We start from the raw sequence: 60,948 nt of genomic DNA on the forward strand, positions 1-60,948 counted from the left end.
GAAAGTTTAGATTTGTTATCTGCATAGCCTCAGCAGTTATAAAACACTAAATTGGATAGTGCACACTTCTTACAGTGATTTTTTTCATGCTCTCTGAAGTCTCAGGTAGGTGCCCACTCACAGAGACTCACTGGGTTCCCACATGCAGAGTTTTCAGAAGAATGCTTTTTTAGTAAAATGTAAAATCCATCATAAATGTGGTTGCTGAGTCATAACAATATCTATGGGACTGTGGGGACTTACCCCACAGTAGGGTACATGCTGAAAGTGGTTTTTTGTTATGATGGGTTTTTTTGATAATAGATTTCCAAATAATCTTTTAATACAGTTAGAGTATGTGTTGCCTTTTGAAAGCAAAGTCTAATTCTGAAGTGATTTGCCCAGGAATTCTAAGACAAGTAGTATGCAGATAACATTATTAATGGCTTGACTTTGCACCCTTCTTCTCAAAACACAAATTTTGTTTGAATAACTTGAAGATAACTACACAAATTTCAAAGAAAATGCTTTGATATAAAGGGGAGGAATGAGTCATTCTATATTGTTCAGTGGCATTTATGCTGTAATGAAGGACTGCTACAGGTAAGTGTGATAGAAAGTTTTTAGCTGGTGTAACTTCATTGAGTCCAACATCAGTAATCTGAATATAGTTTCTCATTATTTACACCGTGTGATATAAGCCTTTCCTTTTTTTCTACATCAGGATTACACCAAGAACCCCACCCCCACCCCCCCCACCCCGCCTTTGGCCTGAAATGCCTTTGTGTAAGTTGATTTTTGGGTTTTCCTTCTATATATTTTGCAAAACTTTTTGGTCTGATTTTTATTTTTCTCCTATCATGCCCATTACTGTGTCAGTTTGGAAAAGGACAAACTAATCTAACCCTCATTTTAGCAAGCTATTCCAGCAAGCAGACTGGCAGAAGGTGCAGGTTGGGTCTGTATCTCTTCCTTATAGCCTCAATCCTCTATCCTCCCTGACCTTGACCCAGAGGATACCACACTTACAGCCTTCCTGAGAGCTGGAGATATCAAACACTCGATGCCTAATCGTATGGCATTCTAGTTTCCAAAGTCTCACAGCAGTTGTAAACCTACATTTGTGGCAGCCTATTGTGCCAGGATACCCATCGTGAGAGCAGTATGTTACAGCTTCGCTTAGTCAAAGAAGAGTGATACACTAGACTAGTCTAGTGAGACAAGGACATCTGTATGAGCTTTGTGTAAATATATAGTATAATGTGTGTATGTAATGGGTTTAAAGTCAGTTCTTTACAGAGTTTTTCCTATTTGTGCTGGGACTTCAGCCAAAATGTCATCACTTTTCCCTTTTTCTTCTCTTTTCTAATGAATACAAATTTTCAGGTGACATACAATATTTATCTGGATTTATGAATGTGTGTAAAAGTCTCTTTGATAATGGGAAAAGAAGTGATTATCCACTGTACAAGACCTGTTTCAGAAAGATAATTTATAACTTCATAAATTTGATCTTTCTCATTTACTTATGTGTGCACACAGGTGCAACACAGAAGGGTCTGCCAGTTAAAACTGGCAAAAACAGATACCAACTGTCTTTTTTTGTCTTTAAAAATCTGTTTTTTTAATACTTATTGGGAACCATGGATTTCTAACTTGTGGTTTTCAGTTTTCATTGTGAAGAGAAAGGATGCTGGCATGAGCACAGATATGTTATGTTCTAGATAATCATGTATAAAAGTAGTAAAACAGTTGCCTTTTTGGCATCCTGCACCCAGCTGACTGCCTTTGACTCCAGGCAGCACTGTATGTTAAGCATAATATGACTTCTGTAAAATACTAATCCTTAGTGTGAGATTTGCACAGTGAAATGGAGCAGCCTAAATCTACCCACTGTTACAACTTACTCTTGTATTTTTGAAACATCACTATAAGATGAAAGTCAAATCTACCCTACTCAGAACAAAAGCATATTCCACTGGTTTTGCATTAGTAAGGGCAATAAACTGTAGTATATATACTTTTTTTTTTCTTTTCTTTTCAGTAACCATTTTCTCCTATTATTTCTTTTTTTAGGAAATTACAGTAGCGGGGGACACAAAACACAACTACCCTATAGCTACACATGTATTCCTCCAGATCTGCCTTTGCTTGTTTCTGAACCCTGGTAGCAGTTGGTTTGTAGTTGCCATGGGGAGAACTCTTTAATGGTAACCAAAATTTTCCTTCCATTACTTTTGATTTTTAAATTACAATTCATATTCTCCTTTTTTCTTTTCTTTGTCAAACAGCTAGACTTAGGCACAAGTTAAAACAGAACATCCCTAAGTGTACTTCAACAGCTTCTCCTAAAAGTTTTCAAACAAGGAACATTTGTACGTAAGTAAATTCTCTAGCCCATGTGGACCTGGATATATACATATGTCCACAGAAAGAATATTCCCATAATTGTAGAGCACATGGTCAACAGCATGCTCATCTTATAATCTATTGCAGCCATTCCTGTTTGCCAGTGCTGTATGGCAGTATCTTTGGATGCCCAAAGTCACTTAGTGATTACAAAGATGTAGGTGCTCGTACACTTAGGGCCCAGAATTCAGGCTGTTTATCATTTGCCTATGTCAGTGAATGCATTTTGAAAGCTAAAGTTTGAATGCCTTTCATATAGCACATACCCCTCTCCCTGAAAAAAACACCCCTCTGTTGTTAATGAGATGAAGATGTGAGAATTTTTAAAGTTATTTTTCCCTATATGAAGTGGATGTGTCAAAAAATTCCTTGAAAAAGAAAAAGAAAAAAAATCAAAGAAAACCTTGTTGCAAAGTTCTAAGTCCCACTGGCCAAGTTTGTAATTAAACTTGCTTTTGTGCTCAGTCTGAAACAAGGTGTTGTAGGGCCCCCCTTTCCTGTTCTCCCTCCCCAGCTCCTTCTCCTCTGGGCCCAAACACGGTCGGTGTCCCGGCATCCTGAACTCCTCCATCCCTCCCCTCGCTCTCCCAAAGATGTCCGGGGTGGTTAGGATTCGTCAGGTCACACCTCAGCCTGTCAGGACGTGGCGCCTCCTTTGCCCTGCTTCAGCCCATCGCTTCATTTCATCTGCACAGAGCCTGGCGACGAGCTGGCCTCGTTAGATGCAAATAACCACAGCCAGCCAAAACGAGCTGGCTATTTCCTTCCTGCTTACCTGTCACATCCCCTCGGCTTTTGTTAAACCAGCCAGCACTTTTATTAACCCCAATCTGGGCCACGGTAGAGAGGCAAGAGCATACATGCATGTGTGTGCGCATGTGTGTGCAGGCACATGCAGGCATGGAGTCCAACAACAGCTTTCTGGGTTTGGGCGGGGACATGTGTTGAAGAGGTGAGGTCTCACTTCTGGCAAGCCCTACTGCTTCAGCTGCAACCACAGCAAACACACTCCCATTCTCCACCTCCAGCAGTCTCCCATCCCCATCTCTGCACATGGAGAGAGGAGACCCCAGGCACAGAAATATGGGATTGTTGGCCAGAGTCTTCTCCTGGGGCTGGAGCAAAAAGGTACCCCTCTAAACATGACACTACATGCAGTATGTGCACACCTGAAACTTGACTTTTATTTCATACTTGCTCTATATTAAAGTTGGTCACTGCCATTTTATTACAGGTTGAGCTATCAAGGCCAACAACTAACCTACTGGTAACAGCAGTGTGAGAGCAGAATCAGGACAGTACTGAAAGCATTTAAGATCACTAGAGATTCAGATTTGTGTTTTTACATGGGAAATCTTCCAAAGAAGGTCCATCAAAAAATACATTGTAATATATGCTATATAAAAATGTCTACACACAAAATAATTTACAACAGTAAAAGTGGAGTGCAACTCACAAAATCTAGAAATTACTCTATTCATAGCTGAGAAAATAACAGCCAGAACATTCAGTTCTACCTTTCTTTTTGTGCATGTGTACCTATTTCTAACTGCTGGCATAAGGAAAACCACATTTAAATTTGTTTGGTATAGTACAACAAAACCTGACATTTCCCTGGCATTTTTTGTGGAACTTAGAAAGAACAGACCATTTTCTTCCATGAATAGTTTACATGGTATTTTCTTGGCAAAAATAACTGCATCAATAAATTGTGGGTACATGCCAGAGAAAGCTGTTGATAGCAGAGCAATAGCTGGATTTTGGAATCTGAGCTGTTCTCCAGTGGGTGCTGAAGTATTTCCTAACAAGAAGCAAGAATCAGACTTCAGTACAATGTTGGATTGCTTATATTTCTTTGGTGTTTTTGCAAGGCATCTTTGCCTTTTCTTGGAAATGAAGGGCAAATCTCTTCTCAGGCCATTCTTCTCCCATACTTTTCAGACTAACTGTATCTGCATCTCCTCCCCCTCCCTCCTTTTTCTTTTCCTTTCTCTATCCCCTTTAAGTTGTAATTCAATCTCTTCCAACTCATGATCTCTTTTCTCTTTTTGGCACTCCCTCCACCCTCTCTCTCTCATTAGTTTAACTTGAGTTAATTAGGAATAGTAGGCAGCCCTCAATCTGTTATGTGTTAAAATAGAACAATCCAAAACAGAGAGGCACAGACGCAACTATGTGATTTCATTGTCTAAGGGAGACAGAAAACCAGTGGGGATTCTCTTATCTAGACTAACATCTTCCCAATGGTTAATCTAACTGGCTTTAAAATGTTCCGCAAATGCAGATCTAGGATAACAATCTTTCCGTGTTTCCTTTTCTTTTTCTTTTTTCTTTTTTTTCATTTCATCATTTGCAAGAATGAGTGAATTGGATTGACATGGAGGTGATAGAGGAAGAGAAATAGTCTACACGTCAAAATGACAATGTATATTACATGGTTAACAGAATGAGTGGTACGTGCAATGGCTGCGGGTATTTTCATCTGCTGTGTTGTACAATAAGCTCTTTTTTTTTCCCAAGTGTATCATCAAGATCACTCCCAATTCAATGCAGATTAAGTGTTTGCTTGAAGGATCTCTTTCTATGAGTAATATCACTTGATAAATGTGGAACTGAAGTAAGAATCTAACTATTCACTTGTTGCTATTACTGAATTGTGTATATATAGAGGTCATGCCTGGTGCTCTGACTGTAGTGCTGATCACAGAACTTAGGGCAGAGTGTGCTGTGGAAGTGAGATATAACAGATCTAAGAAATCAAGCCCTGATTGTAAAGGTAAGGCCTTGCATTTTTGATTGACTACATATGGTACTGTTTAGATGAAATGCATGCTCAGGAAAGACAGGTATAACTGTGCAACTAATACAAACATACATGCCTGTATAAAACATATATATGTCTGTATGTGCTTGTATGTTTATATGTGTAAATGTAAATACATAAATACATAAAGTTTAAGCCTGCAAAGACAGTTCTATAAGATTTATGGACTATCAACAGCCAAATTTACGGCAATGGGTAGGTTAAATTGCTAATTCTGTATGTATGTGCCTGCATGCATATGAAGATGTGTGGCAGTAATTAGTGTTAATAATTTATCCGTTAATTAGCAATGCTAATGCAAATATGCTTTGAAATTAAAAGAATTCCAGTGGTCTTTTTGAAATCTGATATCCAGGAAACAAAATGAAAAATCTATTTGAAAAAGGGGAAGAAAGAGAGACATTGAAAGTACTGCAATCAAAATGTCATTATATATGTTAAGAAAAATTAATTTCCTTTCTGCCAAAAACACCTCTTTATGACAGTGAAAACATCAGACTAATGGGGTACAAAAGGAATGTTTAATAAAAGACAAAGTATAAGGTTGATTATCAGAACATAGAAGAATGTTAAAGTATTGGAGAAGATAATAACCCCTCAAAAAGACATCCTTGGCAGTTTCTTTTGGAGGTGTGTGAGGGAATTTCTAGCTGGACAGAATCAACATGAGACCAAATAAGCAGATGCTGCACTAAGTTTAGGGTTTTTTTACAGTTTACAGTTAATATATTAATTATTTATTTCCCAAATATTAGTAGAGTTATGTGCAAACTGTATTAGATCCAGTAAGGAGAGACAGATTTGACCCTTATAATGATCCTCTGTTTGATCTTTGCTTTATACAGTAATGCAAAAATGCAGTGATGGGTGTTGGTCTATTTTACACCACAAATGAAAAATACTTTCATTTTTCCATGGAATTAAAAGAACTTCCAGTAGCACCTCTGTTTCAATATTGATAATTAAGACTGTTTAATTTACATAATCTTTTTCTTTCTATAAGTGTTATAGATCACAATGTGACAGTTGCATACGAAAAAAGGTATAAACTTGTGATTTAATAAAAATCCAGGGCATTATAAATCTATACACTAGATTACTTTAATGATTTTATGCAGTTTTTACATCTGAGATTATATCAATTCCAGTTCTACTTGGATGCTGAAGCATCTTCAGGAAGCCATAAAACACGTATTAACTTACACAGAAACCCATTGTTTAGTCAGAAAGTAAAATAGTAGGGAAAAATAGTAAAATTGAATTAATCTAACATCTATCCAACAGATATCTAGAAAGTGCATACCTTTAGAAACGCAGAAAATAATTTCCATTTTATCACACATACAGTAAACATACTAGTGATTTTGCAAGAGCAAACGTACATATCCCCCCACATGCAGCAGATTAGAAGCATAGTTTCCATCATTCCTCGCTGCTTTCCCCATGTAAAACTGATGTGCAAGTCCCTGAAAATGCTCCATGCCTATAACAGCACACTTTTCACTGCAATGCACGCAAAACCCCTGCCTTCCCTAAACGTACATACTATGGCATGGCAAGAGTAGGAGAAAGATCGTGCTGTGGTCTGAGAAGAACCACTTTAGTACACAATAAACTAGGGCAAGTATTTGTAACAAGCTAAGTGGAATGACTGTAGAAGATTGTTATGTAATGCAAAGAGGAATCCACAGTCCTGAGTGTCTTGAATTCACTGCTATCTATGAAATCTAGTGCAGAGAGAGTTTCCACAGCAAGCTCAGTTTCAGGCATACTGAGTATGAGACTGCGTCAAAGCTGCAGAATGCAGGATCAGATAATAAACAGATACAGAACCAAGAGCAAAGTAACTTTTAAAAGGCACAGGTAATATAGGGGTGGCAGTGTCCTGTGGGAGTTAGCTATTCATACAGGTGGTTAAGTTACCTGACGTATTACAAAAGCATAAAGCCAATAGATTTAGAAATTATCTTTTAAGAAACACTGCTTCAAGTTGATTAATAACTTTGGAACAAAAAACTGCTGTAAATCATTCTGATGACAGTTTATCATGTGTTATCAATGTTTATGTTTGTATTGCACGTGATTTTGTCTTATTCTTGAGACATATAGAGATAGATTCAGAAAGATAAATATGCATATAGGATGAAACTGGTATTTTAGCACTTGAAACAGTGGTATTTTTTGAATTTATATAATGCCAAAATTCACCTCAGAACTAAAACTCAGACAAAGAAATATTTTAAAACGCATTGCTTGTATGTTTAGACAGATTGCTAAAAAATACATAAAAACTAATACTTCTACCTAGACAAAGAAAACCAGGAAAACAGAAAAAAGGTACTGACAGCATAAAAGCAATAAAGCTCACAATGTTCAAGCTGTAGCAGTGTAATTCATGATCTCAAAGAATTTGTTTAGGCTAAATATAGAAGAATATTAACTATGATCAAACAGAGTCGACTTAACATGCCATTTCAGGAACATGCAGAATATTAATCGGTTTGATAATTTCCTCAGAGAAAATTTTGATGGTTAATAAGCTTTAATATGTTAATAGGGGCACTGGAAAAGGATTTAGATAGTCAGGACAGCTTGCTGTACACAGAAATATACTACAATTTTGGGGTATACTCCTACAGTATATTCCACCCTGCTTTCTATTGCCTTTGGCAAGAAATTCAGAGATTAATTAGATCTGTACCTTTAAATGCATTCGCGTTGTTGGACTGATGCTAAAAAAGTATGATATATTGGACAATGAGGCCCCATATAAATGTTATAAATCTAACATTTTCTCATAAAACATTAACTCCACGCATTTAAATAAGGAAAAGTCTTCCTGGGATTTAGATTTGAACAGATTATTTTTGGTATCTGGGTGAGAATAGCAGATTTGGGAACATGCGTGTCCTCCTCTAGCTTCACAAATGAAATGGAAAACATTGAGAATGGACTGCAAGGTCCCAGCAGACACAGGAACCACTCACACCTTTAGGTGAGGAAGCTGTGCTCAACGACAACATCGTGCACAGACCCTGCCACTGTAAATAATTTACTCTCACTGACACATGGCATGGTCCTGTCTTCTGAAAGATGTTTTGTTTCCATAAAGCAAACCCTTATTTCAAGCAATAATGTGGCTGGCATATCTCTAGTTTTAAACCTAATGCAATATGATGTGATTATTCTAACATAAAGGAAGCTTGCTTCCTGTTGGGGTGTGGGGGTTTTGGTTTTTGGTTTGCCTTTTTTCTTCTATCTTTTGACTGAAAAAAATAGAGTTATCTAACTAAAAATTCCCATTAAGGTTTTGGTTGGTATCTGTGTCTCAGGTGACAGTATTTTCTTTTTTCATCTTCATACAGCAGCAAAAAAACCTATAAAGAAAATATTTTCATCTTTTATCCAGAGATATTTGAGTGTTTTTATATTTTAATCATGGAGAAAGATATCTGAAATTATTAGGGCAAAAAGCAGACAGATTCTTACTGTAATGGAGTCATTCATCCAAAATATCCTTTCTTTTTTTGAACTCTGACCATCCCTTTTCACAAACACTCTCTTTTTGATCCACTGCATGGCATTACATAGAGTCCCTGCCTCTGCAAATGCTCACTATCAGGCAAAGCACTTTCTACCATGAATATTCATTCTGAATTTTCCGTATTGGCTGTCCAGCTACAGGTACAAACCTATTTCACAAAATGTCTTTACATAATACTCAGGTCAGTATCTTTTCTTGATTGTTAGCATATTGCTTAAGCCTGAATTTAAGTAAATTAATTTAATTTGTCTTTTTTTTTTAACATCTATTAGCATTAATAATTATTCCAAAAATAGTAAAGACATTTTAGAACCCTAAGAAATACTATCTTTTTAGATCAAAACAAGCAGCTTTTCTTATTTTGTGGTCAGGTCTAGGGGAAAATGAAAAAGAAGTCACAGAACTTTTATTTCAAGACATTTGTGAAGTTATGACATTCTCACGTGTTTGGAATTTTAAAACTTTTTCCAAAACAAATTGCCATGACTTATTTTAAGAAATAATCTCTGTGGTCTTGTATAAACTGAACAATGAAATGTTGTACAAAAATACATAACCTTAAGAATATGTTGTCAGTGTATATTTTTTAACTAACTCTACACTTCAGTTCATGACAAAATTAGGGATTGGATAACACACAAAGGGAATGGATTTGAAATGCCTTTTCAACACTTCATTACTTTTAAGATCACTCTTGGAATTTCCACAGAGGTAGCATGGCCAGATAGCTATTCCTCTACCCACATAAAAAACCTTCCACAAAATTAGTAGATTTGTTGTTAACTTGCATTTAAATGCATTATTTGTACAGCTGTAGCTACAATAAAGCCAGACAAGACACTATAGTCCAGTCTAATAAAATGTTCATATAATTTTGTTTTGCATGCTGTCACAAAGAGAAGAAATGGGAAAATATATCATGACACTAATATTGTTAAAACAACTCATGCACTTTGTGTTTCAGAGCTTCTTACATTGATTATCTTTCCATCCAAAACCTGCTATGTTTAAATATTCTTTACTGTATTAGGTGAACTGAAAATGCAGTTCTCCACTGAACATTTCTGAACTGTGAGTACTAAATGTATTGATAAATTTACTTACATACTAAGCAACATCTCAATAGTCCCTTTTGACTTAATATGAACTTGCATGGCTTTTCTAGATAGATGAGCCTGCTCTCATCTTACAATTGTTCTTCCTCTTCATTGCAAATTACAGCACTTGAATCTCATGTGATTTCTACTCAGAGAACAGGTATTCTATAGTTTTTCTAAGAATGATCCTGAGTAGAAACAGATTTCTCTCCACTTTTTGCAGAAATATGATAGTATTCTCTTCCACTATTAATTAAGTGTCCTTGGCAATGCAGGACACTTTACAAAAAAAATGAACGAACAGATACGTTTCTGTTTCTATGAACTTACAGTGTTGGGAAGATATTAGACAGGTATTGCACAGTTCTCACACAATTATTACAAGTATCTTTTTTATTATTACTATTTTATTTGATTTCTGACAAGAAACCAGCTAGATGACAAACTGAAGGCTGAAAGAGTTGGTATTTGTGAAAGATTGAAAAAGGGAAGCAAGTCTTGTGAAAAGCAGACCACAAAGTGTAAGGATTCACAGATGGTAGACTCCATCCTGATACTGCAGTTGCATTGGTGCATAGAGTTACTTTTGAGAGAAGAACAAAATGGAACATATTCTAGTGTACAGCGTATTCTAGTGTACAGCGTATTCTAGTGTACAGTGTATTCTAGCTGCCAGCTTTACCACTTACATTTGCAGTGTGGTGGAGTGATTTAAAGCAAGGCAGAGGAAAAACAGATTTATTAAAGGGCCATCAAAGAGAGAATAAGAAGTTTCAGTGTTGGAAAGAAGATTGAGAGCCCCTGTACGGTCCCAACCACAGTGATTAACTGATTAGAGCAAAATGGAAGAAACCTGGTTTTAAAAATGCTTTTGCTGCAGTTTGAGCCCTTGCTCCCAGTCACTGATAAATTTTACAGTGGCTTTGGGAATGTTTCTCTTCAAAAGGCACATCACAGAGGTAAGGATGCTTATGCATTGACAGAGAACATGAAATGTCTGCTTGTGCTTTCACTGAGGTGGAGAAAGAAGGATTTGGACAACATTAACCTAAAATGGGAAAATACTCGGAGTGCAAACTAAGAAACCAAAATTTCCTACTGAGGTCTTTTCTAACAGTTTTGCTTACATTTTCTCAACTTGTTTAAATAGTTTGATATATACCATTCTCTTTGATTCTAATGCATATCTTAGCCCACAGTAGCTACATCTTCATCACATCAAACTTTCCTTTATCTTCATTAGTGTTCTAAATTTTAGTTTGTATGTTGTTTGATAAACACTCCTTTCTCCACTGCTTCTCCCTTCAATCTATCTCCTTTTTTAACTTCTGCTTTGGTAAAAGTTTTCATACTTGCCTATGCTGAATTAATACAAGATTCAAGGTGAAACTTCAAGATGTCAGAATTTTAAATAGTTTTGAGCTGAAATTGTAAATCTTTCTTGGCAATGATAGGAAAGGAGTAGTTTTATACAAAACTTATCCTGAGCAAAAAACTTTGAATTTATGTTGGTTGTGAAAGACTAAATACTGTCTCCCATGGCCTACAAAACTTCTTTGTCAGTGGAGTTTGGCAAGATAACGAAACAAGAAAGAGTAGCACTATTTTAATTTTTCAAGCTGAATTTATAACTTTAGCTATATGCAACTTGTTTTTCAGGGAAAAATTATAAGGAATAAATAGTAGCTCTACCTTCAACCACTGTCTCCTGCCTTTGACCCATTTTTTGCCTCTTTGCTTTCTTCAGAATCTGCTGGTTGTCCAGGTAAATTTCAGTTATTACTATCATTATCACCAGCTGAGAATACAATTTCGGTTTATCATCAGGTAATGTATAATTCGTAGAATTATTTGAGCGCTTAGTATAAACTTGATTATCCTGGATAAAACAACATTCTCACTAACAAAGCAGTATGTCAGAGTATATGCATTTGACAAGCCTCAGCAGGATACTGAAAAATACACTAAAATGTTATAAACATGTACTGATTTTTCTTGGGAATAAGAAACTTTGGTGTTCTCAGCTCTCTTATTCTTCCTTACACAAAGTGACAGAACCAAGAAGCTTTTTGAATTAGTCTGCTATCTAGTAAATGGATCAGTCAAACCAAAATAGACCTAATTTTATTTTAAAAAGATCTTAAACTCCTCAGAGATTTGCTTTAAAGGTCTGAATTTGTTTACTTTCTTGGGACATTTTGGCAGCAGCAGCCAGATGATCTTATACACAAATGGTGTAAAAAAGGGGTTTATTTACATTCTTACTTATGTAGATTACCAGTGGCCTGGATCTACATATAGTCAGAGCAAGCTTTGAAACATCAGCCTAAAGTTACGTGAAATCAAACAAAATGAAAAGCAGTATGAGACCGAAAGGTATTTTTCACTGCTTTAACGTGTTTATGGAAAGAAAAGCAGAATACACTCCACACCTCTACTACTACAACAACAACAACAACAACGACAACAACAACAGAGAAATGTTTTTATTCCTCCTGTTTTCTTAGAAATTGTGTAACAATCTGAAAATATTTTCAGCCTTTTTTTTTTCCTCAGAATTACAATAAATTACTTAAGTACTGGTACATTTTATTGGACTACATTTTATTGGACTACACTGCTTGCAGGTCAAACATTCTCACTCCTTAGAGAAAGGATTTTTTTTTTCTTTTTTTAGTTTTCTTCTTAGAAGGAATGCGAAACATATTTATTGCATAAGCCCCAAAAAGTGGATCTAGTTCTGTCAGTATCTGCAATAATCTACATATATATACACAAATGCATACACATGTAACACAACCACCAAATATAATTCTAATTTTAGATGAAAGGTGAATAATGTCATACACCACATGCAGGAATGTGGTTTCCACTGTAAGCTTGGCTTCTTCCAAGATTTACTGTTACTGGGTTTGCATTTGCAAATCTGCTGGCTAATATGTTTCCATAACAAAGCATGAAATTAGTTCCCAGAGTGCATGTTATTTATCTGATTTCTTCTACTAGGATGTTATCATCTTTTTTTTGATTCTGAGTTCAAGGGATCTTACAGAAATTACTACTATACTTCAAATTTGTCACAACACATATTCTTTTTTAAATGCAATTATTTAATTAAATGTTATACAGGACTTAAAACTACTCCTTCACAAGACAATGGAAAAGCTCTTGACAACATTCAGTGGAAGCTAGACTAACCACATCATCTTTTTAAAAATCATAGTCAAGTGTTTTAGCTGTTAATCCTCACTTACCAGGGATGATAATGAGTAGCATATGTACACTAGTACAATACTTCTATTAACAAACACAAGAGAACTGGATTGTAACCATGACAAAGTAGAGAAAAATGGGAATTACAAATGATAAACTAATGTGGTCAACTCACTGCACCTAAACTTGAAATTAAGATATAAGCTACAGGACAGGAGATAATGTCAATCTTACTAATTACCTTAAAAAGAGAGTAGATACTACGAACAAGAAAACAGAGACTCTTCATAATGTGCTGCAAAAGTTTTATTCTATATTGCAATTTGGATTCTGAGTCCTAGTCCCCCAGAACACATGTATGTACAGATCTACAGTCTGCTTAAAGTCCTCTTTTCATTAGAAACACCAACCTCTGACAGCATCCACAGAAACCTCCCTGAAATTTGCAAACACAGAGAGGTCTTGCTTTGTGTTAGTTGTTTGTTTGTTTAAGTTAAACTAAACAGTTGGGAAATAAAGGAGTTGGAGATCCATCAAAATGCTCCATTGGCATTACAATACAAGGAAAATACTCGAGTGTCACAGTTAATCTGAAAATGCTGTATGATGAATCACTGTGCCAAGTTATTTTTTATTTCTGATATCCCATATTCCTACTGTAAATATGGTTCTTTCCTAGCATTTCTCTTTCCACTTCAAATGTTATAAAGGTGAGTTTTGACCCAAACATTGCTTACCCATATGGGTGGTTTCTAGCCAACTCTGTAGGAACTTTCTGGGAATAATCATAGTAAAAGCAAGTTGGGGCAGGGGGGGGAAGAGCATGATGCAAATTAACTGTTACTGATTTCATATTAGTTTTACATCAGTTTAATTATAACTTCAGTATTTTTGATTTCTTCTACTAATAGCAAGTTTCAAATCATGTCCTAGCTGTTTACTACCATGATGTATGGAAAAAGCACACTGGCTCCCGAGTAAGAAGGTTTTTCATATTTCCGCTGCAGAGATCTCAGGGCCCAATACGTCCTGTACCAAAAGATACAAAAAATAAATCTTTCAAAAACACTGTAGTTATAATCATGCTCATTATGAATATCAAATACTAACATTAGGAATAATAAAAAGTGATATAAAGAAATTAAGGATTATACATTTAAAAATTATTTTAAATCTCAAAAAAAAGAGGTAGATTAAACACCCTGACTTTTTTTTAATTTTTAGCTGTACAGTAACTTTTTTTAGATGCTCTTTAAAACTTTAAAATTAGAAAGAGGGTTATTTTCACATGTGAGGCTTTCATAACTGCAGAACACAATCACTACACACAGGCTCATAAAGCACACATAGCAATTACGTAAAATCAGTTGAGGTTGTCTAAATCTTGGCTTTGAAACAAAGGCTCATGGAGGAAATGCTGAAAATTACTTGGCAGTAATTGTTGCTAACAATGCAGGTTAATAACTAGTGTTGGGTCTGATTCTGATCTAACCCTGACTAATTTTGCACTTGCATGAACTCTATTGATTTACATCAAATTATTCACAATGTTCACTGATAAGAGCTTTTATCTGTGACCTGTGGCATAAAATCTATCTCCTTATTCATAATCAATTATTTTAGGAAACTTCAAACTATTTCATTACTTATTACTTGCTCTCATTTGACCTGTGAATTGAAAAAAAGTTTTAAAATTTTTAGTTCAATTTTTAACAGGAAAAAAAGGAATAAATTTATTGTTCTGCCTCATACGAAATGGACTTTATTTAATGTCACACTTTTTAAGCATAGAGACAAAAATAACAGTATCACAAAAAGATATTCAAAACATAAAACTCACTCTATGCTTCCAAGAGCGGCGTGACTGAAGCTATAGTCAATAAAACTGTACTCATTTATTAACTATGATGTTGTTGTGATAATATTGTTCTTTTATCATTTCTCATTTTTACAGCCCAGATATTATTTCTAGTTTTCTCAAAGCAGTATTGCAAAAGAGATACAAATGTCCATTAACTTTCAGCAAATAGTTAGAAAAGCAATAGACCATTATTAATGTTTTAATTAAATAATATCCTGTTGACATGAAAACTAGTTTAGCCTGAGTGAAAAACGCATACTTTTGTCAGTTGCTAATTTATGAACGGACTGTTTCTATGGCCTTAGTTTTGCAAATGTTTGATGCCATGATTAAATAATAAGAAGGAATTAGTAGAGTAGGAAAAATTCTATTGATATAAGTAAAATACAATTGCTTGTGTTCTATATTTTAGGCCAAATGCAGACAGACCTTTATGAGTCACAGTTACATTTTTTGGTATGGTTTATGCAAGTTTTGTGAGAATTCACTTCTTCTCCAGAAACGCAGATATATTTTTGATGTGCCAGACTGTTAAGGGTTCTTTTTATTTGTTTTTATTTGCTTGATTGCCTTCTTCACAGAAACTATCAACCCTTTTACTTTTGCCTGAGTCTTTTGATGACAAATTAAAGAACAGAGAAAAACAAAGTCATTTCAATATAAGGAAATTAAATATATTACATGTTACCAAATATTGTTGCCACTTTTAGGAAATGCTATAATGCTAAAGTAGCTAGTACTTAGTCTTCTAACTTTTATTATAAAGAAAATTGCTTCCTGTGGTGGAAATATGTTCTAAAGCTAACGGTTTTTAAAAATGGTGTTAATAATTCCTGAAACACTACTTTCTCTCTCATTATCCCACAATATACCCAGTTCCTTTAACACTTCTTTTTATTTTTTATTTGATGCTATTTTTATGATTGCATTTTAGTCATTACCTTATATGCAAATTGCCCTATATGCAAAAATAAAACATCCATCCCCCAAATCAATAGACAGTATAAAACAGGCTACAGAAAATATAGACCACAAAGAACAGACATCCAGGTAGCAAAAAGAGAGATGAGTGTTCCAAAAAAATGTATTTAGACTGATCTACATGCTTCTAATAAAGCATTTTGCTCTAGATAAACCCAGCTAGATTTTAAATAAATATTCCTGGGCTCCCAGTCAATCTCTTAAAAAGCAAAGACTCTTTGGCACAGAGGATGTGTTTATCTTCTCCTGAGGGCCTGCTATCCACAGAAGGATATTGTTAAGCTTTATTTACACTCCAGAAGCAATATAATAGTTCATAAATGATAGATAGGAAGCCGTCTCCCTGTGGTGGGGGAAAAAATTAAAGTGAAAGACATCTCACCCGGCAGTACATATCTTCCATAAGGTATTTGTATCAGAGATAGATGAGTAGACTTCCTTTATAGCCACCAACAATAATTATTCACCTATGGGATACCGTTCAGTTTACTAGGATACTGAGCTACTTTAGCTACTTCCTTTGGAGTGAGAGGATTTGTGCTTTAAAATATCCTGTTTCTCACCACTGATTACGGAGAGTTGCTATACTATTAGCTCAGACATAGATAGCTGTATGGGTACGACAGATTTGTTGAAGTGTGCCCTGATTCAGTTGGGCTCATCATGATATACCGTGTTGTCTCACCCATCAAAATGAGAGAGTGGAAATATGGCTGTTTTTCTAAAGATGGGTTTTCACTTTTTTTTCAGCAAACTTGATTTGCAGAGCCACCAGTCCACACATTAACCTCGGTACCCCTCTGCTCAGGGATTATGCATTATTGCACTGCTGCCCATGCAACAGTGAGTAGGGGTTATGGACTTTCCACTGAGATCCAAGGTTCCTTTCTAGGTGCTCTGTTCTCTCTTGCTCTGTTGTCATACTTTGTTGTCTGTTGTGACAGGATTTATGGTGTCAAGGTGAAATAATCCTGAAATTTGTTGTGAAGGTCTGTGTTCAGAATACAGATGAATTCTGTGTACAGAATACAGATACTGTCTATTGAGCAGAGAGTGTCTGATCTGTGTATGAAATCAGAAGAAATGAGTTTGCTCCACTAGCAGGTGAGGCTTTATGTGAATGGAAAAACCATCCAGCTGTGGTTGCACAGGCTTCTGTGTAGGAGTAGAGGAAACTTTTTTGTCCCTCCCTGCAGAAAGTGTCTTGGGATGAAAGTGTCATTATGGATTTAGCAGAGAATAAGCCTCATGACAGCATCCACTGTCAGCCCAGACACTGATATCAAGAAGTTATTCAATATCTTTTGATACCAAGATTACAAAATTAGTAGCACTAGTTTTTCTACTTCTTGCTCTGCCTCTGCCCTTTTAGTGAACCAACATAAATCTGGCCATTACTGGAGCAAAGGTGTTTGCATGAATCAGCCAAACAGTAGCTAGTTTATGATGTGTGTTCAGACTTGTTGGCGGAGGCATTATGGAGAAATATCCTCTGAGACATTTCTTCATACACTGTTATCATCCACGTAGCAAAAGGGAAAGATTTTGCTTTAACTGAGCTCAAATTTCAAACACAAATAAATAGTTATGCATCTTTCATCTGCCTCACTCCATCAGTTTATACCTCACAGAAATTTTATACTGGCTAAAGAACTGCTAATTCTGCTCACAAATACCTGCATTTATATAAAAAGAATGCTTAGATTTTCAGAAAAGCAGGATACTCAGTGTGCTGCAAAAGCCAAAGGAATTTGCTCAGTAGCCTTGAAAGTCTTGTCATTTTTACTTCTGTGCTTCACAATTAAAGTTATCAGAGCTTCTACATCTCACCCACCTTTGGACTCAGGTTAGATGGGCAAAGATGGCACAAATTTCACACCAGTTCTGCCTAGTTTCTGACATGTCTGCCTTTCCACATCACATTGAACTGTGACCACTGTTTCTGTTCTACTGCCATTATGGGATGTCATAAGGAAGATTAACAAAGTGAATAAAGCATTTCAGAACTAGAGTCCAGTGATTTCATGAATCTCAATGATTTCCACTTTTTAAACATATTTTGATTCTTTTGACACTAACATCTTCCACTCCTAACTTAGTGCCAGTTTCTGTCAGTACCAGAAGGGGATCTGTATGAATCACTAAATAACTTCTTTTCTTAACTCCCTGTATAATCTGAGTTTGGGAGAAGTGGTTCAGCTAATCAGGATTTTCTAACAGTGATATTGTCTCAATAGAGATTTTTCAAGTGATTTTTTTTATTATAAGGTTTTATAAAGTGTAAGCATGCACTTTAAAGCTTTAAAGACTCTGTCTAAGTTCAGCATATATGATGCAATACAGCTACCAAACTGTGGAGTGCAATAGCCTATTCTGTTTGTCTCTTGTTCCAAGACTTTTGACAACAGTGCCCTAAGCCACCATGGAAAATTATTCACCTTAAGTGTTTTGAATTATAGCAATTGTAACTTTTTGGAGGTTACTTAAGTTGTTATGCTACCTTATAGAAGCCATAACTGTTATGGAGTTCAAGGTGTAATTTTGATAGAACATCAGATGCCAAAGATATGCAATTTGGAACATTCTCAGAGTTGTAAATGACAAAAACCAAAGTAGAGAACATCTACTGTCTGTTTACCTGCAATAAAATCCTTGCACTGTCCTACATTAGAGTTGGTCCAAGCTAAATATATGCAGTCTTATCTGATCTATGTATCTTTGAGCATGTATAGTACAAGATAATAGATTTCCTTAATGATCAAATATATGTACTTTGAAGGGCAAAGTCTTCTTTCTGTAGAAACCTATGGGTCAGAATGTCTTACTGCTGTGATTACAATCTCAGCATTATACAAAGAGTAAGTCACCTGTCCCCTATTGTTTGAGAATAGAGACACCCAGGCTGTGGGAACTGGGAAGATAGTTTGGCAGTCATTCAAAAGAAAAAAAAAAAAAAAAAAGGCTGCTTTGAAAACAGACAAGCTTGTGCCTACTTCTGAGGGGAAAAAACCCCAAGAGTTTCTGGCCTTTAGAAAAGTTAAAGTAATTTCTGGATAAGAAATAATTCTATTCTCAGAATAATCTTCTTCTACGATGTGAAGTAAATATTTCACTATTAAATACTGGAAGAGGAATTTCTATAATAAATATATGGCTTTCAGACTCTGTTAGCCCATCATACACTAACATAAAAATACCAAGTAGAATCATAAGCCTTCTTGTCAAGTCATTTCCTTTGACATAGGCATCAAGTGCCATTTGAGCTCCACAAGGGTTTTGAAGACACTGATACAACTTTGGTAAGGTGACACAGGATTTACAGGACTCTCCTGGACTGACATCTCAGGGCAGCTCAGAAAGGCCAGGGCATTTCAGATAGTGCTAGTACTGTGTTTAGGGAAGAGAATCCAGTCACAGTTTACGTGGTTCTTGTGACACACTGATTTCATTAGTTGGATTACCAGCTAGCCCAACTAAAAGGTCTGCTTTTGTCTGTGTGCTGCTGGCTATGAAATTGTATCTCATGTAATGAATACGCAGCTGCAATGAATCTCAAGTAGATTGCCCACCTAGACTACAATGAAACCAATCAAAAAGTAACTGCTAACAATGTTGGCAATATCCCACTGTATGATCACATCTGAGGAGAAATGTTACTTGTACTCTGGAATGCTGTGTTTGGTTAGCTATTAATTTTTTTTTTTTTAATTTTTGTGAAGAAACATATGGACAATTTTTTTTTTTACAGCTTCTTCCATCATAATGATTTTATTTAACTTACTGACATAGAACAACACGTCAGATGTAAAATTCATGCAGCCCTCAATCTTGTGTTTTAGCATCGCCAACATCATGCAGCAAGGCACCTCACAGCTTAATTACAACTTGCATGGTGAACCACTACCTTCTGTTTGTTCCTCTTTGATCTTGTATTGAATAGGGGAGCTCAGAAGGTTTAAACTGGGAGAAAAGTTATGCATTCAAGTGTAGAAAGCACTATCACATGGTCACATAATGTATCATGTAGTTCTCCAAGGTATGGGAGTGGCTAAGGTTCATTCCTTAGCCGTGAAAAGATAACAAGTAGCAATCCAATCATTGACCAAAAGAAAGGAAAAAACCTAGATAAAATCTAACATTTTCCAAGAAAATATTAACAACAAAACTATGTAAATTTCCATGCACAATATCGGTAATATCCGAGTGTTATATAAACCACTATTTGAAAGAATAGTACAGTCTGCTAAAGTTATAGTGCTTGAAGTGCACATCTTTATTTAGGTGAAATGTGTAACAGTAGTGATGCAGGATGAAGAAAAAAAAGTCACAGAATGAAAATAACATGAAGCTGTAATAAGCAGGAACATGGGATGTGAGGAAAAGGAAACAATTTCTACACTAGGCTAAAAGGGCTCCAGAAAGTGAATAGGGAAGTTATTGCATGGGAGACAACTGGGATGGTCATGAACAGCTAGTCTAAGCAATAGTTAGAATTTCCTAGAAAAAGGGAGGGGAGTCAGGCATTCATAGATATGAGAACACAGAGAAGTTAAAGGAATTATTGACATTAATGGTAATGCTTGGAGCAAGTCTCAGCAGATAAGGCCCAATGATAGGACAAGCAAATTGCTCAAGATAGCAAGTAATCTTTTTAAGAGATGAGACCTTTTTAACAATACACAAGGTTTAGAGAGAAAAGAAAGCACTCACAGGAAATGTGGCAGTGAAGGTGATATATGCAATCCAAGAGTGAAAGAGGGAAACAGGAAGGAAAAAAAAGGGTAAAGAATGTATTAAATGAATGAATGGTGTGAAAAATAAAACAATGATTACCAGCATGTTTGAAAAAGTTGAAACTTTTCACCCAGGGTATATTTCTAAAGTCTGTCCAAGCAGATTTCAGGCCGTCCTTATAGACATGGGAAGAGGATAAATGGTATCATTTTCTAAAGTTATTGTAATCCACTTCCAGCTTAACCATTTAAAAAACAATCAGGAATGCAATGGTACCTAAATATGATAATGTATTTAGAACACTTCTGCTTGGGAGAAAGATTTTTTGCTTTGCTTGAAACCAGGCAATTCCACTGATCTCTGTTTTACAGCTCCAGTTAAATTCTGTTTAAGTTAGGCAAATCTGAGCAATTAGCAGGTGAATTTACTAGAGAAAAACTCTGTGTGGGTTAATGGAGAAATGGGTTGTAGGAAGAATATTAGAGTAGACTTTAGTGTCTAAACCAGAAAATTACATGGAAATAATTAAAAAAAAAGGAAAAACCACAAAAATTTGTTAAGTGAAGATAGCACTGAAAAGCTGTATTCCACATAAAAGTGAACAAACCCTATTTAGACATTGTATTTTTTCATGAGAATCAACAACATTCTCTAAGGCAGGCAAACATTGTAACCCAAACTATTAAGGACTGAAAGTGCTGTTCACAAAACTTTCAAATATACCATTCTACGTTGGGAGGTCTTGAGCCAGCCAGCTGAGGCAAGAGAGCTGAAGGATGCATCCAGAAGTAACTGAGCTAGTAACCTTGGATATCATGGCATTACAGCAATGAGAATGGGCACCCTTCATTCATATGACAGGGTGAATGGCTAAAATTTGTTCAAGTCCACACAGCACTTTACATCTCACTGAGAAATGACTATTGTGGGAATAGAATTCTTTCTTATCTAGAAATTACTTGGACTTTTCTAAAGGCCAGAAACTCTTGCTCCAACCATATGTCCAAACACAAAAATCATCAATGATAATTATAGCATGCTCTTTAATTCAGAAAGTATGTTATGTATAACTAATGCATCATAAGATTAATCTCATGATATGTCTTATATCATCCATCAGTTAAAAGCAACAAAGCCTCCATTGCCAGATGGTTTAGATGATGCCTGATATATGAATTAACTGAGCTCAGTGAGTTTTGAAAGCATCTGTGTAGTCTCAATGAAAGCAATAAGACCATTTCTCTTTATTTTTATGGCACAAATCCATTGTGCATATATCAGAAGCTTAGCATATAGAAACAAGTGCTAATTCAGTCCCAGTTTGTTCTCTGATACCATTCATCAAAAAAGGTGGGACTTAATGAAGAAAAGAGTTTCTTGTGCCTTATAAAATTATTTGCCAGTACCAGAGATAAGTTTCTCATTGAATGATCTGAACTGGACATAACAGCACCAGTGAGTTCCACCCTGGGTAGAAAAGTTCTGTCTATTAAATAATTTGTTTTGAAAGGTACAAACTCAGATTTTCCAAAGGGCACTGTAGTAAACATTTTGTCCTTAAAATTGTGGTGCTATCTGGAAAAAAACAACAAGCTTTTGCTTGGTTCTACCCACAAAGTATTTTTTCTAGATCGATCAATTTTGTCCTACCTTCACACTTCTTGAAAAACGTGAAGTATTTTGTATCACTCATCCCTTATCTCTGTGATCTACAAAGCTGGTATTAATTACAGGAATTATAATGTACTCTGAACATATTAAAGCATAACTTAAGGTGGCTTGTTTTTTAGTGAATGGTCTCCAGCTCTGGGAATTATTCTCTCCAACTCTCCAGTGAGAACGGCTAAGTTTGTTTCCAGAGCTAACAAATCCATCTTTACCTTCAGAGCTGCCTTCAAGTACGTGAAGAACTTCAGTTAAATTCTGGGGACCATCCTGCTGAAAGCAAGCAACTTTACAGGTAAGACGAGGAGGCCTTAAACTGTGTTCCCCACTAAGAAGTTCGTAGTGTCTGGCTAGGCAGATTGTTTCAGTAGCACTTGCTTCATCGAGGTCTCAGCTCAGTGAAAAGGCTGTTGCTTTTGGTCTTAAAAATAAGTAGTGTCATTTTCTCTTTGCAATGAATTCTTTCATCCAATCATATTCCTGTATGCAAATATACCATAGCTGGTACAGATAAAAAAGCACAAATAAAGCTAAGAGCTCAGTCAGGACAAAAATCACTGTGCTTCCCTTATACCTCATTTCACCTGTGTTTCAGGAACATCTTCAAACTCCTCAACTGAAAATATGAAGAAGCACAGTTCAGACAGCAATCCTGCTCCAGTTTTGCCAGTGCTGCCAGAACCACTCAAAGATCTGAATTTTAAGTACACAAAGGTTAGTAGCATTTATGTTTCTTAATTTTTCTTATGCATTCAGCTCAGACAGTAGGATGTGCTCATATTAATCTTATATGAATCATAGAAACAACTGTAAATCAGTGCTTAAAATGTTTATTCTGACATGTTTCTGATACTATATAGATATATTAGCAATTAATATTCAGTGATCCTCTTAACCTAAGCATTTCAGGAAGTGTGCAAGTGTGATAGAATCATTTTATATTTCCCTTGGGGTGGGTGTTGGTTTTCTCCTGAAACTTTCTACAGTGATAAGTTTCTCAGAAAGTATAAATGGAGCAAAGAAGGAAAAGTTTCTATTATTATATTATTTTTCAGAACAGTGAGAACAAATTAAAATGTTAGCGTATTGCATTGTACTACAATCAGATTTAAAGAATTATACTAAATAAGCTTATGTGCAAAGGGATGTGTGAAAATGAAACTAAAATAAAATTCATTCCACTCACATATTTTTCTTAGAGATAATTAATCTGGTTTTCAGCTTAAACAAGTAACTGTCAATAAAACAGATAGTCTACCATCACTAATTACTCAACATTACCATAAACTTTTTGTAATAGCAAATTCTTTCCACGTGCAGTTAGAAATACATAGATAAAAAAGGTCTGAACCTACACTTGTGTTCCCAGCTTGAAAAGACCCTTTGCCTGTTTTATATCATAGTACGCAGATATCTGCAAGAACTTTGGACAAACTGTTGGCAGAAAATATTGAAACTCTGCCCTCTGAAACATTCAGGTGGAACAACTGATCAGAAAGGACCTCTTCTCTTTGGAGACTCCTCGGTTACTGTTCATTCTTTTTCTCATTACCATTGCAAAAGAGATTTTGTTTTCTACAACCACCACTTATTTTCTTTTCCAAAGCAAGGTGTTCAGCAATTATCTAGATTAGTCCTTTTGAATTCCATTCTATCATATTTTTTCATGGAAAAAACATAACAAGATTTCAATGCATGTCTTTCTTGAATAAATCACACAGGACCTTACTGTGTAAATATTTAACAGACTATGAAAGCTATGTAGTTCTGCTATGTGATAGCTCTCTACTGCTCTTCCTGTCTCAAAAAAAAAAAAAAAAAAAAAAAAAAAAAGTTAATTCAGAGAAGACATTTTAGTACCCTTTAGTACCTAGGTCACAGTGGTATTCCAGAAACTACAGTGCTATTTGTTTCATTTTTTATTCTTCTGAAGGAAAACAAATAATATGAGGAAAATGCCAGCTCGCATACAGCTCAGAAATCTGATGTAACTGAATATGCAAGACATAAATTCCTGTAAACATTTCTATCCTACTAAAATATTTAGTGACAAAAACCTATTCCACTAATACAAAAAGCAACCACAAGACAGCCAGCATGGCTGAAATGTCTATAGTGCATAATTAATGAGAGTGTCACATAGGAAATGCGTGTTTCTTTTGCCTCAGAAATAGATACCATTTCCTTAAAAACTACATATAATGTGTAACTGTGCAGAAATGCAATGCACTTATTTGAAAAAGTGTGTACCTCCAAGTGATCAAATCCAATACACCCTTGTGGAGGTTTGATTTTTGCAATGCTTTCCTCCTCTCTTCAATCGTCACACAGGATTGTCTGAAAGCCACAATAGTGTACTGAGGGAGATGGGATAACAGAAATGTCATCCCATACCCAGCAGCCATCCCACAATTTAATAAAGTGTTTCTACTCTTGTATTCTTACCCATCCTGTTCCTCTCCTGTCCTGTACAAGTTAGAATGTGGTGTGTGGGATTGTTTTGACTAGTTACATCAGAGGGGTCAAGATGAGGGAAACATTAATTACTGCTGATGTATTAACTTTTCTGTCTGAAGAACCTTGGACATCAGCAGATCCCTCAGCTCTGGAAACTCAATTTTCTCTTTTTCTACCATGGCATAATATCAACAGATGTCACACAAGGATCTGAAGAAATGTCTGTAGGAGATGTTCCAAGGACTTTCCTCTTTACTTAACACTCTTTCTACTTTATTTTCTATGAGAGGGATCATTTTGGGCCTTTTACAGTGACCATTTAACTAAATATTTCCATACGTCTATGGATCTATAGGTTGGTATAGCTACATTTAAGATTATGTCTTTCACATATAGCATAAAACTAAGAACTCTTCAGGGAATTTAAATTTCAAGAATTAAATTGAATGCATTTTAAACAGTTAAATTGGCTTGTATGTTGAACCACAAAGTGATTTTGAATTGGTTTCATATCTGAATCTCCTTTAAAGATATTCTAATTAAATGAATGAGTGTTGGTAACTGGCTAAAAATGTACTAGTAAATATTTTACTTAGTCAACACCGAGGAATTAGATAATAATTGTTTGACAAATTATTTCTGTCATGATGCTTTCCCGTACCCTAAGCCCTGTGCTGCTCCTTTAATCAGAGAAACTCAGATTTGTTAATTATTAGGTTGTCAAATTACACAAGGGGGAGAAAACAGCAGCATATTCTCTCACTAAGCTGCATGTGGAATATGAAAAATTGTGGAAGGGTAAGCCACACCGAGTGAAGAAAAATTGTAGCTGAGTATCACATATGTTGCAATCACTAGCTTCACAAACAAAGATGAGGGGCAAAACCACAGAAATTTAATTAGAATATCTGGGAAAATGTAATCAGCTAGTATCAGGTACTATAGAAACATACTTTCTTTGAGATCAGCTGACTTTGTAGATACAAAGCCAGTAACTGACAAATCAAAAAGTTTAAATAAGTAATGAGTAGAAAGAGTATGTTCTCTGATTATTAGTTCATTGCAGCAGTAAAATGTAATTCCTGCATCAATAACATACAGTTCCAAGGCAGGGCGGGGCGGGGGGTCTGGGGATGGATGGAATTTACATGAAATATTAGCCAAATACCAACTTCTTGTATGGAAAAACCTGGGCAAAAAAGACATTTCACAACAGGTATTCTAGATTGATATATTTGTTTAGATATTACAGTTTCAATCATTAGTAGTTCCTTAAATAATTTCACATGTTTTAACTGTATTGCTTAAAGAATACAATGAGACTCCATGACATATTTTGGGACCAGTAAATCAGAACTTATAGCACTTGAAATGAGCCTCCTTTTCGGTCACAAATCTTTTTCATGTTTAGATGTAACTGTAAGATTTACTGCCAATTGCCAAACTCAAGAATATCTGAATGACTCTCATAATGTATAAAAGAGTGTGTGAATAGGGGTCAACAATTTTTCAGCACTGTGCATCACTTCACCTGAGTGATGCTGAATTGCCTCCAGCATGCAGGAGCCCAGCCATAGCCCTGGTGCCTCTTCACTGTTCCTGGCCTCAAAAAACACTGGTGGTGTCATTCCCTGGTTTACTGTCTGCACTAGAAAGCTTGTGAGCAGTCAGCTGAGCAGCTGTTGAAATTTGGTGATTGCTTTTAGCTCTGTGAAACAGGCAGCTGGGCTCACTTGAAAAGCATTGTCAAGAAAAGCTTCATCATAACAAGCATTGTAGGCTATCCAGGGGCAGATTTATGGTGGGAAGAGGTTATGCTTTTTCTTGTACCATAAGTTTGGAAGAGTTTCTGGTATCTAAAGAGAAGATAGCTTAGACATTTCATTCCATATTTATAAAGTTGTCCTGGTTTCGGCTGGGATACAGTTAATTTTCTTCCTAGTAGCAGGCATAGTGCTGTGTTTTGGATTTAGATGAGAAGAATGTTGATAACACACTGATGTTTTAGTTGTTGCTAAGTACTGCTTATGCTAGTCAAGGACTTTTCAGCTTCCCATGCTCTGTCCAGGTGCACAAGAAACTGGGAGGGGGCACAGCCAGAATAGTTGATCCAAACTGCCCAAAGGGCTATTCCATACCATATGACGTCATGCTCAGTATATAAGCGGGGGGGGGTTGGCTGGGGAGCAGCGATCACTGCTGGGGAACTGTCTGGGTATCGGTTGTCGGGTGGTGAGCAATTGCATTGCGCATCACTTGCTTTGTATATTATTATTGTTATTATCATTATTATATTGTTATTATTATCATTACTATTTTACTTTATTTCAATTATTAAACTGTTCTTATCTCAACCCAGGAGTGTTTCTCACTCTTACTCCTCCAATTGTCTCCCCCATCCCATCGGGGCAGGGGGAGTGAGCGAGTGGCTGCGTGGTGCTGAGTTGCTGGCTGGGGCTAAACCACGACAAATATCTTAATAGCTAAGTTTGGCATAGTCCACGTTTTAGATGGTTCTATTACTTTTCTCGACTACATCTCTGTAGTATGGATTATAGTTTATAAATAATAATAGTGAATGACATAAAAAATCTTCCCTGAGTAAGAATAAGTTTATAGGCAGGTGCTGAATATGAGATCATGTATAGGAACTTTGCAACATCAGAAATGAAGTATTTTCTTATCTAAATTGCAATTTTAAGTCACTTCTACAGAAACACTGAGGCCTGAAACACTGTACGGGCTTTGTACAATATTGAATCCACAGAAAGGGGATCCTTTTTCTTAGGAAGATGCAACAGGAAGTTATGTTTCATAAGGTGATGACACCTAATGTAGAGGCCCTAATACCTATTTCAGCAGAGCTATGGTGTGGTCCATCTGAGACAAAGCTGTCCAGAGTCAAATATTTTCTTTCCTCATGCAGCACAGACACAAATACAGCACTTCCCATCTACCAGATACTTTATAAAATTAACTCATGGTCCTTTCAAAGTACTCAAGGACTGAAGGGAAAAAAAAAACCACTGGGAAGACAAAGAAAGGCAAAAAGTAGGTCTTGTCTCTCTGTTCTCCGCTCAGGTCATTTGAGTGACCAAATCAACTGTATAAACAATGACAGAAACACTGTAGTCTTGCAGGTAACTTCAACCCCAAGTGGTGAATGGTGTCAGATTATCTGAATTGAAATCAATCATTTCAGAGAATCAAGATTTTATTGCACTCTGAGACTGGGAAAGCAAGCCAGTCAGAGGGGTTTTGACTGCAATACCCTATTACCTGGGCTTTATTTTAACTACCAAACTTTAGTACTGTACAGTCTCATCTACAAGAAATGTGTATTTCTAGGTCTAGTGCAAAGAAGTCTGAAGGTCATTAATTCTTTGGGTTGTTGAAATAAAAGCCATCTTCTCTCCTAAAAATATGAGTGAATTAACAGTCACAAAATGTCTAGAATAATATTTCTAAATCCTTGCAAAACAAATTTGCAGCCCTAAACCTCATGGGCCATAGTCAATCATCACAGAAAACCCCCCTGCACAGCACGTGCCACAGAAGGGGAGGCCTTTTGCATTTATGTCTGACCAACTGGCACAAAAAAAACCCTAACCTGCCAGCGGAGTTCTGACTGACAGACAAAATGCTGTAACCTATTGCAAGATGATCCCAAATTTTTTTTTCAGCAGGACAAGGGAGTTGCCAGAGGCTGCTGTTGGCTGGTATTTTGATGTTGCCTGGATTTAGAAATCCACATCCTGTTTGTTTGCAGCATACACTCCACAGTATCAAATGAGCGTGGCTGCATGCACATTTACGACTGCAGCTGCCTGAAACATATGTAACACTGCTTACATGGAGAGTTTTGACTTTTTCCTTTTCTGTCGTGTCTTTCATACCTGCATATGCAAGACTGCTATCTAGCTTATGAAAGACATCTGGACCGTTTGATTTATACAGTCCTGATACAATGTCGTGTATATATTTAATATAATGAAGTTATGTTTTAAATGGGAATGGTATTAGAAACATTAATAAGAAAGATATTCTAAACTAATATTATGGGTGATATTGGTTGGTGCAATAAATGTAGTATTTAAACAAATACTTTAAAAACTTCCAAAAATGGTATGTTTTGCTATTATTCCTTTCACAGACAGATATGAATTTGGCATACTGTAACATCATAGCAGTGTTATGTTAATATTTACCTTTTACTTTGTCTCTTTTCTTGGCAATGTATCTAGTCACTAAAGATGGCTTTTTTCATATTAACCATTTAACTGCTGTCTTTGCCCTTTCACAACAGTCAGAATTTTGTGTGGATATTTCTGTAATCAACTTCATCACATATCTGAAATTTCCAGGGACTTACATATTTATTTCCCTGATAGCTTTTGTTAAATCAGGAGTTTGATGGTCAGTCCTGATGGTTGGAGGCAGCAAGGACACTCTATATATGGTGCCCACATAGAAACAAGCTGAAACGTACAAGAATATATTAATAGCAAATTGTTACCATATCCATTTAGAGATAATGTTTTTATTGATCTTGATAGTTATTACCAAACTATTCACTAGTTATTAACAACCACTCAGACAGTCACCGTAAGCAATTTCAATACTATGCAAAAAATCTGTTCCCTGTAAGCTGTCACATTTTCAAAACATGTGGTTGTGGTGGAAGGGTTTAAATCCCAGGTCTGTGTGACAAAAAAGCATTTATCCTGTAGTTTTGGTGTCCTGACTTTGTCCCACCCTGAGTCAACCATCATTTGCTTTGATTTGTCTGCCCCAAAGTATTTTCTGGTTTTCTATTTAATTGTTCTTGCTACTCTTAGCAGCAACAGTGGGTCCTTTATCCTAATGGAGGGGAAACGGGAATCACGTCTTTTGTGCTAGTTGATCTCACAGCTAAGCTCCAGCGACTAAAGGTAGGGTAAGATACCATGACCCTAAAGATAGGCATGGTTTGAGCACAAATACCTGGTACATCAGTCAGAGCCTGCCATGGTCTCAATGATGAGCATGATCAAGTTCTCACATGTGTGCCAGCAATGCAGCAGCACTGGGAGAGAGTGAGAAGGAAGGGCACAGCCCATCAGCAGCAGGAAGGTGGGCTCAGGCACTGAAAGGGTGGCTTGGGATGGCGACCCCATTTCAGCACGGACCTGAACCCAGAGATAGCAGAGGTGGTTAGACAGAGGATGACAGGTACAGTTAACACATTGGACTGTACACATTATCATGTCCACTTTAAAGAACAACCTACACAACACTTGGTTGCAACATAGCCTCCTCTTTTCAACATCTGTGCCATGTATCAGATCTTTCCAATGAGGTTTTCCTTTCTATTTCAAGGCTAACCTACAGAATCAGAAATAAAAAGTTAACCCACTTCAACAATTTTACCAACAGTGGCTCAGAGATGGCAGGCTTTAGGGTAGCACAGATCTTGAGTACCTATGGGTAAGGCCCAGGTTGTATTTTGCATTTGTATAGAGATAAGTACCTCAGATTTCACCCAGAGGTCCTTAGCCTTCACTCTGCTAAATTTTCACAGCTGTGTAATATCATATAACTTCTCAGTATTTACAACTAAAGTAGAACATATTTTCAGTAGATTGTTTTATTCTCTGTCACTTAGCAATTGCTGAATTAATTCATTTTGTATCATCGTTAATATGACAGAAGAGAAAATTCAGAAATATTATAGTTATTTTAATAATGGTATAAAGTACATATTTTAAAAAACAACATTTACCTTTTTATAATAGTGTGTGGTGCCATATTTTCCCTACACAATTAAAAAATATTTATTTTTCAGGAACAATTGCAGTGGTTTATTTGTTTGTTTGTTTGTTTGTTTTAGTGGAAAAGCAGACTAATATCTACAGATTTCATCAACAGTCTTATTAATATTCAGTAACCAAAAACCTAGAGAGATGCAGGACTGCTCAATCCTGAGACCCTCTTTGGACGTAGTTTTAAGGGATGTATAGCACAACTGAAATTAGGACACCAGAGCTTGAAAGAGAAGGAAAATGCCATACCAAACAGACAACATAATTTAGTAAAAGTAAAGCAGACATGGTAGGAATTTTGTGCTGTCTTTGAAGAAAGTATTCTTGTATGACACTGATGTCATTTAGACCTTATAAGGATTTCAAAAATTTAATTATTCCTTCAGCTGTAACAGTACCTTTACCAATTACTTATTCCCATACAAAAGGGCCTAGGCTTGAATTTCTGGGGTTATTATACCACAAAAGGTTACGGATCATAAAAGTTCAATATGGGAAACAACAATGCCCACCTTGCTTTGTTTAGGCCTTGTTCTAAGTGCACCAGCAATGTTGTAATCAAGAGTTGATGCTATTTGTTCTGGCCATGCAAAGTAAATTCAATACACAATGTGCTTTCAGGTATAAAAGTTTAATCTTTGAGTAAGGACACAGTTCCTAACATTCATTAAATGAACTTTGGGTATCAGTTTCATTACTGCTGGATAAGATGTTGGGGTAGGCCAACTGCTGTGCAGTTATTCTTTTGTGCTTCTTAATTGCTAGCTATATTTTTGTCACTCTATGAAAAGCTTGAAATAGAAAGACATTAAATAAAAAGACAGGATATTCTAGCAAGATTGAGGAAAGCACAGTTTTAGCTTATTTTCTTCATTTTAATGTCAGACTTCTTCCAGTCTCTGTCAGGTAAAAGTCAGGATAAAACAGTTAAATAAGCAATGCATGCTGGCCTGGTTTTCCTGGTATATGGATGTTCCACATGAAGACAACAGATTAGTAAAATGGGTTAGATGATGTCTGCGAGTATGTAAAATCAACACTGGTGATGTCTGCTGAGGGAAATCAGTGTAGAGACATAACAGAGATCTTCAGAGTTGGAATAAACTATTGGCAGTAATAGAATAACAGGAGTACGTTTGCATTTTATGCCTAAAGGCTGAATGGGAGGCAGGGAAATGTCACCAGTGTCAGGGTTACAAAAGATTTGATAGCTGTGACCATTAAATTGGAGGTAATCAGGGTGTTGATAGAAATTACTGAATAAATAATGAATAACATCAAATGGTTAGGATCACCTTAAACAGAAGATAGTCATACTGATTATAAAGGAATGACAGCTAAAACAGTTACCCAAGGATCATCTCATCAAAGCCTGAAGCCATACAAAGCAAGTAGCTTCACCCTTCAAAAGCACGAATTGCAGCATGTGCTGAAGACTAAAACCAGAGAGGTTTGAATTCCTGGTGTTTTGCAAAGAAACTTTCAGGTAGGGAGGGGAGAGAAGAGAGCCCCCCATATAGATGACCATCAGCTATAATCCTGCCAAGCGATGAGGGCATATACACTGTCAACATGCACACTTGCTATATGCTTGTATGATTATATTCACATGCTGAGTGCAGGATTATGATAATATGGCACAGCCCCACTTCTGGTACCCATAGAATAATGCCTAGGAAATAACAATGTTGTGATGTGAAAATGTTCAGATTGAGATCCTGGAAATAGTCTTTCCAAAGGAGGAGTAGGACCTGGCTTTGAAAAGTATGATCAGAAGTGCCAGTTTCCCATATATTTTCATCTAGGACCTGCTGAGTTGGGTAGGGTTATATGTGTAGCTGAGTACCACAGTCATCTTCTGCCCATAAGCCAGCCTTGAAATTCCCCTCATTGTCAGCTCTCAGACATTTTGATTTGGCCAGTGTAAACATTTTGGTATGTGCTGGACCAGTCTGGAAGGCTAGTCCTCCTTTCATTGTAAGACTAGGACAGGCAGAAAGACAGCAATTAAAGAAATAGGTGTTTGCGATTTCATCAATAAAGTAATTCAACTTTTTTTCAAGGTAACCATTGTATATAAGAGAGAGCTTTTCTCCCTGTATGTGCTGCTAAGTGTGTTTTTAAGAGAGTGTCTGAGAAATGCACCAACTACCAACAGCAAAGACAGTCTATGCTTTCTCTAAGGTTGCTAATAGAGTACTTCTAGTGAATACATTACTCATTTCCTCTTGAGTCATGATCCTTATCTTTATTTAATGGAGTAAATTCTGTTTTTTCTGTAAAAGATTAAGAGCATTATGTTTCTGCTTTTAAATCTTGATTAGGATCACTTTCAATGAAGCACCAATCTGCAAAGCCAGAGGATTTTGGTGAAAAATAAGAGACCCCCACGCTAAATCTCTCATTATTTTTCTCCTGTAACATGCAAATAGAGAAGTATACTTGCTTGTTTTTTACTCTGCTTTAGTGGTTCTTTCTTTGTTTCATTTAATTTACAGTGGTGGGGTTTTTTTAGTCTTGATTTTAATTTCAGAGTAACATGCTATTGGCTATTTTTTGTTGGGATTTTCTTTTTTGGCAGGGGAGAGTGAAGAGAAATCAAAGCTAAACTAAATAAAATAGCGTTCTCCAAGCTATTGCATGTACTATATATACTAAATTCAAGGATTGGGTTTACTTCTGTCAGGACATGTAACAGAAAGGCCCTCCATCGTTACCAACCCTGTGAGCATAGGAAACCCAGATAGTTTTAGATAGGTCATTTAGGGCTGTACCTCCCTTGTACATCACAGACTTCAGTTTGAGGAAGGACCCCTTTGTAATAGTACCTTTTTATGACATGAACTAAAGTGAAAATATCATGTAGAGAGAGAAAGTTTGCCTCTCCAGAAGTTAATTTTAAAAAGCTGCTCCTGGTTAAGTGCATATGTGATTACTCATCTCTTCAAAATAATGTAGAAACAGCTATTCCATTTTTTATTCAGATATATATATGCTACTAATATTTTTGCACTATTTCTTCCTCTGCAGATATTTATAAACAATGAGTGGCATGATTCAGTCAGTGGTAAAAAATTTGAAGTCTTTAACCCTGCTAATGAAGAGAAAATCTGTGAGGTTGAAGAAGGCGACAAGGTAGGGTTTTTTCTTGCTCTTAACCCTAGTTTTAATTTCAGTTCTCCTTCTTAAAGGAAGGAAGGCAAGCATTGACCTGTTGATGTAAAACACCACCTCAGAGATGTATCTACTTCATCCCATACACCTTCTTCTACAAACATAATTCTTAGCTTTTTTACTAAGTCTTAATACTGTTTGTAAACAGACACTGAAAAACTTCTTTACTCTTAGGATCTTGCTCATATGAGGAAAGTTCTGAAGAAATACTTTTTGATAATTTTTTTGGTTAATAATATTGATTCTTTTTGCTATCTTTGATCAGTTACATCTAATAATTTAATTGGGGTTTTTTGTTATTTTTTCCTGGTTCTTCCTTACACTGTGATGTAATCTGTTCATTACACGTTTATACAAGGCTTTTCATTATAGATAACATGAAGTGGACAAATACTGGTATTTTCCCACACAGACTCTGTGAAGATGATCATTACCATCAGCATTTTTAGCTACGAATATGTCTTCTTGGTACTGCCCCCTTCAAATATTTGGTTTTGTGAAAAATGTATTGGAAATAGTCCTAAAAAAGACTAAAGCTGAAGGTAACCTATCAAACAGACACTAATTCCACCAAAACTGGTTTCCTTACAGCATGTTGAATTGATGAATTTAAGCAGAAGACTAAAAAGATTGTTGGCACCTGTAAACAGACATTTATTTTTTATATTTACGAGGTTTCTTAGTAGAAAATCACATAGATGCCATGTAATCAAAGATATAATGAAAACCTGAGCCCTCAAATAAGCAGCTCTGTATTTTTGTTATATTATGTATTTTTCTGCTGCAAAGGGCTTGCCCAGTGCTACCATATAGTTTAAATGTAAGTTATCAAGTAGGGAGGGTAGTTTTTTAAATAGAACAGACAATGTTGCTTAAACTGTTTTAAAACCTATGACCAAAGAAAATTTTTTATAAACTCTCAGAAAGTGAGTATGAGAAGTGAATGCTCTATTTCCAATTCAAAGGTAGACAGAAAGTGATGACTCTGAAAATAAAATTGGGTTTATAATTATTGTTTTGGTTCTTGCAAATATTTATTTAATTTTCTCACTTTCCTCCTCAAAGTCAAATTTTTACATACAAAAGTGAGAAAATTTTCTCACATTTCTCACAAAATTACACCTGATATTCATTTTAGTCAAGAAATATGAATATCAAGAATGACTTTTATAACATATTTTAAAATTAGCAGCAAAATGTTTGTAAACACCTTTTTATCCATGAGAACTACTATAAAACTTATAAGCTGTTTATCTGTGTTATAAGTTCACCAAAAATTTACTGCCAATATAATAAGCACAATCTCTTTCAGAATATTTTAATTTACTGTACAAAGATTCACTCTGAAATGAAATGCTCTTTTGAGAACTACACAGAAACCCAGTTCATTCAACATCCTGTGCTCACTGAATCTTAGTTACTCTGGTTTGTAATTTCATCATGAATCTCCTAAAAAACTTTTGCTCAAATGTTATCTGTCTAGCACATGAGCAATAGTGACCACATGTTATTAAGAAGGTCACAGTGAAGACACATTTTAAACTTTTTGTTAGATAAAGATGGCTGAGAAAGTCTGCTCAGAAAGCCTGCATGAATCTGTCTTTTGATAATTTTGTATACCTAATCATGAGTTTTTCAAATGCCTTGTTCTTGCTTTTCTTTAGTCCCAGTTACCTGTATATAGTGCTCAGAGTCACCGAGATTGTTTCAGGCTCTTTTTCTCCTCAGCCAAAAAATTTCATAAGCATGCTGTTAACTTCTGAATCATATCCCTCTAGACCCATACATACTTTTGATGTAAAATGCTACTTCTTCTACCTCTTCTCTATTCAGTGTTTAAAAACCAAATTACGTTGCAAACCAGGTTCACCTGATATTTGATCATCCTCAAATTAAATTACTCATGCCCTGCAACTGTTCACTTTGGATTCAGAATTTTTGTAGCTTTCATTCATTACAACCAATCTAACAACTCATTAAATAAAGAGATAATACTGTTCGACACACAGGTTTGCTTTCTATCCAATAATTTTGCAATTACAGCTGCTATTAACTAAATTGCCAAGTGAAATGTACAAATCTAGTAAATTACACAGTCGTTGTAAACCTAATATTCTAGAGTCTAGTCTTTAGATAATGAGCCAAGTGATTTTAGGAATTTAATTTGTGTGTACAATAGGGTTGACAAAGGGCTGTACACTGCCTTGCAGTGGTATTTAAAAAAAAAACAAGTGGAGATTACAAAGCACAGACACATATGTGGGTGGGAACTGTTTCCCTTTCAGTTTGATGGCTCTTTCAAGCTACATTCACTCATCCTAAAGGCCCCTAGTAATAATAAAGCAGCTCAACAAATGGTCGGAGAGATGTCAAGTAAATGTACTCCTGTACAAAGTCTAAACTAGTTCTGAAAGGAGCTATCAGTCTTTATACTCATGGTGTAGATTTATGTACCCAATTTAAATTTCAGACAGTTGAAGAACATCTTTTTTTTTTCTTACTTTCCATCACAGCCCTATGTTAGCTTTATATAATTTTTCTTGGTTTTAATTATTTCTGAACTTGTAGTGGAAAGAACACATGGCACTGTATTTAGTTTTAATTTACATCATTCACACAAGTACAACTTATGGTTTCCCCTTGTTCTTTTCCAGTAAAGGCCAAGGCATACCCTCCAAGTCATACTGAAAGCTGTAGAATATTTATGATAGAAAGAGATGAGAAAAAAAAATTAATTAAATATTCATTGAATGCAGTTTTCTAGGTCACAGATAAGTGATGAGGTATTTGATGACATTCTGACAGATTCTGAAGAAAAGCAACTCTTTTTAATCTGGCAGATTTCAGTTACCTCATGTAGGTGACTGGTCAGTATTACACTATAGTAATGACTGTGCTATTTGTAGAGATCCTTCCTATCCTTTCCCAGACTTCCTGGAAAGAACTTTGGGAAGTTCTGTGCGCTTCCTGCCTAGCAGGTCTATGCTGGGCTTTCCAAGCCACTTACCCACCCCACTCCTGGCTTTTAAAAATTAGTTGTTGGCTACCAACATCAGGTAAAGATTTTTCTAACCTGGTCTTCATCACACCACCGGATACTTTTAAGTAATGTTGAGTACTTAAATATTTAACTTACAGATTTGGGCATCTCTTTGCACATAAAAGAGATTAAATTGCATCAGCAGTGTAATTGGTAGGTATATCCCCAATTACAGACACTGGAAGGCACAGGGTTTGAAAATCTAAATTTTAAAAAGAGAGTTCCTTAATATGTTTTTATTTTAGAAGCTTTGAGAACCCATCTGTTTCTCACACACCTTCACATTGTTGAAATGATAGCAGAAGTGTTCGAAAGAAAATAATCCATGTATCTAATATTACTGTACTAATTCTGATTAGATTGGGATTGGTGTCTCTTGTTTATCTTGCAAAACACCTTGCATGTTTAACAGCCAAAAAGGCTGATGACAGAATCAATTATTGATTTTAAATGTTGCTCTTTTTTCCCCACAGGCAGATGTAGACAAGGCTGTTAAAGCAGCTAGAAAAGCTTTTGAGCTTGGGTCACCCTGGCGTACAATGGATGCTTCAGAGCGAGGAAGGCTCTTGAATAAACTAGCCGACTTAGTTGAAAGAGATCGGCTGATTTTAGCCGTGAGTATGAAACATGAACAAAAAGACTGGGAAAAAAAGCCTATGTCTTGATTTTTAAAGAAATATGTAAGAAAGCATAACATGCTAAATCCTTGGAAAGTCAGGCTGTCTCAATACTTGTTTTTCATCTGTATTGCAAATGGACCTCATTAAACTGGCTTGCACTCTGGTCTATTAACACCCCACATTCACAAAGTACTTGCATATTTGATTAACTTTAAGATGATACTTAAGCTGCCTACAATCAATGCAATTTCAATTGTTGATTCTTAAAGACATACTAACACAGACCATGTGCTTAACACTTGTCTAAACCAAGACCTGAATCGAGGCCTAAATTCAAAGGCTGGCTCAGCACTTAGAGACAATACAAGTCAGAACTGAGAGAAATTTTGAATTTCATGGCTATACATTTTGCTATCACTGGTCCTTCATTAACTCCAGCTTGCAGTTGGCAACAAGTGAAAAACCTTAACCAGAACCAAAGGCAGCAATGAATTACTTATTAGTAGGAAGAACATGCAGGGCAGGGAGCAATGTTCTGTCTTTACCAACTACTGTGTATTGGCCACTTTAACACTCTTAATAGCAGACACATAAATTGTAGCACCACCACCTACCAATTGTGCATTAAGGCAAGAAAAAACATTTAAAATAGAAATCCACCACCAATTTGATAAAGTGTAGTACCCCCCCCCCCCGCCTTGTTTTAAACCCCACATATGATGCTACCATTAAGATGATCTCTTTGCTATTTCAAGCACCTTCTGGAATTAACATTTAGGCAGGATAATTGTTTGTACTGTCCTGAAGATGATCCCTGGTTTTCTGCCAACAGTGTAAAAAATTTAAGAGAGCAAGGAGGAGTATCCAACATTCAGAATCATCACTCAGACTGATCTAGTCACAATTTAAACCTTCAAAATATGTAAAACCTGCAAACAATCTATTGCACATTCTATTGTCCTTATGACTGTAGTATAGGAAGACACATGCATGTGTCCCAGACAGGGTTTTAAAAGAAAAATGAAAATTCAAAGGAACTGAGGTTATTTCCTTGAACCCCAAAGTCTGCAACTGTCCGATTTACACTTTTCTTCAGCCATATTATTTCTCTAAATGAATGTTGTCACCTTGATAGGGACTGATAATCACACAGTTTCTCAGGAGAAAACTTGGGTGGCTAGAACTTGCATCCTTGGCAATGCTAGATTTATTGGGGTTGAGAGAGAAAAAAATTTGAGAGTTATATTTTTAATAGGAAAAGTATGCTTCCTTGTCAGTTAAATACTGGATAAGCTGGCATTTGCTTCTTTATTGTACAGCCTAAGGCATTACACATGCAAAGATGATGGAGAAATAATCTTTTTTCCACAAGAAAGCTGAAACATTAGTTTTTGTTCCCACTTGCCATTTTCATAATATCAAAGTTGCTTTTCCCTGAGGCACCTCCCAAGTTTCTATTTTACTGACTTTGTTTTTACTTCCTACACCTTACTCACATTATTGACTACTTTTCCCTTTTAGATAAGGTGTGTTTGAATGAAGTGCTTTTCAGACTTCAACAAAATGAAGAGAGGTCTTCACTCACAGCTTATCCTAACTGCAGAACTAGTACTATAGAACAGGAGATAGTCTGCTAACACTAGACATCAAAATAGACCCCGAAAGGTCATTGGAAAGACATTTTCCTGTGTTCATGTGTCTGGCCAGCATCAGAATTATTTCATTTCAGTGTTTCATATAAAGATAAGATGCCTATCCTGAAGCTCCAGAGACTCAGCAGTCCTATAGGTGGACTACTGGAAGAATATGTCAGAGCAGGGTACTGAAAGAGCCACTGAGAATTTTGTTTCTTAGGTTTCAGTATGTTGTGATGTTCAAAGCTATGGAGTTCATAAGTTTGAGGTGAGGGAAGAATTTTCTCCCATGTCCAAACAGAACAATACATTGCCAGACATATTGCCTGGAATGGCAAGGGCATATCTCATTTAATCAATTCCTTGTTGCTGAAAGGATCAATCAATCAACAATTGTTAGTGTCTCCATTTATTCTGTTCTATTCCCAAGTATGATATCTGCAATGTGTCCAGTTAACCAAAACTGTGGACTTCCCAGGGGAGTTGTTGGTGAAACATTGTACTTGCAAGATCATTCTGTAGACTCAGCCTGAAATGCCAAAGAACCTTGGACGTAAAAAATAACAAATTTAGAAAAGAAAATAATATTTCTAAGATCTGACTAGATCTTGAAACTATAGTCTGGGGTTTTCCTACTATGTATCCTAACAGGATTGTTCACAAAGCTGAAGATCCCCAGTGTCTCTGTGCTGGAAAACTTGAGAAAAAAAATTCTAGCAATGTCAAGAAGATGTTGACACTATTTAAGAACTGCACATGGTCTTTAACCAGATGTCCCAATAATTAGGGATATTGAAATTACATTAATCCAAACTGCACTCCCTAGATTTGGCTGGAAATCAGCCTTATTTAGTGCTGGTGTCTCTGTGGGATCATTAAAGCACTGTGGGTAGAACAGAATGGGTCAGCTGAAAAGTTATAGATGTTGAATGAATATTTGCTAATTATTATTCTAAAGGTTTGTGTCTGCCTGACATGGACATCAATGAAGAGTCAGGTCTGGTTTCAAATAAAACTAGTTAGTTCACTCAGTTAGTAGTTAGCCAATAAAAGAGAGTGTCTTCTGAGTAAGTCTTTATTTTTCATAGTGAATTTTTCTGAGCTAAGAGTTCTCAATGCTCAGAACTTTCCTTTGCAGATCAAACACTCAAGGTATTTTGGGGGTATTTTATTCTATGTTGTGAGTCCTCTTGCTCATAGAAGTTGCTAATCATGCATTTATTAAGCACCTAGAAAGATGTTCCTTAATAATGAAACAGCACATGATCCTAAGTTAATGTGACAGTTATTTCCAGGAAACTACTGCCTACCTTGGGTATCAGTGCAAATACGCTGAAGGAGGCCACTCATTTTATTTGCATCAGTTGTTTGCACAGACTCCTAGCTGATCTTTTCATCTACACTTGTAGAATACTTAATATAAACTAGAACAGTGTAATTGATTCAGATGGGAGAAATGCTATTATTTTTTCGGAACATCTCACCATTACAAATGTGCCGTGATCATGTTATCTGCATAGCTCACTGTGCAAAAACCATCACGAAACTTTCTCATTTGTAAATTGCTACCTTGGGTTTTTCAAATGCTAAGTATCCTTCAGAGGGGAATTAATATAAATGTACTAAAGCTGAAAACCTCTGAACTGAACAACCAAAAGCTAAATGACAAAGTAGAAGCATGAGAACCATTATCAATATTTGATATTAACTTTGTAATTGCTGTTGTCTGCAGACAATGGAAGCCATTGATGGTGGGAAACTCTTTTCCACTGCCTACCTAATGGATTTAGGTGCCTGTGTCAAAACGTTACGCTACTGTGCAGGCTGGGCTGATAAGATCCATGGGCGTACTGTTCCAATGGGTGAGTAGTTTTGAGATAACAGAAGTAGAGGACTGAAGCCAATGTGATCTGCAGAAACCTGCCCTTTTCTAAAAGTTTTGCAACACGTAAAATATCACAAATGGAAAATACTTTAGACAGTTCTTAATGTAGGTTATTTAGGATTTATCATAATGCTCATTTTTAACATTTGGTGCAGTTATTCACATTTATTTCTTGTTCTATACACCAGTAATAAGTACTATTCATTGACCAAAAGATTTTAGCCTGTATGTACATCTAAGTCTGGTAGGTTACCTTTGCATAGCAAGTATAGTTTATGCAATGGCACAGTAATGAAAACCAGGTATTTGATTATTAAAGCTAAGATTAGCACAGACAATAATATTTGTTTCAGTTATTGGATAATGTATTAGGAAGAACACTAAGAGAGAGGAAGGAGGAAACGTTCCTTTATTTTGCTGAAATTTCATTCTGTTCCCTCTCCCATTAAGCAGTTCTATGAAATCACTGTTCCTTCTCTCAGAAGGACAAAGAAAAGAATGGTAATAAAGAAGGAATTAAGGAAAACTAGAGTGATAAATGCTTCCAACTTTCTTGCATCACGTAGATCTCTATACTAGGCTTAATGGAACACATGTTTATTTAAATCAAAGAGAATTTTATACTTAATGGATTTGACTTAAGCTAAGATCTAATATTAAAAAATGTCTGATATGTACCTAGGATTGCAAGTAGCTTTTAAAAGAGCACTTCCAAAAAAAAAGGTGATGAAAGAAAAAAGAAACGAGGAATGCTCATTTGGTATGCTGTGCATACCATATTGAGAAGCAGGGTTATCACTGCAAAAAGTCAGTCAGACTGGCAGAATCAAACCTCGAAGAAAGTAGATATTGAATCCAGATGTACTTTATGGTTGTTTTTTTGCATAGTTAAGATTTTGAAAATATCATTTATAAGTAAAATTGTATCCAGCTAAGTTTGGTATCCAACTTTATCTTCTTTCTGATTTAACCGTTTCTCACAAGTGCTTTGTCTGAATGTAATTTATTTCTTCTTTCCCTAGATGGAAACTTTTTTACATTTACAAGACATGAGCCTATTGGGGTGTGTGGCCAAATTATTCCTGTAAGTTGGAGTCACTTATGTAAAACACAAATATTCCTGTTAAAAATGGAAATGCTTTTGAAATGTTGTCTGTACAAGTGCATTTGTGAAATATTACCACTCAGAAACTTTCAGGTCCTGAAGATAGAGACTATCCTGAGAACTCATCAAATTCTGCAACAGGAAGTTTTTGATAAGTCAGGCTGGTCCAGCCTTGTGTATCTCCTCCCGTGTATACAGAAGACTGACTGATGGATTAGTCTGAAAGACAGCATTGTGTTTTGTTGGAACTGAAAGAATTACAAATAAACAAGTAGGAGAGGGTTATATTTACAGCCTATAAGCTCTTTAGGACCTGGAATATCTGTTCTGCTCTGTACAGCATCCAGACACCTTAAACTTTATTTATGACTAAGACTCTTTCACCATGTTGGTGATACATGTAAACAACACAAAGAATGTGTCCAATTGTCCAGAGTGTCTAAATTCCCAGGTTTGAAGTCACTTATTTTAAGTGAGGATTCAAAAGGCCTGCCTGAGTCTGAACATCCAAAACACTAAGGGCCGGAGAAGGGCAATGAAGCTGGTGAAGGGTCTGGAGCACAGGTCTTATGAGGAGCAGCTGAGGGAACTGGGTTTGTTTAGTCTGGAGAAGAGGAGGCTGAGGGGAGACCTTACTGCTCTCTACAACTACCTGAGAGGAGGTTGTAGTGAGGTGGGTGTTGGTCTCTTCTCACAAGTAGCTAGAAAGAGGACGAGAGGAAATAGGCTCAAGCTGGGCCAGGGGAGATTTAAATTGGATATTAGGAAAAAATTCTTCACAGAAAGCATAGTCAAGCATTGGAACAGTCTGCCCAGAGAGGTGGTAGAGTCACCATCCCTGGAAGTGTTCAAAAAACAGGTAGATGCAGCACTCTGGGACATGGTTTAGTAGGCATGGTGGTGTTGGGTTGATGATTGGAATGATGACCTTAGAGGTCCTTTCCAATCTTAATGATTCCTAGTTTTTACTTTCATTATAAAATAATCCAGCCACCAAGCCAGGAAATATGAAATTGCTACTCTACGCTTAATTGGTTTAGTGATGGACTTGGTAGTGTTAGGTTAATGGTTGGACTGGATGATCTTAAAGGTCTTTTCCAACCTAAATGATTCTATGATTCTATGATCTTAAACTTGTTTGTGAGGTCTACACAGCTTCAATGGGTTGCTGTGAAAATGGTTATATGCACTAGATGCTCCTAATCCACCCACCTCTTTGCACATGTTGGGTATGAGCAGCCTGACCTGACCTGCTCAACAGCTTACCAGATTCTGAAATAGTCAGCATGTCTATCAGGTTTGCTCCGTCATGTGTGTCCCACACATGTTCCTGATGTCTTCCAGTTGAGCTTGCAGATTTCCTATCTCTTTAGGCCACTACATTGATTTAGAGAACATCACTGGAATACGTTAGGATCCAGCCTCTAGGAGAGCGTGGCAATCTGCTAGTTTAGATTCTCTTGTTGGTCATGCACAAGATATTTCAAGTAAAGCATGCAGAGTCAAGATATGCTAAAGAACTAGAAACACTAGATGTGGCCTCTTCTAAATAAAATTCCATCCTGGAAGTATAAGCATTTAGTACAAACACTGTCTTCTCTTATAAAATGTTGAAGGACTTCTGAGTATATCTTCATTTTCTCTCCATTGAAATGTGAACCCAACAAGTTGGAGATTTTTATGTAAAAAAAACTTTGAGGACTATGTGAACACTGAAAAACACTTTTGATAGCTCATAATTTCCATTTCCATTCCACTAACACAGTTCCAGTTTAATGATGAAGATCCAGAAAACCTTGTAATCCCTTACTTTGTGTTATTTGTGCTTCTGTTATTTTTGGGGGTGGGGTAAGACTGCAATGAGATAAGGAGACAGATAAAAAACAGTTGCGTGTATACTCCTCCAAGCCTTTCTGACATAGTAGGTAACTATTAACTGCCTTTTTCCCCACTTTCATAAAGGTAATGCACATTGCATATTTTGTGCTGAGGCTCACGAACTCAATGCTTCCAAAACTATTAGAAATATTCTTAAAGGGGCAACCCATTTTTCCCCCAGCCATATGTCCTTCATACTGCTGAATATGGGGTCCAAAGGAGTCAACTGCTCCGCAGCCTGTCTGGACTGACCACAGTAGAGAGCTGCCGGTGAAACCTCCAGGGAAGAGGGCAAGAGCATCGTTACATGTTATTGCCTTGTCTCTCTTAGAAAATTGATGATGGATGTGATCATTTAACATAGCAAAACTCCCAATTTCACCACTAATCCAGCAACTCTCTGTAAGGCTTTTTTTAGAGGAACATCCTTATTGTCTCCTGAGCTTTTAAGTAAAACCTTGGATCCCCTGGACTCACATATACCAAAATCACTGGTCTTTGTATGACATGGCTTGCCAGTTGCTTTTTCAAAATGCCTTCATTCTAAAGAGAGTTCAACAGAGAGTTCAACCACCCAGGTGACAATTTGTGCTATTATCATAGAAAGAGCAAAGGCATTTTGGTGATGTATTAGAAATAGGATACACCTTCTCATCTGTCTTTCAGTGGAACTTCCCATTGGTTATGTTCATCTGGAAGATCGCCCCTGCCCTTTGTTGTGGAAACACAGTGGTTGTCAAACCAGCAGAACAAACTCCACTGACTGCCCTTTACATGGGATCCTTAATTAAAGAGGTAAGTCGTCAACAACAGAGTTTTTCGCCCTTCTCAGAAATGTAAGAGTATACTATAGCTGAAACACCACACAGGTGGTATAAGTCAGGCTGTCCTCTGCAAGTACTTCTCATTGCATGTCTAGCCTTGTACTATGGAACTTACCTTACTGCAAACCAGTGAAGCAAATCCAGGACAAAAGCATGCATATCTTTCAGCCTGGTCCACACACACACACACAAAAAAAACCCACAATAGCAATTTAGTAAACTCCATTCCTTGGCAAATATATTTGTATTACAAAAGCACAGTACCTTTCAAAGTCAAAAGCAAACAAGGAGTCAAGAGCAGAGTACTTAGAGGTGGGTGGCAATGACTTTATTAGCAGAGTTATCACAGAAAATGACCTGTTTATACAGCTAATTATTATTATTTTTTAATTGAACAAACTTTTCATCCAGCTGGGTTTATTATTAATAGGGAGCTATAAAATTGAACTGGTGACTGCTGCCAAACTTGTGAACTCTCTTCACACAGAAACTGGGAGAATACACTTTGTGCTTTTGAACACAAAGAGTGTGGTAGTTTCTCCAGTGTCTCCAAAGTTACATTGACTATTGTGCCCAGCCCAGCAAACACCGAAAGAACAGTTAAATAGTTTAGCTATCTTGCTTCCCAATAAAGTCAACAAATGTAATCTAACATGTTTGAAGAGTTGGCACAGATGTCAATAATCACCAGTGCAGTAACCTTGCAGAGTGTTAATGGAAATGACTTGGCACATTTTATTATTCTGCTTCAAAACAATGATTCAGCAGAGTATGCTGACTGGTTATGTGTTAATATTTCACAGAAACTGAATTACTATCAGGAAGGAGCCAAGTTCTGCTGTTATTCCATCACATAGTAAATGCTATTAGATAATACTGGGGAGGAGGAATTGCTTTAAAAAAAAAAAATCAGATACCTTCTCTATTCATTTTTAACACGTATCAGAAAGTGTATTTCTCTGAAAAAGCAACTTTACAGGGAAAGTAACTCAGTTCTGCTCTGAGTCTAAGGAAATACCTATTCTGATATTCTGATTTCCTGAAAGGAGAGCTTGTAAGTGGGAAAGTGATCAGTGGTCCATTTTGTATGCACACTTACAATGGTTACAGAGTGGCAATGATTAGTATAATACTAGCTCATTTTTGGTAAAAAAGCAAGATGATTCTAATTTTACCCATTCATTCAGTGTTCAACTGGATGAGAAGCTTAAGTAAATAATTGTTAAATGTCTCTGGTGTATTATCTGGTAGATATTGTGGAGCTTTAAAAAAAGGCAAATATTTATCTTATCAAGTCCTTCAAGATTTATTCACCCAAAACTAGCTGAGTTTTAATTTACACCCAGATTACCCAAATAAAGTTGGAGCCCAAATCCCTGATAGTGATCAAACCTCAGTGATCACTTCAGTAGCTGCTTTAGACTTGTTGTGAAACTATCTGAAGGTCTAATTTAACTTTCTACTTCTGAAGTGTCTACATTAAAAAAAAAAAGTCACTTTTGGTAATCCTCACTATCCTTCTTAATAGTCCTCACAAGGCTCCTTTGCTAATGCATAGAGAATAGCTTCTAATGTAGACATGGATATTAAATGCCCAAAGTGAGACAGTGTGTATTAGACACATAAAAAATATTCTTACTTTTCTCTACAAATTAAGTATGAAACACAATGCTAAGAAAATGGAAGGAACCTCATCATCTCATCAGTTCCAGGTTAAATATTAATCTGGAATATTAAGTGAACATAAAAAGCTTTGATAGAATCTATCTGAGCATGAACCTGTAAGGAACCGAAGCTGCTCAAACAGAAGTAATTGTCTGGTGTTCATAATGCAGGACACAAGGTTTAGGAGCTGTAACTCAGCAGCAGAAATCCACTATTTTCCAAATGAAAATGAAACCTTTGCATGTAATTCCAAAGCCCTATTTAATAGTAAAAAGAGGCTCATTTAAGTGACAATACAGGAGATGCATCTTTTGGTCTTTTAATTCTATGCTTGCTGTGCGAGTGCCACTGAGATCCCATAGCTGCTTCTTAAGCTGACAGAAAATTCAGCAGCACTTCACACATCCACAGGAGTTTGCCTGACAACCTGTTGGAAGAAAATAACTTTTTTTGCCTGTGGAACATACCTAATACAGAATTGGTGGGAAACAATAGGTTTGATTTGGCCCACAGGAAAAGCCTCTTTAAACAGAAAATTTGCAAGATACTGGAACTGTGCATATCTCAGGTGGACAGCTTTTTCATGCTTGGTAGCTGATCTGCCTCTTCTGTGCTGTAAACTCCTGTGCTGTAAACTCTCATGTTGCCACTCTCTACTTTTAACCTACATCCAGACGAAGCAGCAAAGACATTGAGTTTGAAGTACTATTTCAATCATTTGCCTTAATAGAATTTCAGTGTGAGTCAGCACAACATTAATTAAATTCCATCTAGCATGAGGAATAATGAGCAGAAGTCAGCAAGCACATAGGATAATTCAAATAGCTTTAATGAAGCAGACATGAAATTAAGTACCCTTTTTCTTTACACATCTGACTGCAGGAGAAAAGAAAAAATAAATTTATTTCTTGGCTCTGGCACTGAAAAAGAACTAAAATAAAATCTTTTTTTTTTTTTTTTAAAAAGCCAGTTCAAAAGCCTAAAATACAGGTGGTGGAAAGAGGGCGTAAATCATGTGAGAATGAACATATTTAGGGCTCTAGGGCTGAGAATAACTGTATGACTGAGAAAAGGTGGCTGGAGAACTGAAAAGGGAAATAAGACTGTATGAGATATGTGGACCAGAGGGTGTATTCATAGACTTTGGTGATAGTCCTCTTCTTCTGACAGTGTAATCTGGCAGCAAGAAATGAAGGCAGGAAGGCTGGAAGGGGGAGGAAGCTATCTGATGGTTGCTACACACAAGCAGTTACAGTTACAGTTACATCCTTCCCTAAATTTACAGGGTTCTCTCTTCCAATTCAGGCAGGATTTCCACCTGGAGTTGTGAACATTGTGCCAGGCTTTGGACCCACTGCTGGAGCAGCAATTTCTCACCACATGGATGTAGATAAAGTAGCTTTCACAGGTTCTACAGAGGTACTGTAATGAATGCAAGAAAATATAAGCAGGAAATGTGCCCCTCTGATTCCCAGTAATGATTTATTGTCTAACTTGTTCTATGTAACTATTTTAACTTTTTTCCTTCTTTTGGCTGCTGGTTTGTTAAACAAAGTCTGTTAATGATTTGTTGGTTATTATTAACTTTAAACATATTTAAACAATGTTTGTATTGCAGGAGAGCCCTTCAAACAAAGGCACTCCATGAGCTACAATAGGTTCTAGTATACCAAGGCTGTTTTAAGTCTTGTCCTTTAAAAATAAAACGTTTTCATAACTTTTTATTTGCTTCTTTTTTAAAAATAATTATTTTTTAAAATGAAAAAAGTGACACAGGCTGTACTCCGTTCTCTTTAATTTTAATAACAAGATGGTAGGAAGACACTTCAGAAATCTCATTCCTGATTCTGCACACACGTAGGTGAGATGATGGCTTTTTGGTATTTGAATGATACTGATGGTCATCTGGGTGGACTTAGAAGTGCATTTGAATATGTATCAGTCAATAATTGAAAGCAAGGTCACTGTTAATTTTCCCTAACCTTCACTCTGAAGAACAGTGAATGATATCAAAGATTTCTCAGTGCAGGTGTTATATAACTATATCCTTAACACAGTGCATTATATTATCTATCTGTATGCATGCTACGTCGAAGAGCTGCCAGCTGGTCTCTTAAGTCCTTGGATATGCACTCCAAAACTAAATATCATTGCCTCATGTCAAGAATCAGTACACACTGAGTGCAAGAGCTATGTTTATTCCTAGAAACTGTTAGCTCTAAAGTAATGAGAAAACAACCCAAAAACCCAACATCTGAGAAATATCCCACAGAAGTTCCCAATGGATAGTAACAACTACAGTTCCCAGTGCCCCATATCCCTCCAAAGGCAGGTGGACCAGAGGGTGTATTCATAGACTTTGGTGACAGTCCTCTTCTTCTGACAGTGTAATCTGGCAGCAAGAAATGAAGGCTGGAAAGGGGAGGAAGCTATCTGACGGTTGCTACACACAAGCAGTTACAGACCAAAGCTGCAAGGACTACAAGCATGCTTTCCCTTCACAGTTTTTCCAGGACAATTCATATTAAGCTGTTCCTTTCATTATGCCATCAATGGAAAGAAGCAGGGTAGGGGTTCTGCCTCACAATGTCCATTTTCTCTTCTTTCTTCTAAGGGAGAAACCAGAATAATGAAGAGTTGGCCATACAGGCGGTGTAGATATCTACTTTTTCCCTCATACACTTTGTGCATTAAAGGGCTTTCCCATGTACAAAACAGAGGAGTTTCAGCCTAATGGAAGTACCTAGTGGAGGAGAAATCAGTGCCTACTTTAAATTACAGATACAAGCAGCTAGAGTGGTGGTAACCAAAAAAGCACCAAACATCTTTGGCAGTTAATATGAGTGTGTCCAGGGGGAAACTCTTGTAGAAAGCATTCCTGGTTCATAGGCTGCATGTCACCTGCAACTTGACTCTTCAAATTTTTTTTTTAATTTATTTTTCATTTCTGCGATTACTGGGATAGCAGACAACTGTGAGCTGATTCTCACTTTTGAGGAACTCAGAGAAGTGTTATTGAGGTCATAATAAAACTTTTAAGATGAAGCTGTCCTCTCCCTACCTTTTAGGTTGGCAAACTGATTAAAGAAGCAGCAGGGAAGAGCAATCTGAAGAGAGTTACATTGGAACTTGGAGGAAAAAGTCCTAACATTATATTTGCGGATGCAGACTGTTAGTAGCATTTTTATTATATAAACTTACTACTTTTGCAACTCCCATTTTTTTATTTTTCTTTGTTAGTAAATTATTTGTACCTGTTTAATGAAGGTGTAATTTTCAATGTTTTCTGGTCACTTCATAGTTTTAAGTTAGATTGCCACCAAAATTGGTGGCTCCTGAATGGATATGAACCTCTGACAACCTGCTCACCCTTACTGTAATTAAAGATCTTCCTAATGCAGCATGAATGCAGAACCAAAAGCAGCTAGGTGGATCTTACACAGGTTTATTAACTTTCTAGCTGAATACTCCTCTTGGTACTGCTGATAGGGCAAATAATGTTGAATCTACATTTTACATAGAACAACTGAATGTGTGTTTGTCTAAGTATACCATAATACTCTTGGTAAGACTAGTTTTGGACAGAAGCAAATGGATGAATATCTGTGTTTTAAAGGGCCACAAAACCAAAAAGTGCTAGAAAGGGAAATGAGATGCAGTAACAAAGGTTTGTAAAGAATTTATGACATTCAAGTTTATGATCTTACAAACTCTACATTTCTCTGCAGTGGACACCGCTGTGGAATTTGCGCATATTGGTCTGTTCTACCACCAGGGACAGTGTTGTATAGCAGGATCTAGGATTTTTGTGGAAGAGCCTATTTATGATGAGTTTGTTGACCGGAGCATTGAACGAGCAAAGAAGTATACCCTTGGGAATCCTCTGTTGCCTGGTGTACAGCAAGGCCCTCAAGTAAGTAATGTTATATGTTTCCAATATAACTGTGACACACCACCACAGTTTAATATACTTCTAAACCTATTGTTGTATTAGTTTCAAGGCTAAGTACAGTTGTCTAGTGGTTAGTCTGAAGGACTAGGAGGAAGAAACTAGAGTGATGGTTGTTTGTGCCACTATCATAGGCCTAAGTGTGAGGTTTTCTTCTTTTTTTCTAGTTCCTTTTGTTGTGGAATGGCAACAATTATATAGAATAGAAATGCTTTGAGAAAGCTCTAATGCAACAGCTGTAAAAGCACAAGTACGATCACCTATGTCAGAGATTGTTATTATTATATTCAAGCAGTGCTACTGTAAGTAAGTAGCTTGAGGAAACAAAATTTAATAGTCGCTTTTCCCCTTTTTCAAGGTGTTAGTGTTTCACTATGCTCAGTTTTAGAATATTACATAATTAAAATGCATTGTTTTGTACTTTTTCCTGCTTATGTTAAAACGTTATGCCAACAGCTTCCCCATTAAATGAATGCTATAATACATGAAAAAGCATAGCTATGACAATGCTGTGGATTCAGTGGATCACATCCGAGCATTGTTAAATTAGTTTTCATCTAGAGTCTTATTCCCATATCAGTTTGTACTACAGGATATATGCGTTTTTGGTGGAGCTCTTATGCACATGTTTGATCGTCACAGAATAAAGGAACTGTATTTAAGACAAAGCAAAAGCTAGAGACAAAGCAACTCCCACACTTCACTAATGTAACATGTTTTTCATTGGTGGTCACAGTCATTTTATGTAATCAAAGAGTAAATTGGAAAACTGTATTCCAAGCCACACAAGGTTTGGAGAATTTAAAAATAGTAAGGATACTATTTTGATATCCTGCAATGTGTCTTGCTAACAAGCTAATTTGTTCAGCTGAATAAATTTAAATGCCAGAGGATGGGAAGTTTGAAATAAGTAAACTCCAGGTGTCTGGTGTGCTGCTAATACAAAACTCCACTTTCATGTTTTTGTGGCTTTACTGAGTTTGAAATTCATGCCAACAATTTAAATGAGAGATGAAAATAAACTTTTACTAAAAAAAGGAAGGTTAGACTTCTGAAAAAAAGCATTAGTGAAAACATGTGAAAGAGCATGAAGGCTCTTTTCTCCTCCAGTCTCATGATTTGCCTTTATTGACTTCTTTTTCTTCTTAGCAAGCCTTAGCAGAAATCTTAATTTTCTCACAGGTTAGTGAAGATTCTCCTTTTAGAAACAGTATGATCCCATTTAATGGAAAATTATATCCATGTGGTTTAGGTGTATTTCTTTTGTAATTATGTTAAATATCTCTCCTTATCTTCAAATTCCTTGTTGTGCTTTGACTAATTCTTTCTAGAAAAAAAAAAACTGATAGACTCTATCAGGCATATTCACTGTGCTCTCTTGTCATAGAGCCTCCTTGAAAGCCATATTTGTCCTCCAGTTTACAGGTCCTCTGGGGCAGCACCTGCCTCATGCAGCAAGTTTGGGTAATGCTTTGCACACTGGGCACCAAAGAAGAGCCAAAGGCCCTACTGGAATTCAAAAGAACATACATATGCTAATTCACACATTATTAAGAAAAATAATGATGATAATAATAACAAAGGAATGACTGACAGCAACATGAGCTGTATCATCTAAATGTTGTCTTCTCTTCAAGGTGTTTATACACAAGAGAGATTTGGCCACGAGGGTAGCAGAAATTTTATGTCTTCAGCATGCAGTAAGGCAATTGGTTGAAAGCAAAATTACAAAGGCAGGTAGCAAACTAAAAATCACCTCCTTATAAATATCCTTATAAATTCATATCCTCATAAATATAAGCTTTTGTCTCAGCTTTAGCCGAATAGCTGTTTAGTCTAATACGCATCCAGGATTCCCCAGAACCTTTGAAAATATTTTTGTGTTCTATGACCATGGTAGAACCTGTTGGGTAAACTGAAATGTGACCTTTTTGTTGCACGAATAAGAGACCCAGATACGCACCTACTCTGCTGACTGATAAGTATCATGACAGAGAAGAAGCTTCTGTGCAAGCGTCCCCCTAATCTCAGTATCTTCATGAGCCAGTGTGTGAAAGGGCTGAATTCTGAAAGAGTGAAGGAAACAATCATGAAAATGGAACTAATAAAAAAAAAAAGGGTGTTAGAGGCCTCTACCAAACAAGCTTTACTATTGATATTTTCTTGATATTATCTTGTGCACAATTTCCTTTCAGGCCTGAAGTGGTGATTGATTGATTTGGAGAGGGGAGGAGAGGAAGCATTGCATGATCTGTTTCTAGTCCCCATTTACACTTTTTCCTTTTATCCACTTTAGCACTGAAAACTGGAAGGGGTAAGAGAAATGTAAGCCCCTACTGTACTGCCACCATAAACTACTTTTCCAGCCAAAGACCATGTATTTTGCTCTACTATAGAGCCAAACTGCAATATGCTTGGCATATGTTGAATTTGTTGGTAGGCTTGGGCAAGTAGAGGGGCAGACATTGGCTCCATACCATAAACAATCTGCCATCTACATTTCTCAAATCACAAATGTGCCTGTATTTCACTAATAAATCAGAATGAACTGAAAACAGCATTGAATTTCAGTTATATTTTATTGTTGCTCTTTAACTTCCTCTAATAGTTCAGTAAAACAGTATAGCAAATCTACCAGACCTAGTGAAGTACAGAAGAGACTTGCTGGCTAAATCAAGCCCTCTGTTATTTTTGCAGAATCAAGCTCAGCAATTTTTATTTTAATGAACTATTTACAGTTCACAAGAGTACTGGGAGAAGCATAAAACACTTTCATTTTATAGATTTTTTTTCTTTTTTTACTGAAGAAAACCAGGATATCTGTCCCTCTACAGCTGACTCTCCTATGTCAAAATTTCTGATTACTGATCTATTTGAGAAACACCTGCAAAGTTTTGAAAAGTTAGTGACAAGAATATTTGCAGGGCTCTCCAGCTCTTCCACTTCAACACATGCAGCTGAATAAAGCTGGAACATTGTTAGGTTTTGGTTAATGAGTTAGAACAATCCTTAACAGTGTGTGCTGTTTTCATCCCTGTAATATCTTTTCATTTAGATTGATAAGGAGCAGTTTCAAAAAATCCTGGAGCTAATTGAGAGTGGGAAAAAAGAAGGAGCCAAACTGGAATGTGGAGGAGGTCCATGGGGAGACAAAGGTTACTTCATCCAGCCCACAGTTTTTTCTAATGTTACAGATGATATGCGCATTGCCAAAGAAGAGGTAAATAAGGTCTTGGCAGTCTGTACTCTCACTGAGATTGTCTGTTTAAATGTCTGTACAAAATATCCATTTAGAAGGTCAAGTGGCTACATAAAAATCCTCTCAGTAAATCTGTTGTTCCATCCTGGTGGCGTTTAAAATGCTTTTCTTGGTTTCTGATGCCTGTTTCACCAACTCAGTGAAGGTGAGAGAGAAGCGTATAAGGCTGGCCTGCCAACAAAGGCTCCGGCTTAAGCTGGCAGCAGATAACAAATGCTGAAGTTCGGATTGTTTACATCATCCAGTACTGCCCATGTCCCACATATCAGTCACAGTAACCTGTAGCAGAGAAGAATACCTTGAAGGCACAGCTTGTGAACTCCTTGCACTGTCTAAGGAGCCACTTAAGTTGGGGTTTGGACACAATAAGCACCAAGCAGCTCTTTTGCAATAAGAGAAAATAGATCATGCTTCCGCAGGCATTTTGTTGGTGGCAATTGCAACAAAGCAGTGTTTTGCCTCTTCAGGGTTATTTAACCTAGATCAGTTTGCAGATGTGTCTACACAGCGTTGAAGGAGCTTTTACTGGCCCAAGGTAGCAGTGCCAGGGCAGCAGTGAACATCTGCAAGGAATGGGAGAAAGTTAGGAGTACAGAGCTGCTATGCCATTGAGAAAAACAGTTCTGTAAACACAGCCTCAAAGTCCAGTCATGATCTCTTCTCTGCATTTTTTTACATTCATCTTGATTAATAACTGCTGCAGTTGTGCTTCAGTTGGTGTCCACTGTACTTCTTCATATTAGAAAGCTCCTTCAAAATGGTTACAAATCTAGGTGTTGCTTTATATAGCCAGCGATACTGCCGATGCAGTCTGCTGCACATACCCAGTGCATTCAGCAAGAGTCAACAGGCTGAGTCAAAATGAACACCAGAGCATCTAGAGTTAATTGTGACAGGGAGAGAGCTGTAAAACAGGAGAGAGCTTTATAAGAAGTAATGTGGATTGTTTCTGCTGGTCTGGGAGGCAGGTAGGAAAAGCACAGAGTTATGTTTCTTCACAGATCTGTTAGTTTCCTTTGGGTCAGCAGTACAAGAACTGCTTCTATCACACTATTTTGAGTGTATTGAATAATGAAACCCCAGAGAGCCAAGGCAATTTAAAGAATATCCAGGTTCTGAAACTCACAGCTTGAACAGTGGGGGAACATTCAGTGGTTTTCTGATATATGTAAATCAATCCCTGCAACTCTAGTTAGAAACTAGCACTAAACACTCTTCAGGAAAATCAAATGGAAAACTCATGATCTATGGGAACAGAAGTAGTTAGCTGTGGTAATGCCCCCCTGCCCTGCACAGCCTTGGCACTGTGTGGTAGGCGTGGGCACCTCTGGCTGAGAACACACAGAGGCAGCAGTGGGAAAGCTGAGCCTGAGGGACTATTATCTTGCCTAACACCCAGATGGAAAGCAGAATTAGTTGTTTCAGTTGTGCAGCTACCTGCAGAGATAAAAGTCTAATAGAAAGTTTAGGGAAAGGAAAATTTGAATGTCTTTCTCAACTCTAAAACTGCAGCTTACCAAGGAAATACCAGGCCATTGGTAACGAGTATAGGTATATAACACACTGTGACTCCATGTTATCTACCTTTATGGTGGGTGTCTCTTCATCTTTATTTATTTGTTTTCATCATTTATTGTTTTATTAATCTGTTTAAAATAGGCTATCTTGATTTCCTCCATACTGTAAAAATCTTATCTTTATATGAATTCATAATCCTTTGTAGAACTCTGTTCTGAGATGTACACTCTTGACTGAATGAATTCAGGAATAAGGCCATCTGACAGAAATAAATTTTAAAAATATAAACTATTTACAATAGTAAGCTATACTAGTCCATTTCATATGTTTACATGTGTCTGAAACAGATATTTGGACCTGTTCAACAAATCATGAAATTTAAAACTATGGATGAAGTTATCAAGAGGGCAAATAATACTACCTATGGCTTAGCAGCAGCAGTTTTTACCAAAGACATTGATAAAGCCCTGACTTTTGCAGCTGCTCTTCAGGCTGGAACAGTATGGTAAGTAATGGCTTTTTTCATTCTTCCTTAAGAACTGCAGGTGCCAATGGCAGTAATTGTAGGACATTTTAACACTTAATTGGGTGGTATCCTTTTATTTAAATTCCTTGTCATCTTTAGAGAGACAGATTAATGCCATCCTCCTGTGTCTGTCTTCCCCTCACCTTTCCATACTTAGTGTGTTATTAAAGACATACTTCTTGTAAGTCTTCACACCATTGTCCTGCAGATAGTCTGAAAAAGGAAACCGACTTGCTAAAAAGGAAAGGAGGCAAAAGGAAATACAGTGAGAGTGCCACTTTCCATTCAGGATCTGGGGATAGCCCAATACAAACTTAATTTGTGGGGATCATTTTTCTGTACTGTGTAGAGAAATTAATTCTCTGAAGCACTGTGGCCATTAACCTGGGCAGAACATCTATCTATGATGGAAAAGATTGATAAAATGTGGTTGAGAAAAGGAAGAAAACACAAGTGGTGGACAACAGCTACAAATACAAGGACAACTATTTCCAACAGTGTAAAAGAAAGAGGCAACTTACATGAAACTGCAAAGGCAAAGGCTGAGAGACGCAAGAGTGAAAGCTTGGAGGAATAGCAGACTAAGTCTAATGACTATCACTGACAGAGACCTGCATTTCCCTAAAATTATCTCAATGCATCAGAAAGAGAACAATCAATTTTATTTGAATGCAAAACCTGTGTTCAATTTACATTTTATCTGAACAAACTTGCAACCACCACAAATTCCTGCCCAGGTCCTAAAAACATACATTTTCTAAAAATAAGTTGACAGTTTTGACTTAGGAGTTGGTATCCTTTAAATGGGCAAAAGTTTAAAATAAAAGTGGAATCTTTGGGGTTTACACTTACATGATTGCTGGTCTGCCTAGGAATCCTTAACTGTGATCAGAACCTCTTTTGTTGAAACCAGTAGACTGGCAGCAAGAGAAATTGTAAGATACGAAAACAGACAATATTTGATTTGACAATGTTGCAAGAAAAAAAGAGCTTCTCAGCTAGGTAGCAGGATGCACACTCTGCCAAAACTCTTCATAGTACAAATTCCACTGTGAAATTCCTTTCTGACTCATTACTGTATTTTTGTTCTCAACCACAATACAGAGCATGGTTTAACATTGAGTAGAACTGATCAAAACTTCCTAAATATATACTAACATGATCCTGAATTTATCTCTTCGAAGTGTACCTCCAGAAAACTTAAGTGTGGCTAGTCTTTGGTTTGAGAGCTTATGGACTAGTTAGGAAGGAATTTTATCATAACTATCAGAGCAAGATATGACTGTCACTCTGCTTGAAGACCCTTGATGAGTGTTAGAACCTTGATTATAAGTGTAGTTTCTGGTAATGCTTTGTTCCTCTGAACCTTGAATTACACATATTTTTGCAAATATATTACTCAGATATAGATTGTGAATATCACCATAGGTTTTTTAGAGTTGATAGAAAAACAGAAGTGAAAAAATTTGTTTCATACTGTCAAAACTATTTTTTCTGTTCTTCCAGGGTTAATTGTTATAGTGCAATGTCTGCTCAGTGTCCTTTTGGAGGATTTAAGATGTCAGGAAATGGACGAGAAATGTAAGTAAATACTTTTAAAAATGTAGATTCACAGGAACTGCAAAATGAAATTCCAAAACCCAACTTTAAGCATTTAAACTAGGGTGCACAGTTCAAGATTTTGTCATATGAGTCTGTATAATGTTTAGAGGCTTCATGTTGCCAGAGACAATGTGAAGCAAAAAATTCATCTATAAAACAAATAAGAAAACTACTTAGATACACACTTTTTCAAAATGACCATTTTTATTAGCTTGCAGTCTACTGATATACAAAACTGATCATTGTGCTTATGGTTTACAGTTTTTGCATATATATAGAAAGTGTCATTTGCAGGAAGATATATGTGTGTGTAGTTTGTGGAATCCCCTTTAAATGCTAGGTTTTTGAAAACAAGACATTTCAAAATCCTTGATTTAAACAAGAGTTTTCAGTTTAAAAGTCTTGTGACAACAATGTTTTTACACTACGTTCCAGCTTGGTCAAAAGTTATGACAAAAATAGTCCTCTGTAGTCTTCAGACCTTGGGTCTTTTCACAAACTAGAAGAGGAGGAGTATACAGAAATGATAATTGAATCAAATTCTTTCAAAGTTCTAAGGTTTAGTCCAGTTTCAATTTGAATCATGTCCTGTCTTACCTGTATTCATCCTGAAGTACGTATTAGCAAAAGACTCATGTAATGTGTTATATCATGAAACATTTGATATGTTCATTAAATTATGTAGAATTACGTCTCCTGGGTTTTTTTGGAACTTAAATCATAAGCAGTCCTTTGCTAAAAATTCCATCTATTTGGGAACAACAAATTATTTTTAAAGCAATGAATAAAAATCAAAACATGTAAGTTTTCCCTTTTATTAATCCAAATGCATAGTACTTTTAATGAATAATGGAAACAATTAAAAAATATATGTGCAGGTGAAGTGCTTCAGAGCTGCTTTTTCTCTCTCCTTTTTTTTGTTTTTTTTTGTGGTTTTTTTTTTTTTTTTTGTTAAGAGATAAAGACTAGATTTTCATGCTTACTCATCACTGGACTCAATCTGCTCCTGATGGCAAAGCTCCCACTGTCTTCAAAGGAAATAGAGTTATGCCAAAGCTGAGAGCTTTAGAAAATGTCAAAATGAAGAAAATGCAATAATTTAGGCCAATACTATCAAGGACTGTTTGCATTTGCTGGGTGCCAAAAATTGGGAGATCATCAATCCTGAATTACAGCATTTTGCAGAAATATTTTGGGGATTTATTTGGTGGAAATAACAGGAAAACCATAATAGGCCATCATAAAAATTAGTATTTTCTATAACATGCATTTTGAAGGAGTTAAGTTTTTGTGCAAATTAATTTTTTTCTAATGTTTGGTTCAAAATCACAATTAGTGGACCGATAAAAATAGTCCTGCTAAAGGGCAAGGAAGGAATTAGCACCAGATAGATGTCTGCCATGGAAAAAAGTTTTATAAACATGTGGCAATAATGTTTAGGAGGGTCAGAAATATGTGTGAAACAACTGCACTGAAATAATCAGGAAGTCAGCGTGTGAAGCCATTGACTTCCTTGAATCCCAGAATAAAATTCCCTGTATAATTCTCGGAACGATAATACCATTATGAATTAAACTACTGAATGTCACATACTAACAGAGTGCCTCTTCAAAAATTAAGAGAATCAGTAAACATTTTCCCACAGCATGAGAATCCCAAGCACAGATTTCTGGATTGCATACATGTGTATCTAGTGAGATGGCAGTGAGAACTGGATAACATTATACTGTAGCAAACCCTTGTTCTATAAAGCAACCAATTATGACTAAATACTTTGACTGCGTCAGATGTCAAACATCTAGGCACACAAGCAATCTTCATGTCACCATGTAAAATATGAAGGTGGCATCATGCTAATAACATTTCAGTAAGATTTAAGTGTTTTTCACTGTCTGGGAGATTTCATAGTGGATTAATTATGTTCCCCATTTACTTGAGATGAAGCATCTATTCTTTGACTCTGGAGAAAACTCCTGACATCAGATGAAGGCTTTTGCAAGTAACTCATTGAGCATGCTCGTGAAGACCTAACACGTGCCTGATTTGCTGCACAGAACCAGTTTAGAAATGCACTAAAATGATTAAACACTGTTCTTTTGCACAAAAATGAAATTGGTCTCTCTCACAGTTTTCTCAGGAGACAGTTGCTGTAGCTTTTCAAAAGGCTTCCAGCAGCAGTCTAGCTGCACAGATGTCTTCTGAATATGTCCAGTATACTTATACATCTGGCCAATTGCACAGCACCACTGAAAATCCCATCCAGGACATAACTCATATAAAAAGCATTAGCCTAAATATTGCTCTTGGTTCTCTTTTATCTAGGGGAGAATATGGCCTTCATGAATACACAGAAGTTAAGACTGTCACAATCAAAATCCCACAGAAAAACTCATAATGCTGCTTGAGGTGCAGAATTTAACATCTTCAAATGAATCTGAAAAGGCTATCTGAATTCTGAGAAGTTTTATATCCCAAATTATTCATTAAGTTTTTTGCTTTCTGATTGTATGAGGTACTTGCTTACATTAACAATATAAAGAATAATGTAGAAAATTTTAATGTGATTAACTGAGAAAAGAAAACTTTAATGTCTGGTACATAGATAACTAATTTTGAAATTCATGTTCAGAAAGAACTATTTTTTATTTTCAGTGGAAGGTCTCTGTAGTACTATGAAAATGTCCCTTTTTCAACATATTCTACAGGTACAGTTTGAATTTATGTGCTCTTTTAAATGTTAGATGGCAAGCTCTCTGCATTTTCTTTCCTTTGTGGCCTTAACAAAAGCACTTATGAGTAATTAGCAGATAGATACTTTTCTGTGTCCTTCAGAAATAATGGGCTTCTTCTAGATATATGTCTTAGACTACTGAATTTGTTCATCTTACTACACAAATGTAATCTGGATAATATTAAACATTAAAATCCACCTTCAAAACCTAATATGGCACCTTTCATTAGTCTTTTCTATTACACCGGTTTACCACTGGGCACTATGTAGCACGTATTTTATATCCTTAAAGAGGCACTACTGTCTCAATGGCATGTTTAGGTCATCAGAAGTATACTATATTGGCTATATGGAGGCTGAAGTCCCTAATTCTTTGACAGTATTATAAACGGAAATATATGAACACAGAGAACACTGGATAATTTGCAAAGAGCCAGCACTTGGCTTTGTAGTGATAAGTATATTGTAGTCTTAACAGATAACAAGCCAGAAATATTCAAGGGAAAAAAGAGAAGGGGAGGTGAAGGAATGCAATCTCCTTTGTGATTTATACCTGCTCCATTTTTCCTGTACTCATATGCCTGCATATAATTTACATGTTTTCCTCCCTCCTCTTTTTTTTTCTAGTCCATTGTTTCCCTTCATCCTTTTTCCTCATCCTCTCTTTTTCATATAGCTGCTTGTTCTCATAAAGGCCCTCTGCAGACACGTGTCCCAAGCTGATCACAACCTCTACAGTCCCTTGGTCTGTGCGGCTTTGGTGTTTCACAATTCTCTGCCAGCACAGATATCAGCACCCTCCAATGGCCACTCACCATCAGCAGCCACCAGATAAGCTCTGGGACAGTGGTCTACAGACACCAAATACAGCAATTACATAGCCTACTACTGACAGGGTCATATTTTCTCTGGACTGAATCCAGAGACACAATTCATCTCTTGCTGGAAAGGGTCAGCCTTAAGTACAACCTTA

At 36.5% G+C, this 60,948-nt stretch overlaps 1 protein-coding gene across 1 annotated transcript; it reads left to right on the forward strand.

Moving 5' to 3' along the window:
- Positions 1–5,061: 5,061 nt before the first annotated feature.
- On the forward strand, positions 5,062–59,639 carry ALDH1A1 (aldehyde dehydrogenase 1 family member A1). Its single transcript, XM_075726099.1, has 16 exons — positions 5,062–5,164; positions 11,601–11,628; positions 17,406–17,434; positions 22,903–23,021; positions 33,596–33,700; positions 37,253–37,393; positions 40,766–40,895; positions 41,941–42,002; positions 44,568–44,696; positions 47,696–47,809; positions 49,459–49,561; positions 50,119–50,303; positions 53,395–53,559; positions 55,464–55,621; positions 57,149–57,223; positions 59,567–59,639. Exons 1-16 carry the CDS (start codon positions 5,062–5,064, stop codon positions 59,637–59,639), a joined length of 1,719 nt encoding a protein of 572 aa, XP_075582214.1.
- The last annotated feature ends 1,309 nt before the right edge of the window (positions 59,640–60,948 follow it).

The sequence above is a fragment of the Pelecanus crispus genome, chromosome Z (genome assembly GCF_030463565.1).
Source record: "Pelecanus crispus isolate bPelCri1 chromosome Z, bPelCri1.pri, whole genome shotgun sequence".
Lineage (NCBI taxonomy): Eukaryota > Metazoa > Chordata > Aves > Pelecaniformes > Pelecanidae > Pelecanus > Pelecanus crispus.

Excerpts from the sequence above, each read along its gene's own strand:
- ALDH1A1 (XM_075726099.1), top strand. The coding sequence starts at position 5,062 with ATGCCTGGTGCTCTGACTGTAGTGCTGATCACAGAACTTAGGGCAGAG. Across the intron at positions 5,165-11,600 it reads ATCAAGCCCTGATTGTAAAG|AATCTGCTGGTTGTCCAGGT; the intron begins GTAAGGCCTTGC and ends TGCTTTCTTCAG. Across the intron at positions 33,701-37,252 it reads AGGTTGAAGAAGGCGACAAG|GCAGATGTAGACAAGGCTGT; the intron begins GTAGGGTTTTTT and ends TTTTCCCCACAG.